General features: G+C 36.5%; 3 protein-coding genes across 12 annotated transcripts; 1 reads left to right on the forward strand and 2 right to left on the reverse strand.

Annotated features, from left to right (window-relative positions):
* Window positions 1-22417: 22417 nt before the first annotated feature.
* LOC132191460 (UBP1-associated protein 2B) lies at window positions 22418-30333 on the forward strand. 5 transcript variants are annotated; one of them, XM_088511114.1, is made up of 2 exons: window positions 22418-23952; window positions 27706-30333. In XM_088511114.1, exon 1 carries the CDS (start codon window positions 22446-22448, stop codon window positions 23934-23936), a length of 1491 nt encoding a protein of 496 aa, XP_088367240.1. In that variant the 5' UTR covers window positions 22418-22445; the 3' UTR covers window positions 23937-23952; window positions 27706-30333. The 5 variants fall into 5 exon arrangements, with proteins under 5 accessions (XP_088367240.1, XP_059462461.2, XP_059462460.2 ...); XM_059606478.2 differs by lacking the exon at window positions 27706-30333 and adding an exon at window positions 26982-27660; XM_059606477.2 differs by lacking the exon at window positions 27706-30333 and adding an exon at window positions 25426-25812 and having other exon boundaries at window positions 22418-23947.
* Window positions 30334-35621: 5288 nt separating this feature from the next.
* On the reverse strand, window positions 35622-42397 carry LOC132192122 (E3 ubiquitin-protein ligase, putative (DUF177)). Of its 4 annotated transcripts, none has more exons than XM_059607349.2 (7): window positions 42213-42397; window positions 41874-42051; window positions 36826-36915; window positions 36429-36518; window positions 36276-36350; window positions 36141-36186; window positions 35622-36074 (listed from the first exon to the last, which is right to left on the reverse strand). In XM_059607349.2, exons 1-7 carry the CDS (start codon window positions 42350-42352, stop codon window positions 35986-35988), a joined length of 708 nt encoding a protein of 235 aa, XP_059463332.1. In that variant the 5' UTR covers window positions 42353-42397; the 3' UTR covers window positions 35622-35985. The 4 variants fall into 4 exon arrangements, with proteins under 4 accessions (XP_059463332.1, XP_059463331.1, XP_088367326.1 ...); XM_059607348.2 differs by having other exon boundaries at window positions 36270-36350; XM_088511200.1 differs by having other exon boundaries at window positions 35622-36186.
* Window positions 42398-44959: 2562 nt separating this feature from the next.
* On the reverse strand, window positions 44960-53518 carry LOC132162574 (PLAC8 family protein). 3 transcript variants are annotated; one of them, XM_059572830.2, is made up of 4 exons: window positions 53294-53518; window positions 52772-52892; window positions 46684-46910; window positions 44960-45288 (listed from the first exon to the last, which is right to left on the reverse strand). In XM_059572830.2, the coding sequence occupies exons 2-4, from the start codon at window positions 52845-52847 to the stop codon at window positions 45118-45120; spliced, it is 474 nt and encodes a 157-aa protein (XP_059428813.1). In that variant the 5' UTR covers window positions 52848-52892; window positions 53294-53518; the 3' UTR covers window positions 44960-45117. The 3 variants fall into 3 exon arrangements, with proteins under 3 accessions (XP_059428813.1, XP_059428811.1, XP_059428810.1); XM_059572828.2 differs by having other exon boundaries at window positions 52772-52967; XM_059572827.2 differs by having other exon boundaries at window positions 52772-52972.
* Window positions 53519-72089: the final 18571 nt, after the last annotated feature.

Genomic DNA, 72089 nt, shown 5'->3' on the forward strand with positions numbered 1-72089 from the left:
CGATTTTCATAGATTTATGCTTTCTTAAAGAACAACTTAGTAGACACCCATGCTAAATCCTTTAAGAAAGAAAAGAATTAGAGTAGACACCCATGCCGAATTCATTGCTTAGGGAGATCAATAGCTTAAGGAGTAAACACCCATACCCTTAGGTTGGCAAACATTAGGTATTCATAATATGATTAAAGCATTGTCATACTGTTATATTATTTGAGCATGATTAGTTGTGGATATCAAAGCCCTACCTTTATCTTTATCTTTATCTTTATTTATTTTCATAATATCAATTTCGTGACAAAGTTGATATTTAATTAATTCTAAGTGAAATCAACAATCTCCGTGGGAACGATCTCGTACTTACTGCACTATACTACTGTTTTGATCTTGTACACTTGCAAATTAAAACACACCAATTATTATCTATTAATTTAGGTAGTATTTGGTACAACAGTAGTATAATGCACAAGCCAAATACTACATAAATTTATAGATAATAATTTGTATGTTTTAACTCGCAAGTGCACAAGATCAAAACAATAGTATAGTGTAGCAAATACGAGATCGTTTCCACGAAGATTGTTGATTTCGCTTAGAATTAATTAAAATATCAAATTTGTCATGAAATTGATATTATGAAAATAAATAAAGGTAAAGATAAAGATAAAGGTAGGGCTTTGATATCCACCACTAATCATACTCAAATAATATAACAGTATGTCAATGCTCTAATCATATTATGAATACCTAATGTTTGCTAACCTAAGAGTACGAGTGTCTACTTCTTAAGCTATTGATCTTCCTAAGCAACGAATTAGGCATGGGTGTCTACTCTAATTCTTTTCTTTCTTAAAGAATATAGCATGGGTGTCTACTAAGTTGTTCTTTAAGAAAGCATAAATCTATGGAAATTGACAAACACATGAGGCCTAGGGCATGAGTGTCTACTCCCGGTTCCCCATGTTGATTAACTAAAGAACTCGATGTGAGATTCTTTTGTTACTCTATTAAATCCAGGACTCGATCATTCAAATTGATTTAAATAACTAATCCATACCACATGCATATAATGGCCAATCACGCACATATGAGAAATTCAATAAAACAGGAATTAATCAAGTTAAGCATCACAATATGATTATCACAAAGACGCCAATATTGAAATATTAAATAAACATAATTAGGGCTTCATTATAGCCTTAATAAAGAGTTAGTTACACATAATTAAAATAAAAATAAAAAGAAAAGGGAAAGAAAGAACCAAAGAACGACTTCTTGAAGTAGCCTTTAATTCATCTACCCAAAGTTGTCTCCTTGATTGTGTTTTGAATTGTGAGGCTTAGATGTCTACTTATATGGCTTAGGAGAGTCCTAGAAGCCCTAGTAATCCTAAAAAATTTGGAGATTTAAGTCATAGTCCAATTAGGATAAAGAAAACCTAAGTCTAAATCGAAATAGGATTCATCCAGAATTGCGTTCCTATTTTTCGGGGTAATTTTGGCATAGTGGCAGTCCGAATTAGAAAAATGATATTTCATAATTATTTGTATAATTTTGAGTTATCTTTCCAATTCCACTTGAATCACCTCAATCGGATATTTGAGCTGAAAGTTATGGTAAGAATACCGAGACGTGTGCAGAATTCAAATTTGAATCCAATCCGATTTTGACTCCAATTTGAGAAATTTCGATTTAATTATTTCCTTTATTTGATTAAACTTAACTACATCACATAGGTCCTCTATTATGATTGGTTAAGCTTAACCATATCTTCTAGGTCTTCCCAATTTGCCCTTTAAGCTTGAAATTTTTCAGGAAATGCTTTCTTTTCTTTCATTAATTACAAAAACACAAAAAGAAAATAAAATAGCACAAACTAAGAAAACTAAGAAATTAACAAATATAAGTTAAAAGTTAAAATATGAATATTTTGGCACTTATCAGGGGCATGCAGCATGCTAGAAAAGGTGGATAATGGGTTAAAATTGCATTTCAGACTATCATTGAATGTTCGGTACTATACTTGGATGTCCGGTTTACTATTACACAATGATTACAGGGTTTTAGGTAGAACGTTCGATGTATTCCATGGTCAAACGTTCGTGCTAGAGTTAAAGTCAAACGTTCGGCCATAAATTATAAGTTGGATTTTTGGTTGATTTTCAAATAAATAATAATAATAATAATAAAATATTTTTAAACAATTGCAAGTAATAGTTGCATTATGAAAGTGATTAGTGCAAATGGTTGTTTTTCTTTTTGGGTTTCAAAATTTTGGGGCATCACATTTAGATATGTGTTTAATGTTTGTCTAATTCTAGATTGGTTTCGAGTGCATAAAGTTAAGATGTCTGAAGAATCATGTGATTGGTTGAGGTATGTGAATACTTACAAAATTAGGAAAAGAAAACCATTTTGGAGCATACCATGTTTATATAAGTTGTCAAATCTTTCATTCATATCTCTTATGATTATGTTGTGAGCCTATAGATTTTCAAAGTATCAATTTATGATCTTTTGATAATTGTTATTATTAAAAATGTTTTTATTATTGTGATTTGAGAAAGAAATATAATTTATGTTAACTGATAATAATTGCATTTAGTATGACATTGCTAAGGGTCAAGGGCTACCACTATAAGGGCTTGACCCTGTGGTCAAGTTTAGTTATGATTTGCCATTGGATCCAAAAGGCTAGTTGAGTGACCACGTGTAGCCATGTTTGCATGGTGGCCACGACATATGGCATTGTTAGCAGCATAGGCCACCCGAGGTCAGATTCGGTCAAGTTGATGATGATGACCGTTAGTTTGTGCACATCGAAGCACCGATGATATACCAAAGGTTCTTTCAAGAACACGCAAACCTTAATGGTAAGGGGTTAAGGGTCCGTATAGATTATATGGAGCAAAGCTATGATGTATAAGTATATTATGTATATAATGTTAATGTACTCTTATGTTTTATGATTTCAACTGTTGAAAACTGTTGTCGCTAAGATTATGCTTCGTTGATCTCTCCTAGACTTAACTCATTTTTTTTAGTAGCGTAATGATAGATACAACACATTTTTTAAACTATATTATGAAAGACATAACATGTATGCTTTCTATTTATATTGCATAAAAAATATAATTTTTATAATGAGTATGGGAGAATGACAAGTTTTAGTATCAAAAAAGAATATGTGAACAAGTGTAAAAAGGCTAGAATTGTTACTTCAAGGTATGCTAGAAAGAGGGAATTCAAGGTATAGACAAGCGAGATAGTAAAACAAGGAAAGCTTGAGCAGAACTAAGATGTGGGTGCAATGCACTTATAGTTATCATATATAATCGAGAGAGTGGCAAATACATGGTGATTGACTTCATTATTGAGCATAATCACAATCTTCATCTCTCAACAACTGTACACATGATGCCATCACAACAAAAAATGTCTACAACACAAGCTGCTGAGATTGGTTTGGCACATGAATCAGAAATAAGACTAAAAATTCTTATCAACTTATAAGTAAGCAAGTTGGTGGAAGTGATAACCTTGGTTTTACCAAGCAAGATCATACGAATTATCTAAGCAATAAGCAACAAAGAGCCTTGATGTTTGGGGAAATTAACCCTTTTGATTGCATGTCAATTAAAAAACCATTGCATAATCATCATTCTTATGATCACAGAAAATAAGAAGGATTTGAGTTTAATAACAATAAAATACTTTCTAAGACAAGATAAGAAATGTATTAGTATTGATTTGAAAATTAAGAACAATTACATTTAATATTAAGAACAGAAATCAATTGTAGCAATTCTCAGAGTCATACAATCAACATGCGTAAATTGTAAAACTAAAAATTAAATACAATCAAACCATTGTGCTTGGAAAGGGTTACATCAATATCTCACAAGTGTTTTAACCGCTCATGATCTTTTAAGCTTCAAAGACAAATTTCTGATTTCTAGCTCTAGAAAGCAGTGTGTTTGTTTACAATATTTAAAGGCCTATTTATAGGGACTAGAAGAACCCTAGAAGCCCTAGAAACCCTAGAAAATCGTAGGTCAATCTCTGGGGAACTGAAAACATAATTTCAAGCTTTCAAAACATGTGTCCGCGCATTCTGGGGCTGTGTGCGCTTGAACTTATGGATGTGCGCTCGAGCGCCAGTGCGCTTAAGCTTAGCTGATGTGCGCACGAGCGCAGGTGTGCACTCAATCCTAGGTTGCATGCGCTCGATCCCAAGTTCAGCTACGCTCGATCCTGGTACCATAATGCCTCCAGCTTTTGCTTTTTAAGCCCGATTTTCAATGGAATTCTTGCATTTGACTAATACAGATATGAAACATTAAAACAAAATAAAAATTAAACAAATAACAACGTTAAGGAATTAACATATGCGAGTTAAGGGGTTTGAATGTGCAACATTCAGTGCTTATCAGCTTCCTAAATAGCAACTGATAGTGCTACATCTTGATCGATGAAAATAGTAATTGGCTTATTTTCAGACATTGCTTTTTAGAAGTTCTCAAATATCCACAGAAAAGATTCTATTGTTTCATCATACAATAGTGTAGCTCTAAATACGACAATCTCTCTATGATGATTGAGTCCCAAAAATAAGCATCTCTATTTGTGCTATAGGTTGTATCAAATGTTATTGTATCACCAAAGTGGCTACAGTCAACTATCATTCTTACATCAGCCCAAAAGATATTAGTAATCAACTCTTCAGCAACCAATTGAAAAGCATAATAATATGAAGGATTTTCTTTAAGTTAATGACGGAAATATCTTCCTAAACTAGCTAATTGATATTTTTGGACACAAAAGTGTCACATTAATTTTTGGCGCCGTTGCTGGGGACTACTTAATGGTTTCATTATCAAATTTTAAAGATTAATTTTAGCTTTTTTATTTATTTATTTTAATTTAATTTCAATTCGATCGAGTGCAGCTTGAAGTGCGATCGAGCACACGTACGCACTCCACCTTCTGCGCTCGATCCCTCCACGCCTGCGCTTACACCCATCTACGGCAGTACGCTTGAGCATACCCTGCCGTGAGATCGAGCGCATCGGCTGCAGTCCGCATCCAAATTTCCAGCGCACCTAAGGGCCATTTGTGAGTTTTTATTTATTTATTTATTTATTTTGTTTTTTTTGTCTGTTGTTATTTTATGTTAATTATATTAGTTTAGTTCATGTGGGGAGGCATTCCAACACCCCATGGACCATGTTCATATTGCTATTGTCCTTATCATCATGTTATAGATTGTCCTACTATGGGACAATTTTCTAATTATTCTTATGAGCATATGAACATACCGTTCTCTAGACTTAGGAATGACCTTTATTCTAATCCCTATAATCCGGCATGGAGCAACCAGTCTAATCTCTCATGGCAAGCTTAAGCTCCTAAAAAGTATGGTCCACAATGTAATGAACTGCACCATCAATCATATTTGCAGTTCAATGATCAATGATATTCCCCTCAATATCAAGCAACTCCACAGCAGCAATACCAGGCTGCACCACCTTCTCGGTCAAATTCTAAACTTGAGGATCGGATGTTGCAAATGTTGAGCGAGTTGATCGGCAAGGTGGATGAGATGACTCAGATAACAAACTTTCACTCTGAATCCATTGCCAAGATAGAAGCTTACAAAGAGGAGCATCTCCCATCTACTGGCCTCCACGACAACAATACCAAGAGGAGCCACCTCCTCGGTCAGATCCTAACTTTGAAGATCAAATGACCGACAAGGTGGGCGAGATAAGTGCCAAGGTGGGCGAGATGACTTAGACAGTAAACTCGCACTCTCAATCCATTGCTAGGCTAGAGGCTTAGGTAGAAATAATAGTTGATATCCTCAATAGGGTGGAAGAAGAAGGGCTTCAAAGTCAGCCGGTGGCCAATCCTAATGGACACTACATGGAGGATGAAAGTACTTCTTATCATGAGCAAGCTATCACCACACTGAAGGGTGGAGAGGCAGTCGAAAACCACGTAGAAGAAAGGAAAGAGGAGCAAATTGAGGTCCCACAGGATCTACATCGGAAAAAAAGCAAGTGAGCACTGGGGTTTCTTCACCATCACCTCCTATTCCCGAGATGCCATATGAGCCCCGAGTCCCTGTTCCAAGTAATCTGAAATCTTCATTTTTAGGGACAGATGACACTATCTCAGTCATTATTTCTTATGACTTACCAAGAGGCCAGGAGGGTAGTCTGTTAGGGCTATTAGACGAGCAAAAAGAGACCATCGAGGTAGAATAACTCCATAAGTATTCTCCCCATTTTATTCCAATTCATGATTCCTTTTCAGATGAGAAATTGTTTGGAAATACTCAGAGGGATCTACCTCGATATGCGGACATTTGGAATTACCTATTTGTGGATAAAATTTATTCTTTTTGGTCTAAGAGAAAAAAAGATTGGTGCTTCAAATTTAAACTTAAAGGTCAAAGAACACTGAGCGCATCAAGGATGAGGATTCCATTGGCTTGGCGAATCCCATATATTTTGACTAAATGAGTCAGATTCATAGGTTCGAGTACAAGCCCTGTGCACTTGACTCCTCACTCCACTAGGGACACATGTTTTGCATACAAGTTTGGGGGTATGATATGCCCCACATCTACTCATTCAAGTATTCCTATCCTCTTACTCTTGTATTTCAATTCAGTACATACATTGGAGACAATGTATGATTAAAATTTGGGGGTATGAAAAAACAAAACACAGTCCATTATTGTTGTTATGTCATTCTTAAGCATGTGGTTAAGCTTTGATTTTGGTTTGAATTTCATTGGTAGGCTTAAAGTTATGAACACATGATCATTTGACTTAGGAATTTTGAGTCTTGTTACTTATTTTTGGCAACATGAGATGCTTCTTTTTTACAATTTAAATCTATCTTGAGCACACTAGCACATGTTTGTGAGGTATGAAATTTGAAACCAATTATGTTTGTTTTCAATATCTTGAATGAAGCTGGGTGACGTATTGGATGAATAACCTTGGTGTGCTATATTATTATATTTATAAAAAATATATATAAAAAAAATAAAGTTTGAATTTTTCACCGAGTAACCGGACCTCTTATCTCATTAAATAATGAGTGTTCGCGCCAAAAAGTGAGAAGTATGGTTTGATTAATAATATGGCTAGCTTAGCTTCGTAGCCTATTTGACTAAAGTTAGTAAGTCCTTAGGGTTGTCTTTACACCTAGTGCCCTAAAGCCATTTGGTTTGAGAGTCATTGGCCTAGCACTCGATACATGGGTTTAGGGTTTAGGGTTTAGGGTTTAAGGGAGCTAAGCATTGCAAAGCCTACAAGTTAACAAAAAAAAAAAAAAATTGTATGTCTTGGTTGTTTTATCTTATAGGAAGTCCAATAAATTATGAGATGTTGATTCATTTATGTTGGAATTATTTTGAAGCCTCATGATTCTGTGTTAGTTCACTTTGCACTAATTGAAACTTGTTGTATCTTAATCTGCCATTTATAAATGATTTGACTTGTGAATTCCTTGAAATTTTGAATATGAGGTTTATCATTTTAAGCTTGCTAATGAATGAGAACCATTATTCTTGTGATACTTTATGCTTTTGAATGACATAATGATGACAATGTTTGTGGGTATCATTCTTGGAAAACCTTCACGAGGCTTCACTCGTCCTCTAGGGAATGCCTAGGGGTTTAAACGGCTTGTTGCATACGCTAAATGCAATTGTACATCCCACAAAAGATGGATTTATCTTTTTGTTTTTCAGTTTATTTTCGGTTTTGTATTACTAAAGGACTAGTAATATGTAAGTTTGGGGGTGTGATAAGCGCTAAATGTTGCACATTCAAGCCCCTTAACTAGCATATGTTAATTCCTTAGCATTGTTATTTGTTTAATTTTTATTTTGTTTTAGTGTTTCAGGTCTGTATTGGTCAAATGCAAGAATTCCATTGAAAATCGGGCTTAAAAGGCAAAAGCTGGAGGCATTCTGGTACCAGGATCGAGCGTAGCTGAACTTGGGATCGAGCGCGCATGCAACCCAGGATCAAGCACACACCTACGCTCGCACACACATCAGCTAAGCTCGAGCGCACTGGCGCTCAAGCGCACATCCGTAGGATCGAGCGCACACGGCCCAAGAATGCACAGACACGCATTTTGATAGCTTGAAATTAGGTTTTCAATTCCCCAAAGACTGACCTACGATTTTCTAGGGTTTCTAGGGCCTTTAAGGTTCTCCTAGTCCCTATAAATAGGCCTTTAAACATTGTAAACAAACACACCGATTACTGGAGCTAGAAATTAGAAATTTGTCTTTGGAGCTTAAAAGATCATGAGTGGCTAAAACACTTGTGGGGTATTGATGTAACCCTTTCAAAGCACAATGGTTTGAATGCATTTAATTTCTAGTTTTTCAATTTACGCATGTTGATTGTATAACTCTGTGAATTGCTACAATTGATTTATGTTCTTAATATTAAATGCAATTGTTCTTAATTTTTAAATCAATACTAGTACATTTTTTATCTTGTCTTAGAAAGTATTTTACTGTTATTGAACTCAAATCCTTCTTATTTTTTGTGATCATAAGAATGATGGTTATGCAATGGTTTTTTAATTGACATGCAATCAATAGGGTTAGATAGACCATATCTAGGAAAGACGGATCGTACTACACCCTAGTTTAGTGTAATTTAGGTAGACGATCCGTCCCAACCGAAAATGAGTTATGATATTCCATTGATTGTATGAAACTTATTAAAGAATTAAATAATTCATACTTAGGGAAGACGGGTCATACCGCATCTTAGTGGTTAGGTGGACGATCCGTGCCAACAAGAGATGAATTATTTTTATTCTTCAATAATGTGTTTTCTTATTTGAATTATAACATGCATAGAATGGATTTTCAGAATTAGATATGGTTAACCATTGATGTACGGATAACGGTGAAATCAATACCCTTCTCTCTCTCTCCCATATATTTACTCTCCTTATTTTCATTTATTTCATGCACTTTGAATTGACACAAACAAATCAAATCTCTTTTTAATTAAGTTAATTTTAATCTTTCGAATTTTGATAACAAAACCTCTACAGTCCTTGAGGTTCGACACCCTCAATATAGCTCTATCCTACGGGATTCGTCCTATTACGGGTGATAATTTTATAATTGATATTTTTGGACACAAAAATGCCACATCAGAAGTAATGCCTAAAACATATTATGCCTTGTGTAGTTGGCACATGTGGCAAAATACTAATAGGCACTTGGGCTTACTTAAAGGCGGGTCTTGATTTAATAAAGATTTCTTAGCATGTGTCTATGAGTATGATGATGAAGATGAAGATGAGTTTCTTCTGTCTAGAATATAATGTTGGAAAAATACAATGCTTGTGAAAATGAATGGCTAATGTGTATATTTCAATTGAAGAAGAAATTGGCTCAAGCATATGTAAAGATGACGTTCACTACAGGAATAAGAAGTACACAACTTAGTGAGAGATTCAATTGTGACTTGAAGCATTGCTTGCATATTGATCTCAATATACTATAATTCTTCACTCATTTTGAAAGAGTTGTCAAACATAAATTTGACAAGGAGTTAGAAGCAGAATACAACTTTAGACAAAAATTACCAAGATTGAATCTTAAGAGCTCACCTATGCTAAATTAAGTAGCAAAAGTGTGCACGCCTAAGGCATTTAAGTTATTTTAAAATGAAGTTGAAGAGGTACCGCCACTTTCCATTATAGACCACATTGCAAGTCAAGCAACACATACATATGTTGTTGGATTTTTAATGGACATAGAACATACAAAATTATATGTAATCCTTTGGATCAAAATTTGTCTTGTAGTTGTAGAAAGTTTGAGACATTTGGTATTTTGTGTTAGCATGCTCTAAAAATTCTTGATGTATTAGATATCAAGTTGATTCTGATGAATATATTACAAAGAGATGGGAGAAGAGATGCAAGAGATGAAAATGTAAAAGATTTCACAAAAAAGGACATTGAGTCAGATATTCAATTGGAAGAAAAGACTTTGTAATGCAAAGAATTGCCAAGCTAAAGCAGAAGAAGATAATATTAGGGTCTCAACCAACTTTGTGAACAAATAAGATCAACTATGTGTGACCAAAATGAGTAAAGAAAAAGGAGAGTTATCGTAATAAGAAATGTCGACTCAAATCATGGATAGAAAGTGTGAAGAAACCAAAAGAATGCACATCAAATAATCAAACAAAAGAAATCGACGTGTTGAAGGTAGTCTACTAAATTATCCTTAGTTTTTCCATGTTCAACTTTGTTTTGATGTTATTATAGTATATTATTAATCTTACTAAATGCATATGATTTTTATAGAGTATAGAAGCACATGACTACATGACACAAAAGAGTAGCGAGGATAATATTATATATACCCATATTCCTAGCTTTACTTAAATATCTAGGCTAATATACTCATAAATAATACTTGTAATTTGATATTCTTAATTACAAAGTTGGATAATTGACTTAGTTGATTTAGTGCTAAGCTTATCATAAATTCAATTAGGGAAAAATATAATTTAGCCCCCCAAACTACCAGCCATTTCCATTTTAGCCCCATAATGTTCAAAAAGTAATAAAGTAGCCCCTCAAACTACCAAACAGTTGCAATTTGGCCACTTCATTAGTCATTACTGTCAAATAGGATGGAAAATTCAAAACTACATCTTTTTGGTAAGGTTAAGTTACTAAAATGCCCTTTTATAAAAAAAATTAATTTAAAAAATGCCCCTCAAAACGACGTCGTTTTGAGGAAAGAGAAAGAGAAAGAGAAAGAAAAAGAAAAAGAAAAATAATAATAATAAGGAAATCCCATGGTTTAGGGGTGGCTAGCCGACCACCCCCAGGCCTATTGGGGTGGCTCAGTGGCCACTCCAATAGGCCTAGGGGTGTAAACGAGACGAGCTTGGGCGAGCTTTTCTTGTCCGAGCTCGGCTCGTTTAAGTTTCTGTTAGGCTCGGGCTCGAGCTCGACACAAGCCTCAAACCAGTGTTCGAGCTCGGCTCGTCAAGGTTGGTTCCCTGCTTGAGCTCGAGTATTTTGGCCAAAACCCACATAAGAACACATCATACAACCTCTCAAACCGAATAGCATATACCCCGAAATCTCAACCAAAATCAAACCTAAGTGGAATCTCACCCAAACAATGTGATTTTCGTTCTTTATATACAATGGGTGTAAAGAAAACATAGCGAATCTAAAATCTTTACCTCACAACAACCCATGATCGGAAACCCTCCTCTTTGGCTTCATCGTCTTCTTTTTTTGACCATATCTCTCTCTGTGTCTCAGTCTCTCTCTCAATCTCTGCATTTTGGTCTCTCTTCGACATGCGTGTGGCAATTCGACACTCGCGTTTTTGTAATCAATTTAAAAATCAAATCATGTTTCAGTGTATAGGAATGTGTGTATGAAAGAAGAAGGAAAATGAAATGGGTCTGCAAAGAAGATGAAGAAGTTAAAGAAAAGTGAATAAAAGAGTTAAAAGAAAGAAATGGAAGAGTCAGAAGAAGTAAGGATTAGACGTTTGGGCCTAGATCTCAAGGCAAACGTGGCAATGTGTGGAATAGCCTTGGAAAATGAAAAATGAAAAGCTAAAAAAGTTGGACTAGGGTACTCTTACTATTTATAATAATGCAGCTGAGTTTTACTTTAATTTTTATCTTTTGTTAATTAATATTTGACCTCTTATTTAATTTAAGTACAACATACTTTTACAGTTTTACAAATAACTATTTACCACACTTATACGAGCTTATACGAGCACGCTCACAAGCTTAGCCAAGTCGAGCCAAGCTTGCTTCGTTTAATATTCGAGGTAGGATTTGTGTTCACGAAATGCTTCGTTTAATATTCGAGTCGAGCACGAGCCAAGCTTATGCGAGCCAATCCCAAGCGAGCGAGCGAGCGACTTGCTCTTTTAATACCCCTAAATAGGTCTGGGAGTGGCCGCTGAGCCACCCCAATAGGCCTGGGGGTGGCCGCCCAGCCACCCCCACAGGCTGGGCGGTCACCTTAGACCTGTGGGTGTGGCTGGACGGCCACCCTACAGGTCTGTGGGGTAGCCACCCAGCCACCCCCATGGCTTGGGAGTGGCTCCCCGGCCACTCCCATGGCCTATGGAGTGGCCGGCGAGCCACCCCTAAACCACTGGTTTTCTTTTTATTTTTCTTTCTTTCTTTCCTCAAAATGACGTCGTTTTGGAGCATTTTTTAAATTGATTTTTTTTTTTCAAAAGGGCATTTTAATAACTTAACCTTGCCGAAATGATGTAGTTTTGAATTTTCCATCCTATTTGACGGTAATGATTAATGGAGTGGCCAAATTGCAACTGTATGGTAGTTTGGGGGCTACTTTATCACTTTTGAACATTATGGGACTAAAATGAAAATGACTTGTAGTTTGAGGGGCTAAATTATATTTTTCCCATTCAATTATCTCTCTTTTTTTTTTTGACTTTTTTTTATTATCTTTCTAGATACTTGCATCTGAGAGTTTCCCTAATCCAAACTTTCTACAAGAGGAAACAACTAAATAAGTTCAAAAATGAAGGTATATTATCTTCCAATTCCTTGTCATTTTTTGTTAGTTTTTATTTATTTTATTTTCTTATTTAAGGATTTAATTTAAAGTTTTTAGTGAATTATTGGTTGAATGTTTCTTTCTCTCTTTTTTTTTTTTTTTTTTTTTAAAAAAAAAAAAATCCTTAGGAAGCCAATAAGGATGAGTGAGAGAACAAAATGTCGTTGGCAAAAAAAATCAATATGCACTAGAAGATGGGGGTTTTCGTTGTTTAATAGTTTGATCATTTTGTGTTACACTGTTAGAAGCGTTTGCTTAATGCTTTGTTTAATTGTTTTTGAAAAAAAAATGTAGGAATCACCTATTAGCTACCACCATCTATCATATTTGGAGAATGTGCAGGACTCTATTAACACAGCCAGTATGTACAATAGCACAAATAGACTGTGTGTTAATCACCATTTCTAATAGAACACAATGAACACAAAATCTGCACATATTATATCGCTTGTTGTAACAAATATTGTGATTATAAATATAAAGTTAAAGCTATGCAGATATCTGGTATGCTCCATATAAATGAGTGTCTTTTCAATTGCATTTTCTCCAACATATGCCTTTTTATGGTACTTTTCCAATGCTATTCATAATTCCTTAGTTTCGTATTTGAATTATGTTACTTGATGTTTTCATAGAAGTTTTAATCTTGACTTGTGATGGTATTATATTGATAATGTTAGTTTTCGTTTCAACAATGCATAGTTTTCAATATTTTTCCAATGATGTATCAAGCACATAATTACCAATGTTAACTACAGATGGAGGTCATTTATATTGTATAAAAAAAAAAAAAAAAAAAAAAAAAAAAAAAAAAAGTTAAGATGCTGGATCTCAAGAATACACATGATTATTATTTCATTTGTAAGCATTGCTTTCAAGTAAACATTTGTTTCTACATCTTTAGTAACAATTTTTAACTAAAACCATAAAAGAATACACAAGAAAATTTATGTTCATATATCTCCAAAAAAAAAAAAAAAAAGCCTCTCTCACAATCTAAATCAGAGTAATCTTGATGCTCTTGTGACATAAGAGTTACAACAACATTCTTTTGCACCTAGGAAGGAGGAGACAATTTATGAAAGATGGGTGTTGTTGATCTCTCCATGTGGTGCTCATCATACAAAACCCATCACAACCTGCTGTAGTCAAACACTACATCAAAAACTGTAACAAATTCATTCAAAAATATGTAGTCAATATCTTAATCAATATCAAGAGCAAAAGTGGCATCAAACAATGGGGGGTTAGAAGATTTTACACAACTATTTGACACAACACAATTTTTGTAGAAGACAATGGGGGGTTAGAAGAGACTATACACGACAAGGGTGTTAGTTTTCTATGGGGTTATAGAAGACTATCACCACAATTTTTGTTGAACAATTTTTGTTCTCTTTCATTTTGGTGCATTCTTCTTGAAAATTATGCTAATATCATTTATTTACTTTTGCTTGATATACAAAATATAAAATATAAGAATCAAAAAAAAAAAGAAAAAAAAAAAAAAAAAGAGAAGAGATAGGTCCTCAAGATGTTTGTGCTTATAAGTCAATAAATATACATACCTGACCTGAAAATAGAACCAAGGAAAGTTAAAGTTCAGCAATATATTCTAAATTCGAATCACACGGATACCAAAAACATGAACAAAAAAAAATTAGTACCTAAAATTTTCGAAAGTTTTGTTTATTGCAATCCCTTTTCACACACTATTTTTATATCTACGAACATGATCATTTTTACCATTTTAGGCACACAAAATCAATTATTGAAATGGTGAAGTCTCATCCTAGAGAGAGAGAGAGAGAGAAGGAAAAAAAAAAAAAGCCTACAAATCCAAAATACATCAAGAACAACAAGGAAAAGCCAGATCTCGGGTCACACTACTATAAGAAATCAAAAGGAAAAAAAAAAATTATCTATGTTCAGTGGTGGTGGTTCATCCCAACGGACCTGTGTGTAATACCCCGACAAATCACCAATTTTAAAAGATAAACGATTTACTCGAACACGACAAACATTTTCATAAAACAAGGTTTTATAAACTAAAAATCTAATCTCCTTATGAGTGAGTAGCCCTAACCCCTTGAGGTTTTTCCAGACAAAACAAAGAATTTCACTCTCTGATTGAACATTCGCTAGGGGGATCACCCAGACGTTTGCCCTTAACCTAAGTACGAGTATTTGCTTGGGGGACCACCACGAGCGTTTGTTGACTAGTCTTTGAGCCATTGGGTAATACCCAAACGTATGCTTGAACCCTTTGATTCATTGTATAATAGTACCTAAATGTTGGCCCTATAGTACCCAAACGTTCCCTAATACTCTGAATAGTAATTTTAACCAATTCTCCACCTTTTTAGAGAAGAGCACGCCCCAAGCCCCTATATAAACCCCTCACTTCGACCCTCAGTCCCTCCTCACAGCAAAAACCCTAACCCTAGAGTGAGGATTGATTTTGAAGGAGAAGGAGGAAGCCTTGGTGGTTTTGCTATCTTCTAAGGTATTTTCTTGCCCATTCCCATAGCTTTCATGTTGTTCTTACTATTTTCATAAGTATTACAAGTTTTAAAGATGCATTGACAAGTTCTTGTACCTATTTTCTTACAAAGACCAAGAATGTTTTCAAGAGTTTTCAACTCGCTTTTAATTTCTTTAAGTTTGCATGTTAGCATGTTTCATTATGTTACATATGCCATGTTTGGACTTCTGGCCGAGAGTTTTTACTCTCTGGCTCAACGTTTGCCCAAAGAGCATGACACATGCCCATAACTTACTGTGTGAGCTTAGGGTTTCGATTACCCGTTTCATTAGATAGAACTTATTGTGCACTCAAGGAGTTCTCTAATACTGCATATAACAATGTGTCGTATTTCGTTATAGCATGGATTTGTTGGGATCAATTCGTATGTTTGTGAAAGTAAATTTCAAAAATTTTCTTTTTACGCAAAAGAATAAAAACAATCCCCAAGACCTTTTTCCATCAAGATAAACATGTTTAGATCGAAGGCAAACATATAAGTTATAATTGCTTACATGTAGATTCGGCCTCCCCTAAGCATGAGGTCATAGAAGTATCCATTGATTCTTATGTCGGTGTTGGACTAAGTAATTGAAGTTCCAACATGCTTGCAAACGTCAATTACTCATCCATACTCATCTCGTCTTCTTTGCGTTCTTTGTGAACTTTAAGAACATCTTTATGTTCTTCACCATATTTACAAAGAATTTTTTAAACACTTGATTGTACATCAAGAATGTCAAGATCTTCTATCATTTGGGTGGCGATTTCTCCATAGGATCTTCTCTTTGATGATTGAATATGACTGTAAGTGTGACCTCACAAAGTTTTCTCAAGAACAAGAGAAAAACTGGAAGCAAAACTTTGGAGAGAATTTCTCCAATTCTTGGCCATGTATACACTCTATAGGGAAAGTGGAGTTGTGTTTTTGTCTTTCACAAAAATCACAAGCTCTAAACCAAATGTGTAATTTTGCTCTCAATTGCTCCTCTATTTATAATACTAGGAATCCAGGAGAAGAAGAAATTTTAAACTATGTGGGACTGGGATTAGAAATCCTTGTCTATAGTGAAGTCGGCCAAGGGGGTCAAAAGACCTCCCTTGCCCTTTGATTCACAGGGCAATGGTTGAATATAATGCGCCTAGTTTAGCCCTAGCCTACTTCCACTTGGTTTATTAGTTAGGCTTGGGTTTTATCCTCAAGCCCAATGCTCCTTTAATTAACTTTAGCCCTTTGGAATTAAATTCATATAGCCCAAAGTTATTTCACAAGCCAAATAAATTAAAATTAGAAGCTCAAGGTTTCTTTTAATTCCTTAGTCTACATGAGTTAAATTATGAGCTCAATGCTCTATTTAATTCTTATTCTCTAACTAACCAATTAAGATTTAAATAAATATTTTGGCCCATTATATATATATATATACCTGAGAAACAATATAATTTTTCAATCAATTTATATCAGTTCAAAGAGGAACCTAAGGTAAAATATCATTAGCTTAATAGGCCTATGACTATATCTTTCAAGATCGTATCACAGGACATTATTTAATCACAATTAATTCCACTAAATAATTGTGACTGTACTCTAATGATTATTTTTTATTTAATCAATCAATCCTCGTGATATACTTATTATATATATTACCCCTCCATAGAATCATTATACAGTCAAACCAAAGTCTTTTTCAACTGTCACTTTGTTCACTACCTCTTTTCCTTGAGTCACTAATTTAAATTCATGATTATCCTTGTGTACCTTGTGAAATTATATCTAACCTTGTACATATATAAGTTTTTAGTTTAACTACTGAAAAAACTTGGGCCTGAGCTTTTAGGATAATATTTCCCATTAAATTTAAAACAAGGGGAATATTTCTTATCTCTTTGTTCTCTGTCAAATGATTTGGATTCCTTCTTGAAGTTGATGTTCTCACAATGTTAGATGTGATTGCTCAATGTACTGAGTACTATTGACCGATGATAGATCTCACTCTTAGATACATCTAAGTAATCAACACTTTCACATCTGAGTTCACTAACTTCTTAGGATTTAGAGAAAATGTTAAGACATCGTGCACGTACATCAATTGTTGTAACAATATATGCAATTGATGACTAACATGGTCATGTTCGATGTATGACACAACCTTGCCAATACTCCAACATATTAGCATGAAGCCTCTCTACTTCTCATGACCAAGATAAGTCACTTGAGGTTTAACATGTTATAGTTTAGATGGAATTCCCAGTTCCATTTACGACGAAAAACTAGTTTTATAAATTGCAAAAACTTTTGAGTATGATCTTCTATGATACACACACAATCACTCAAATACAATCCATCTTAGGGATCTCACATGCATATAATCAGACAATACATAGTCACATGTATACATGCCATATAAGAATAAGTGTATATGTCTTTGTTCTATTCAAAACTTTATCCAATCAATTGGAGTTTTAGACACAATTCTTAATAGGATTTGTGATGTCGGAAGACTCAAGTGAGTGCATAAGGTAAGTAAACACTTACGACTGCTTTCCTTAAAAGCATGCAATGTGTCAGCTGAGTGAGCACGCGTATGACATGAGCATGCCTATATTTTTTATATAACTTAGTAACTACCTTAATAATTGGTTGATAAGATGTATCGTATGACATGGTACACTAGTATGTGTGGTATAATGGTCATGGGCTTACTATATAAACTTGATTCTATGGTCAAACACTGTGTGGATGTGATATAAGGGCCTTGGATCCAATGAGTATTTTGTGACCAATGCAGCCTTAATTGGCAGGTTACTACAGGATATACATCATTAGTAGCCTGGGCCACTCGAGGTTGGACTCGCTCAGGCTATTAGTGTTATGGACTGTAGCGTACAATGGTCGGAACATCGGCATTGTATTACACGTCCCTCGGGATAGCGCCAACCCTATTGAGAAGGTAGGGGTGGGCACGGGTCTGGGTGGGGCGGGTATTTGTCTTTTTCTCACCCGCCTCGCACCCTGCGGGTTTTGGAAATTCCACCCTGCCACCAGCACACAATTATCAATATCCGCGCGGGTTCGGGTATTGCGGGGCGGGTTGAATAGGTGTGGGTTTTGAGGGGCGGGTCGGGTAAGAATCCAAAGCATCAGAAATTTCTCTTCAACGCTCCCAAGGATTTTCTCAGCAAGCAAACAGATCGAGGGAAAGAAGGAGAAAAAGAGAAGAAAATCAGAGGGAAAGAAGGATAAGAAGAGAAGAAAATCAGATGGAAAGAATGAGAAGAAATTTAACCAATCAATCACAACTTACCTCATGAGAACCTAATAATCATAATCTGTAAAAACCATAATTCCATCTTTCTCTCTCTCACCGTAAATTCTTTTCTCTCTTTCTCTTCTTTATCTCTCTTTCTCACTGATTCTCCCTCCATTTCACTATCAGCCCAACTCTCTCTCTTTCGATCCCAACTCCTCCTCAATCTCATTGTCTTTCCATCTCCAAGCTCTCTGGTGTCGACAGAAAGAGCATGGGTGGGAGTTGGGGTGAGTGGAAGCTGCATGGAGGGAAGAGAAGGAGAAGAAAATCAGAGGGAAAGAAGGAGAAGAAAATCTTGCTAAAGGCGTGTTGTGGCTGCTGCGTGAGATGAGTGAAAAGAGGGAGAGGGTGGGAGATATTTTGGGTTTTTAGGTTAGGTTACTAATGGGTGGGTACTCGCAGGAAAAAAATTCCTAAACCCGCAACCCGCCCCGTCCTGCACGAGTTGGATAAATCCTACCCGAACCTACAAAAATACACACAAAAACCGCACAGGTCGGTTTGGGGCGGGGTGGGTCGGGTCTGTGGGTTGGGCGGATTTTTGCCCACCTCTATGAGAATGGGTAATATCTCGAGTAGACCATATATGATAGTTATGACGTAATAATGCATTAGTTTTCTACATTAAAACTCTTAGGCAATTATTGCTGGAAGTACACCCATTTTCTTCAACAAAACGATATTTTTATGGTGAATTAACAAAGATAATACATCTTTCAAACCTTTGTCAAATTGCATGTTTATTTACGCTCCATAAATTCTGGCTCATGTCGTAATGAACTGTGAGGTTTACTTACTAAGTCTTTAGACTTATGCAGTTATTACATCTTGTAGGAAACCTATTTCTAGGAAGACCGAGATCTTCATGTTGATACCATGTTTGATCAGGTTATTATTTCTATTAGTTGCTCCGTGTCTATGTTTCGTGGATAATATATGCTTTTTATGATTATTAGATTTCTCAGATTAATCTCACATTCCTATGCATTAACTCTGATAATGCTTAGAGGGGCGGTTTCCCAGTTATCTACCAGTTAGCTATATTTTGGTAATTGCTAGTAACCCTACCAGACTTGTCAAGGCTAGATTGGGGGTGTTACATTGTGTTGGTTCTTCAACTGTGTATGGTGGCTATGGGCTGGATGATGTACGGTTCTTGTGGGCTAGCAGTGTACGGTCTTGACCCTGCGTCGCACGATGCTTTGCGTCTATGATTTCACTAAAACTCAGCGGTGTATGGTGGTTTGTGACTTGGCGCCTGTTGGGTGGCGGATTTGTCGACTCATTCAGTTGATTTTGGGATTTTGAAGATGAAGGGGAAAGAGGAGATGGGGGAAAATTTTGGGGGCAAATCTTTTTGTCCGTGATTTTGCCTAAAACTCGACGATGTACGGAGGTGGTTCATGACTCTACGTTCATTGGGTGGCGGATTCGTCAACTCATCCAGTTGATTTTGTGGATGAAGGGGAGTGAAGAGATGGGGGAAAATTTTGGGGGTGACATTTCGTTTGGTGTAGAATAGAAGAGAGAGAGAAATCGTTTTGAATCTTTGATTTTTTTGATATTAAAAAGGTCTCTACTTAGAGACACCATTACTTAACGTTTTTTTTTTATTTTTATTTTTTATTTTTTTAATATATATATAATTTCAAATGATGTGTTCATTGTGTAACCTTTGCATTGCTTTAAACAATCCTAGCAATCAACCGGCTCCTCTCCAATTTAGTTCAACTGGAGAGGATCTGGATCCATATCCATTTGCCTATATTGGTGGTAGTGTGGAGGGAAAGAGAGTTGTTAAGGTAATGACTATGTGACTTTGGGTTTTGAGTTAGAGAGTGAGCGAGATTGGAGAGAGATAGAGAGAGAGGTGAAAAAAATAGAATAAAAAAGGAGAAAATACACTTTATCCCCCTGAATTATCCACCAATTTACACTTTTAACCATAATATTTAAAAAGTTACACTTTACCCCCTCAAAATATCTGACACTGACACTTGACCCCATGAAGTACACTTTACCCCACTAAAGTATTTTGAACTGACACTTTACCCCCCCCCCCCCTCCCCTCGCGGAAGTAATTAAGTTTTAGAGGGTAAAGTGTCAATTTTTAAACATTAGAATTAAAAGTACAAATGAGCTGATTTAGGAGGGTAAAATGTATTTTCCCTAATAAAAAAACATTGAAAAATAATATGTAAAGAAAGTATAGAATGAAATACAGAACTTATTGGAATTTATATTAAAAAAGAGTAGGTAAAATAGAGAAAAATGCTTTTTAATTAGATAAAATACTTTTGCTGTTTGAAATGCTATAAGTTGCGATTGTGTTCCATTCCTAAAGCCCAAAAAAGCACAAGCCCCATAAATTGAGCATTGAGAAAAAAAAAAAAAGAAAAAAAAAAAGGAAAAGAAAAGAACGTAATGCTATATAGTCTTTTCACTTTTTTACACTCATTTTCAAATGGACAGAAATTTCTTCCAACATATTTTAATAAGTGCCAAATGTCATCGCTGACATGTTTTCTTTAATATTTTTAACAGTCATTTATTACCATTTTACTAACCTAGGAACCCAAACATTAATTTTTGAAAAATCAAAAGATATTGAATGATACTTATTATTTATTGGAGTAGGTTGAATGAATTGTGTCCTTTTCACATTCCCTTAAAGTGATTTTTAAAATTATCATTAAATTTGTAATGAATCTTTATTGGATTTTGATTTAATCATGGATTTAAAAGTCACATAAGAAAGTGTACAAATGGGTGTGAAGAAGTGAGAGATATCCTTTAATTTGGGATCTTCCTCTACTTTAGGTAAATATTATTATTTTTTTTAATTATTTTTTGGGGAAAATCCACATGCCCCACTCAAACTACTACCTAATTGACAATGTCCCTTCAAACTTTCAATTGTGACAATGTCCCCCCAAACTATCAAAACATTGTCAATGTTCCTCCGGTGACGAAACTATCCTTAGTAAAATAAATAAAAAAAATACTAAAACTTCTAGAAAAAACCTAAAACTAAAAATAAATAAATAAATAAAATCCAAGAGGTGGCCAAGAGGTGGCCAAATTCAAAAATGAAAAAAAAAAAAAAAAAAAAAAAATTCCTTTTTACAAGAAAAAAAAAATTAAAAAATTTTGATTTTTTTTTATATAAAAATTAAAAATTTTCGTTTTTATTTTATAATTTTTTAAATAAAAATGTTTGTTTTAAAAAATTTAAAAATTTCTGTTTTAAAAAGAAATTAAAAATTTTCGTTTTAAAAAATAAAAATTAAGAAAAAGTGGTTTTTTTTTTTAAAAAAAAAATTATTATTATTTTTTTTATTTTTTCGAATTTATTGGGGTATTTTTATCTTATTGAGAAATCTATGAGGGCATTTTTATCTTTTCGCTATCATTGGGTGGACACTGATAATGTTTTGGTAGTTTGAGGGACATTGTCACAATTAAAAGTTTTAAGAGACATTATTAATTGAATGGTAATTTGAGGGGGTCTACGGACTTTAACGGTATTTTTTTGTTCTTGGTACATAAGAGAGAAGGAAAATGAATATATAAGTTTAAAAAACTAAATAACTTTCATTTTTTCGGAGAACCTTATCTTTTAAGGAAAAGTCCATATACCCTTAAAATTATTGTCTAATTGACAATGTCCTCCTAAATTATTAAAAAATTGATAACATCCCTCTAAGATTGGCAAAAAGATAAAAATAACGCTAAATTTTTTTTAATAAGACAAAAATACTCCAATAAATTCAAAGAAATTAAAAAAACTCTTAAAAAAATAATTTGAAGGAAAAATGTTAATTAGATAGTAATGTGAAGAAAAAATGTGAATTTTTTTCAAAGTCAAAGTTAAATGACAAATTTTTCAAATATTTTGGAAGAAAGCTTTACCCAAAAAGGAAAAACTAAAAAGGAACGTAATAAATAGAAATGAAGAGAGAGCTGAGAGAGCTATGTATCGTGTATACCCGCTTCACCAGCAAGGACGGGATTCCGGACCCTCAAACCCAAACCCTACTCGCATCTCCTTGAGACACACTTGTTACTCTATCAGCTCCCCAGCAATGGCGAGGAAGCGAAAGCTCCAGTCCAAACCCGCCGGGGCAGCCCAACCCCCGAAAAAGCAACCGCAGCAGCATAAGCAGAAAGAAGAGGATCGTACCCACTTCCAAGCCGAGGAAGACCCGGAAAACGTCGAATACGAAGAAGAAGAGGAGGAAGAGGCCGAAGAAGAAGACGAAGATCCATATAAACCCCAGAATGCCGACAATCAGGTGGCGAACACCTCCACGTCAGCCGCTCCTGCGACTTCGGGGAGAGATCGATACGGCGAGGATGATGACGACGAGCTCATACAGAAGGTTCTTGAACCGTTTAGCAAGGACCAGATTATAAACCTGCTCTGCGAAGCAGCGGATAAGCATCCGGACGTGGCGGATCGGATACGAAAGGCTGCGGACGAGGACCCGGTACAACGCAAGATCTTTGTCCACGGCCTCGGGTGGGACACGAACGCCGATACCCTCTCCAACGTGTTCAAGCAGTTCGGCGAGATCGAGGATTGCAAGGCCGTGTGCGACAAGGTCTCTGGCAAATCCAAGGGCTACGGTTTCGTCCTCTTCAAGACCCGCAGCGGGGCCCGGAAGGCCCTCAAGCAGCCCCAGAAGAAGATCGGCAACCGGATGACCGCATGCCAGCTGGCCTCGATCGGCCCGGTCCCACAGCCGAGTGCTACCGCGGCGGCCCCCACGCCGCCCTTGTCGGAATATACGCTGAAGAAGATATACGTGAGCAATGTTGGGGCTGATTTGAATCCTCAGAAGCTGCTTACGTTCTTCTCCAAGTATGGAGAAATTGAGGAAGGGCCGTTGGGGCTCGATAAGGCGACGGGGAAGCCCAAGGGGTTTTGTTTGTTTGTGTACAAGACGGTTGAGAGCGCCAAGAAGGCTCTGGAAGAGCCGCACAAGAATTTTGAGGGCAATGTATTGCACTGCCAGAAGGCTATTGATGGTCCGAAGCAGAACAAGTCGAACCCTCACAACGCGCAATTACATAGAAATGAGAACCCCGGTTTTGTTGGTGGAGCCGCTGCGGCCGCGGCCGCACCGGGTCACTTGATGGCTCCGCCACCTACTGGGGCGGGGATTGGGTTGAACCCTGCGCTTGGGCAGGCAATAACGGCATTGCTTGCAAGTCAGGGTGCTGGGTTGGGCCTGACTAATCTGTTGGGGACGCTGGGATCGGCTGCAGCCATGAACCCAGGTGTGCCCGCAGCTGCTGCGGGGCACGCTTATACGAACCAGGCAAATATAATCGGAGGGTATGGGAATCAAGGGGGAATGCAGGGTGGATACCCCAACCAGCAAGCTGGACAAGGTGGTTCCGGAAGAGGCCAGCATGGTGTCGTGCAATATGGTGGCGTTCCACCTTACATGGGGCACTAGGTATCCCTGAGGTCAGGTACAATATGGTTTTTCCTTTTCCTTTCCTCTATAATTTATTTATCAGGTACCATTCTAGTGGATTTTAACCTTGAGAAAGTATAAACTTAAGGCTAATATTTCTATGCGGCGATTTTTGTTTAATTTTGTCTGCTATTGTGATTTGCAATATATTAGATTATGTTGTGCTCTTATGTGTTTTTATGCCATTTTGTGTTCTTTCAGTTTTATCTTTACAAAGACGGCAGTGCTCTATTTTAGTGAATGAGTGTTTCTATGAACTGAAGCATGGCATTCTTACGAGTAAAATAGTTATGTGAAAGGACCTGGAATAGAGAAAGTACCGTAAGTGTGATTTATTTGAAAGATTGAGTTGATGTCTTTGGTGACTCTTAATATACTGTTTTGTTCTCCCCCCACTTGATAACTAGAGTTGGATGAACCGCTTTATTTCTGAATTTTCTATTGATACTTTTCAATTGAAGAGAGTTCTGGATGTGTTTTCTCGTTCTCATCATTATGTCTTGGTTTGTGCTTTATTTAGATATTACATCATTGTATATCAATGAGTAATGCATGTACTTTGTACACATTGATGTATGCATTTATGCGTGTTTCCATGCATGCATGAATGCGTGCATGAAGCTGTCTATACTGCACACCATTTGGTAGTATAGTTACAATCATCTTAATGCCACTTGACATTCATGTGATTTTTTGTCTCCTTTAATGCTCTCTTTTGTTTGGATTTTTTTTTTTTTTTTTTTTTTTTTCCGGATAAGTAATTTTGTTTGATGTTGTGTACTTCGCAATTCTTGAAAAGTAGCAGCTGAGCATTATGCTGTATCTGCCATGGTCATTGATAAAGAGCTAATATCAACCTTATATGTTGGTAGAGGAAAAGAGAAAAAAATTTATGGTCTTGCATTTTGCTGCATGAACACTGACAACTGGTTTTTCATGCTACATTTTTAATTGTAGTAATCTTACGGACTTTCTCTTTTGGGCTGATACAACTCTCATGTTTCTGTCTATTTTTTTTTTCTCATACAAAGCTAATTTTCTAATCATTCATGGGTTTTCATATTTATCTTTCTCAAAGCTAATGTTCTAATCATTCATGGGTTTTCATATTTATCTTTCTCAAAGCTAATGTTCTAATCATTCATGGGTTTTCATATTTATTTTTCCTCTACGAAGGTAAGGTGATGTATTGCATTTGAAACTGCACTTTTGGCAAATTTTTCAAACTGTTTTCCTTTCCATGCTACTATTATTTCTCAGATTCTATTAAGGATAGTTTCCCTTTAAAGTTCATTGGTTTAATCATGTTATCTAATAATTTTTAACTTGCATGATCTTGGTCAATTGTTGAAACATGCACTGTTCAACCCTTTCTGCAAAGGATTTGGTTTAAAGTCTTCACTTTTTTTTTTTTTTTGATAGGTACCTTTTAAAAATCTTTTCTCTTGCTTTCTCATTCATTTTGCAGATACTACTTAAGTGCATCAGTATTTTAGTATTGGCCTGGGATTCTTCTGAAGCTTAAGGAGCTGATGCAAATGGTGTCTTTATAGTATATGATGAAATGTTAATGTTTGGATGTTTGAAAACTTCAAAGAACAGAATCTTAAAACTGTCATTTGGAGTTTTGGTTTTCTGTTGCTGTTTTCTTCCTCATTTCTCCTTGCCTTTCAAAGTATTGTAGTATTTGGACTTCCAATGAATGGTTTTTACTGCTTTGGAACTCTTTTGGTATTTTCAACAAAAGACCTATCATACTTTGTGGAGTTTAAATGGACATAACTTTTGAAATTTTGATCATTTTGATCAAATGGTGGTTGTGTGCTATTTATACCTTTCTGAGATGGTTAATTGATGCTTGTATTTTAGCTGGCTTTGAATTAGTTTCATTTGTGTGTTTATGACATACATTTTCCATATTTAATTAGCTTTATCATTCACTTTGTAAATGTGCTTCATAAGTTAAAAGGTTATTTATTACGATCTATTAAAATGTGAAAAAAACTACCGCATTGTTCATGTCTCTATATGGTTTGTTCGGTCAGTTTACCACAATTTTTACTGGTAATATTGTCATGCTAGTCTACCGGCAATGACTGTTACTTGCATTAACATTCTAGCAATTAGTTAAGAAAAAAAATTCTAGCAATTAGGCTAAGATGTTTTGTGGAAGATGAAGTAGTTGATTTTCATGTTGGAAATTTCCCTATTTGCAAAGATTTTATTGATATTTGAATGACTGGTTTTATCTGTTAAAGGGTAGTTTGACAAAATTGTTTGCATGGGACTAATCACTTTAAAATTTGGCCTTTTAGTTGGGACTGATCACTTTGAATATTTTTGCTAAGGAGTGTTAGTAATTGATGTTTTCAAGGAGGCCTCAATTATGGTTTTTTTAGGGTTGTTTTGTGTTGGTCCAAGTAGTAGCCCTTCTCAGTCCTTTGTTTTTAGTAATAGAAATTTGATTACAAACTAGAGGGTGCTAGCCAAGTATATACTAAATATACATGAAAAACACCTAATTAGAAAAAGAAAAAAAAATCAAGAAAATCATGATATCTAGAAATATAAGTGCCAACGTGATCAAGTCAGCCAACAAGAAGATGAGTGAAGATCAACGTGCGTGAAAATAAGAAGATTATTGGAGATCAATATAGGGTAGTTTATCAGATTGGCTACTGGGAAGGGGGAGAATGATAGAATATCGTAAGGCGGAATGATAGCATCCCACGTAGGAGCCCAAGGACACCTCAGCCTAACCCAGTGAACATGAAGGTAGCAGATCAAGTCAGCCAACAAGAAGATGAGTGAAGATCAACGAGCGTGAAGATAAGAAGATTATTGTAGATCGATAAAGGGTTCTTCATCAGATTGGCTATCAATAGTTATCATTTCCTTTATCATATGTATTTGCTTATTATCACCATTTACGTAGTTATCTTATTATCATTAGTTTGTAGAAGTCATAGTATAAGATGCGGAATGATAGAATATCGTAAGGAGGAATGATAGCATCCCATGTAGGGGCCCAAGGACACCTCAGCCTAACCCAGTCAACACGAAGGTAGCAGATAAGTGCCGGCATGGTCAAGTCAGCCAACAAGAAGATGAGTGAAGATCAGCATGTGTGAAGATAAGAAGATTACTGTAGATCAATAAAGGGTAGCTCATCAGATTGGCTACTAGTAGTTATCATTTCCTTTATCATATTTATTTGCTTATTATCACCAGTTACGTAGTTATCTAATTATGATTAGTTTGTTAGAAGCCGTAGTATAAGATGCAGAATGATAGAATATCGTAAGGTGGAATGATAGCATCCCACGGAGGAGCCCAAGGACACCTCAGCCTAAGCCAGTGAACATGAAGGTAGCAGATAAGTGCCAACGTGATCAAGTCAGCCAACAAGAAGATGAGTGAAGATCAATGAGCGTGAAGATAAGAAGATTATTGTAGATCGATAAAGGGTAGTTCATCAGATTGGCTATCAGTAGTTATTATTTCCTTTATCATATGTATTTGCTTATTATCACCAGTTACCTAGTTATTTTATTATCATTAGTTTGTTAGAAGCCGTAGTATAAGACGAGGAGTCGAGTAGTTAGGGGATCATTGAGAATTGTAATCAGACACTTGTCTTGTGGTTTGTCTCCAGCCCTAATTGAAGTTCACTATCAATATAATTTCCATCTATTTCCATTTATCAGTTGTGGGTTCCTATCAACGATGATCATTTCTTTCTCTCCAGGTACACCACATCAAGTAATGGGACTGTCTTTAAAGCTACAACCTTTTTAGAAGAACATTGCACAGCCATGCGAAGAGTTCCACTACCCTTTTAGGCATAACCCACTTTAATCCATAAAGGTCACAAATAAAACTCCATAAGGCATAAGCAGTCTCCCACTGGAGTAGAAGGTGATCTACAAATTCTCTACTCTTTTTGCACATGCAACACCAATTGATCACTATTAATTATGTTTCCTTAAATTGTCCATAATGAGGATTTTTCCTAAAGCAGCCAACCAAGCAAAAACACAACTCTTATTCCACCAAATACTCCTCTAAGGGAAAACGATTGCACATCAAACAACTCTCTCTTGGAAGGGGCCCAACACAACTTGTCTTCACCTTATCTTATTATGATGGAGTACAAAAGATCGAAGAACTGGTGAAGAAATCCACCTCCCAGCCTTGCGCTGTTATGATAAAACTAACGTTCCATTGATTCGAGTCACTAGCAAGCTGTAAATGATCTACCACATAAGTATCTTTGAAATGAGTTATACTTAATAACTTCTAAAGCTAAGGGTTTTTCTCCCTGCGCCACACCATGTTAAAAACTAAACTTAGAGCCATTTTCCTCCTCGAATCTAGTGTATCTAAAGAACTTCCTGCATCCCTTTATGATAAACTTCTAAAGCCCAACCCCATATGATCAATTAACCTCACAAGAACTCCACCCACCCCACGAGTTGCCATATTCAATCCACTACCGTTCTCCACAAAGCATCTCTCTCATAAGTATGACATCTTAACCACTTTCTCAAGAGAGCTCGATTAAATAGAATTAGCTTTCTTCTCACTCTCAGACCCCCTTCCGAAATCGGAGAACAAACTTTGAACCAACTTACCAATGATGTTCGAACTCTTTGCCCTTCTCAGTCTTATAGATTTTAAATTGATTTATGTTGGGGGTAGAAAAAAGGTTAAGAAATAACCATATCATAATATGGTTAGTTGGGTGTTTAAGTTTTTCATCGAACCCAACTTCGTGCTTCTTACAACCGAAGTTATAAAAAGAGGCCCAATCTTCTTGCCGCAATGGACTTGTGAGGTTGCTGATTGTGAGGTAAGACATAAAACTTACAGTATGATGATTGATTATCATATTAGATAGGAAAAGTGAGCATTTGTTTTTACATAACATATAGTAAGACAATGTAATCTTATCTGCTCCATTGATGATCAGTTTTTTTGTGTCTCCTTTCACTTTTCATCTCTACCTACTTGCATCTTTTGAAACTCCTTTAGGGTCAGGAGCAGTTGTGCTAGTCTTGCAAGCGGAATAGCTTAATGTGAATATTGGTTAAGCTTCTGAGGTTCTTTTGAACAAAACATGGAGACACGTCTTTCCTTTTGAATATTTGCTGACTTATCAGTGTAGTTCCCTTATTGTCATCTCTGCTTCAATTACTTAGTTGAAATAGATGATTCTAAACTAACAAGGCCTTTTTGTGTTTATGTTTGTTACCTTCTTAGAGTTAGTTCAGGTTGTGATAATTGTTAGCCTATCACCTGAGAGGGACAAATGGGTTCGCTAATCTAATTAAAAATACAATTTATGATGAATGTATGAACTATCTGGGCATGCAACTTCAGCAATTTCAACTTGCAATATTTTTAGTATGTTACATGACTGCCTCCAAAATTTGAACATGCTTTTTTCTTTTTCTTTTGTTATTCGAAGTTTTCATATGATGGATAATTTGAAAAATCCTAGGGTCTCCAGTTTGTTGTAATCTTTGGTAATTTTCGTGTAAATTAGTTAGTACGCCAGTTGATAGTGTTCTTTTCTTTGGTTTATATGTTTAAATTTCAATGGGAGGCATCTCGTTACTACCACTATCATGTAGTTAAAATGAAATATGTGCTGCTTGGAGCGGATGGATCTTTGAAAACAGCATCTTGTTTGGATTTGGGGTACTCCATAAATTCCTATGGCTTTTACTATATGTTTTGCATAATGTTTTCTTTTTTGTTTCTTTGTTTTATTTCTAATTGATTATTGACATGTGGGTAGAGAGAATCTTGATCCTCTATAGTTCTTAGGGAATTCTACTTTTATAAAATTATTTAAATTTTGTCCATTAAATATGAATTGAATGATCCGGATTTTACCACCCTAGTAATCACATTATATGTTGCAGTTTTAATTTTAAAATGTTCTTAATTTTTCTTTATTCATTGCATATCACAAATGTTGTGGTGGTAAAATTTGAATTATTTAATTTGAGAATGATGATTTCGATTTAAAGAACCCCGGGTAGAATTCTCTTAAGATGAGTGTCAGACGCTTTTCAGGCATGAGGAAAAAAAAAACAAAAGAATTGGAAATTCAAGAGGTGGAGCTAAAAAGTGAACAATACAGATATCCCATTCCTTTTATATATATATATATATATATATATATATATATATATATAATCCAGGTAATGGCTACTTATTGTGTCGGCTTGGATTTCTTAACAATTTGAAGATCTTGTGGTAACCATTCACATTTTGTAATATTTGCTCAGCTAAATATTCATATGATGTAGTAGGTAAAACCTTCGACTTGCATTTTGGTATCTCTAATGATACTTTGATAATGATAAAGGATGTATACATAAGCTTTGAAGTGAAGGTTTTTTTTCTTCTTTTTTTTTTGTAAAGATAGCTTTTTTTCCCAGTCCAGCTCATTACCGGTCATGGAAGTGGTAGAATAAGCATGTCTAATTATTTTGATTTGATTTGCTCGTCATTCTTTTGATTGAGAAATGATTTAAAGTCAAGACTCGTCGCTTGTATTTGTATAAATATGTGGAGAAATGCTATGGTTCCTCTGAGTGTTCTCATGGTGTTCTTCGTATTTTAGTTGGATATTATTTTACAAAAACAATATTCACAAAGATTGAAAAGAACACTAGGATGAACCGTAACATTTCTCAAATATGTAGGGGGTATAAAATCACAAAAATTGATGATTACTCAAGTTAAAATCTTATAGAGAAACTTCATTTAACTTTTATGAACTTTCATCACTTTTGCAACGTCTTCTTCAAAGTTCAAAACCTCTTAGTTAAGTGTATTGAACTTTCAATTTTTTGCAACGTAATCTCTCAGTTAGGGTTTAGGATTAAATCGGACGGTAAAAAGAGTGAAATAATTTTTATACCCTTGAAATTTTATAAAATTTTAAATTGACCTTTAATTAAAAATTAAATAAAATTATGAACACAAAGTGACCCAATGACCCACAACTAGACCCATGATGGTGAGTCTAGTGTAGGTTGACCCTTGTAACAACTTGACTCAAGACAGTGGGTCACGACTAGACCCACGAGGCAAAAGGTGGGTTTGATGACCTATCAGATCTTTCTTTTGTTTTTTATTTATTTTTTATTTTTAATAAAAAGAGAGAGGGTATTTTAAGAATTTAATACACCTCTGTTAGGATTTAACAGAATCTTAAAATATGGGTGGCATTATAAGAAATTAAAAGTTTAATACATTAAAATTGAGCTTTTCTAAACTGTAAGAAACATTGCATAAGTGATGGAAGTTCTGAAAGGGTTGAGTGAAATTTTTCCAATTTTATATTTTCAAGTGAAGTACATGCTAAAATAAAATGTTCGGTTTAGATTATCCATTCTCTTTGATTGCTGCAGGAAGAATTATTATCCAAAAAGTTTTATGGCAGTAAGTACTGATGGCGTGTTCCAATAAATTTTCAACTTATAAGATGAGCTGCATTTTATCTTAAAATATGGCCATAAAAATTCGAGGTAAAAACCTCAATGGACCTAGATGCGGTGGTGGAAGACTTGAAATTCAAGTATGAAGAAATGGCTTGGAAGGAGTGTGCAAAAACCCGTCTGCCCCTATCCACCTGGATTTAGTGTTTTTTTTGCAAAAAGGGTAGGATTTCTTTTAACCTGTGCAGGGCGAGGCAGGCCGGGTATAAAAAATTTTGGGTTACGGATACCCGCCCCGTTGGAGTATAAATAAATAAATAAAAAAACCCTAACCCTAATAATTTCTTACCCTCTCTTTTTGCCACAGCTTCTCTCTCTCGTTTGCTCTCTCCCTCTCTCTCTCGTCTCCATACGGAATTGGAGCTCTCTCTAGTTTGTTGGGGTGACGCTGCGAAGGTACTCGTTTTTGTCTGTTGGATTTGCTCTCTCTTTCTCTCTCTCCCTCCATCTCTCGTTTTGAATCTATAAGAGAGCAAATGATGAAGTTGCTTCTTAACAAATAAAATCACCAAAAAAAGCCCAACTCCTGAATCCTGAGAAACACGAACAACCATGAACCCGCTTCCACAACCACGACTCTACGTTTTTCGAACTCATTCTCGACCTCTTTCATTCTCTCTCACAAAACCACCCAAACCTGCATAATTCGCCTCGCCTCGCAACACCTGAGAACCCGCGGGTATGGGTAACTGTAGCCGGCTTTCGGGTGGTTTTTTCAAACCTGTCTTAGGTGGGTCGGGTTGTAGAAATGGTCGATATCCGCACCACCCCGACCCGTGCCCACCCCTAGGGCAAGAGGAGCGGTCAGTAGTTGATGATCTACTACATAATACAAACTTGTCATTTACTCATCAAGTGATAAGGTTTCCCTTGTCTGAGAAGTTCAATGTTCTGCATATTGAAAGGTATAGCGGAGATGGAGATCCAGCTGATCACATGGAGAACTACCAGGCTCATTTAGTCCTCCATGACACGCCCGATGATATAGTGTGTCGGGCTTTCCCTTTGACTCTAAAAGGAAGTGCCTGAGATTGGTTTAGGAAGCTTCCCCCAAAGTCTATAGATGGGTTTGAATCCTTAGGGCAACGATTTTTGACATAGTTTTTGGCGGTTCGAAGGCATTAAAGGTCTCTTGCATATCTATTGTCCTTAACCCAAGGAAAGTTTGAATCCCTAAAGGACTATATTTGTTACGCCCCGGCTTTACCAGGCAAGCCGTAAGTGGATTATCTAAATTCTCACGTGACGCTACTACTTTTTCCTTAATAAATAACACAGCAGAAAATTTGTAATAAATTTTTCTTTTTATTTTTATAACCAACACTCATTAATAAATATATACCAGAACTCCTATTATACATCATTATGACATCACAAACATTATTCATAATACAATGAGTCACATGCGTCACAAATACAACTAAACTAGCCATACTAACTTATGGAAAGATAGCTCTTCAAAAGTAAAAGTCTTCTGCAAGCCTCAAATGTAGAAGTCTAATCAGGCATATGGGTCCTCAACGACAATCTTTGCAGTGACATTTATATAATCATTATGGTTTAATAAGTAGAAGTGTGAGTCTACGACTCTGTAAGTTTAAGCAAATTGACCATTTGTAATGTGAGCCCATCTTTATTTGAAAATCAATCTTATCACCAGTGTTTACTAAAGAGCCATATATGTAAGGTTTTCACAAATGAGTTTTAATAAACGTATGGCTAAATGGTAAACCAGATGATAGGAAAGGTGAATCTACTCAGGGGTCAGTGAAGGATTCGGGAAAGAAAAAAAGGGATTCCCGAGAAGTAGAAGAAAGGAGCCCAAAGAAGGCAATGAAGAAATTTGGCGTCCTAATATATCAGCGGGATTTCAATTTTACTTCGTTGAACACTAGTGTAACTGAGATCTTGTGGAGATCAAGAGGGATCCAAATTTTCGTTGGCCAGCAAAGATGAGGACCACACCTCAGCTACGGGATAACCAAAAGTACTGCAAGTATCTTGTAGATCATGGGCATACGACCGATAAATGTGTATCCTTACGACTTGAAATTGAGAAGTTCATCAAGAGTGGAAGATTGGTAAGGTTCTTAGCCGAGGAAAGGCAGAGGGAGAAGATTCCTCAGGGTCGCGAGCCTCAGCGACTTGAGGCTCATAATGGTGGTCAAAGGAATATCAGAAGAAATGAGCAAAGAAGGGATTGGGATCATGAGGAATGGCAAAAATCCTTGGAACCAGGATATCATTGCAGAAATTCGTACCATCTTGGGAGGATTGGCAGGAGGTGGCGAATCAAATTCTGCCAAGAAAGCTCAGTGGGAGAAGTTCTAACCCTTGAAAGACCACCCAAAATTCGGAAGGAGCCGTTAGTCCTTGCATTTTAGAGGAGGATGAGTCAAGAATATCCATGCCACATGATGATGTGTTGATAGTAATGATGATTGTGGCAAATCATGCTATTCATTGGATTCTAGTTGATAGCATGAGTTCAACTGATATTCTTTATTGGCCGGCTTTTGAGTAGAGAAGATTGATCGGAACAGAATAAGGCATTTTCGGTCTCCATTGGTCGGGTTTGCAGACGAGCGGGTGCTACAAATAGGAGTGATACCACTCCTCAATTGATCATGCAATTGATTTGAAGGAAACATTCGAAATGTTGAAACACTACGGCATAAAGCTCAATCCCGCAAAGTGTACATTCGGAGTTTCTTCGGCAAAGTTTCTCGGGTTCATGGCCTGCGACGTCCCACATCGCCTGGGTATAGAGATGGGGATGTGCTTAAATGTATATTACACCCTTAATGACAACAATACGTTTTAAAGCAGTGATGGTCATGATCCCATCAGAACTCCGTAGTTAAGCGTGCTTCTGCTGGAGCAGTACCAGAATAGGTGACCTCTTGGGAAGTCTGGTTTGGAGGAGCCAAAAGTGCACAATATTGTGTGTCATTGGGATGGAGTGTTACAAATGGTATCAGAGTCATTGCCCAGCCTGAGATGGGGGGAGTGTGCACAAGCCGAAGAAGGTCGCTAGCGGGCACTAGCTAGGACGGACGCCAAGAATGGACTAATCCCATGAGGGTCGCTAGCGGGGACGCTGGGTCTTAAGAGGGGGTGATTGTGACGTCCCACATCGCCTGGGTATAGAGATAGGGATGTGCTTAAATGTATACTACACCCTTAATGACAACAACGCATTTTAAAACCGTGATGGTCATGATCTCATCATAACTCCGCAGTTAAGCGTACTTTTGCTAGAGTAGTACCAGGATGAGTGACCTCCTGGGAAGTCTGGTTTGGGGGAGCAAAGAACAGACAATATTGTGTGTCATTGGGGTGGGGTGTTACATGGTCTCTCGGAAAGGAATTGAGGCCAACCTTGAAAAGATAAAACCCGTGTTGGACATGTAGCCCCCAAGAAACATTAAACAGCTACAACAACTTACGAGAAGGATCGCAGTGCTTAATAAGTTCATCTCCCGGTCTACCATGCTCTCCTTTCTTCAAAATTTTGAGAAAGGCAATTGAATGGACCCAGGAATGTGAAGTAGCCTTTGTCCAATTGAATTAGTATTTGACAAGTCCCCCACTCCTCAGTAGGACAGTTCACAGAGAGCCCATGTTCTTGTACTTGGCCGTGTCTCCAACTGCACTCTGGGAAGAATGAGGAGTTCAAAAAATGGTTTACTTCACTAGTAAGGCCCTAAGGGGTGCCGAGAAAAGGTTCAAATGGAGAACATAGTTGAGACATGATTTTTACTTGCTTAGATATGTCCATATGTATGTGTTCTCCAAAAATTGTAGAATGCATGTATATGGTTGTAGCTGGGTTATATGTTATACACATGGATATGACTTAGATGAGTTTGTACGTGTATGCTTCGAAGCAGGAGATTGTGTTGTACATATACACTCACAGCTAAATAATATGTTTTAAATTGTTTACATAACTACAAGGTTTACTTTATCAACTGCGATATGTTTTAAAAGAAAATATATATATATATATATATATGGAAATTGTTGTTGTAAACAAACATAGAAAGTGAAAAGTTGGCTCATTGTGAAAACTTAGTAATTTTTATACTTACCGAGATCATGGGCTCATCAATTTGTTTGAGGGAATGTGGCTAACTCTACAATCACATAGACAATGTTGATGTTGCAGGTGACAATAGTATTGGTGAAGATTCGGTAGCCTTATACCTAGGTTACTATGATTGAGACTGTAGGACACCACATGTTTGTGTCAGACTACCAACAAGTCCATTTTTATATTGTACATATTTTGTTGTGTGCTAGATCTTTATATATATGGCATTGTGTCGTATCTGACACCTTTTGTATAGCAACTTTTTTTGTTATGAAAATGACACGGTATAAGCTTTAACCGGATAGATGTTATGTTAGTTGCTCCCACTTCCACATGAATATATTGCCTATAGGTTGATCGGGTCGCCACACCTAATAACTTCACATCAAGCACTTGTGAAACACGAAGCAAATGTCTACATATGCAAGTTGTGATTTGCATTCTTCAGCTCCAAGAGTCTAGACCACCTCTGATCAGGAGAACTCACACTTTGTCCACTGGCATCTGCAAAGAGAGTAAATTCAGTGAAAGCCTTGCTTGCATTGATTGTCAAAAAGAAAGCAAGATTACATTGCAATGGAGGTTCTGATCTCTCGCATAACTCCGAGCAAGTATCCTACAATATAGATTTTAAGAATTTAGTCTCCAAGAACTTGTATATGCAAGTCATCACCACATAACTTGGTATCCAAGTCATACTTTTACCGAGATGGTGAGACGAATTGTCTCTTGTACTAGTGAATCAAGGTCAGCTTCATATCCGGGTTTAACATAGATCACCTGCTAAGGCAACCATGTTAGATCTCATTTTTAAGAGAGAGAGAGAGAGAGAGAGAGAGAGAGAGTTTAGAGACTTAATGATGGATCGTCTCCCCCAATTTCAGGTATTTGATTTGCACTATTCTCTTTGCTTGGTGGCAAAATCCATACATTGAAGTTTGTATCAATCTATCACATCAGGTACAACAAGAAGTTAGCCATGCATGTTTTGCATAATATTTCTTCGCTTATTGTTCCCCTTGGAAACAAGAAATGAGATTCTCTCTATTTCAAAGGAAATTGAGAGGAACGGGTTAGTACAATTTAAGAGGGCAAAATAGTTTTTTCAATTTTTTTTTTTAAAACCATTTTGCTCTCTTGTTTTGCCTAACCGGTTCCTCTCAATTTCAAAGGAAATGGAGAGGATCCATTTGGGGGAAATAGATTGTCCAAATAAATATCATAAAATATTTTTCTTAAAACAATAAATAATTACCTCTCTACAGTATGGTGAGGAGCAGATACTACATTTTCTAGTAAAGGATGTAAGAATCTTTCCATCTACAGAAAGACCAAAGCTGGCGTGCTGGTAAATTAAAAGAGACATTATTAGGTAGATTAATTGCTTCATAATATAGGACAGTGGGTTCTCATTAATGAGCAAACACGAAAACAAGGAAACAACAAAACTCAACAAGGAAATTCTCAATCAACCAACGGCTAGCACATTCATGGAAAGCACAATCAAATCAGCAAATACCTAGCTACTCCAAGAAGGAATATAGCATTCAATTGATATCATATCTTGTTGTTCTTTCCATTTTTAATCTCAAAACGTTGTATATAAATTAGCTGGAGATCAATGAAAAAAATTGTGCAAACAAACTGTTTGATTGCGCAGTAAAAAATAAAAATTTTCAAGCCAAGGTTGAAGTTTAAGAAAAACAGACAAAAAAACTTTGCTATTTAAAATTAAACTGCAAAGCAAGAATTACTTACTTGAAGATCACAATCACTCATTGGCTTTTGGGCGAAACTTTTATTTCTTACTAGACCAAGCAGCACGTGTAATCTTAGAGATTATGAGACTTTTAGATCTTCTCACTAATGACTAACAATAACCAAGAGTGTGGGCTTTACTCTTACTCTTCAAAACTTAAACTTATTCTCGAGAATTAACTCAAGAATATTAGTTCTTAGTTGAAACTAAAGAACTATAATGACGGTGTAATTTGCAAGAGCTATAGACTTATCTACTTATGGGATTGGAATACTAGAAGAGATAAGATAACTATTCCAGGGAATTGCTCCCAGGCCCATGCGTCCAACACACTACACTTGGGCTTAGTTTTATCCCAAGCCTTTCTTGCATCTTCTGCACAGTTTCTCCCTAACTCACGTTAACAAGTAGCCTAATAAATAAAAACCCTAACTTGGTTAATTTACATTAGCTTGGTGAGGAACCCAAAAAGAAAAATAATAACTAACTTCAAATAGTCTCAATTATCCCAAGTCACTATTTAATTATAATTGATTCTACTAAATAATTGTAACTGCACTATATTTTATATTTTTGATTAAATCAATTAATCCCTTAGAGACACAATCCAATCTCCCACACGCCACCCACTTGACCAAGCTAGAGACACAATCCAATCTCCCACAAAGTCTCCTATCGCTTGGCCAACATAACCGCCTTTCTCAGCCCCTTCCCTAGCACATATTTCCTATTAACATAGTTTCTTCTCCTTGTTCACTGGTTGCACCCGTGTTCTTGGAGCATGACAACTTGGATTGTCCCACACCATAACATGGCATGCAAATCCGATCGAAGAATAACATCTTCAAGCCCAAGGTCCTCCTCAAGGGTCTCGTATGCTATACGTTGCCTAAGGCTCTTCTTATTGCCTTTTGCTCCAATGACATCGAACCTACCTCTTACTCGATAGCTACAAAGCACCTTGCTTGGCGTGATGCCACACTGAATATGATGCCTTACTTTGCAGACACTTGGACCCTTGTTCCCCCTCCAACATGAACATAGTTGGCTGCAAATGGGTTTTTCGCATTAAGCACAAAGTTGATGGCTCCATTGATCGTTACAAGGCTCGACTCATTTCCAAAAGCTTCCACAAACAACCTAGAGTCGATTTTGGCAACACATTCAACCCTGTAGTCAAGCCTACCACCATTCGCCTTGTTCTCTCCCTTCCTATCTCATTTGATTGGTCTATTCGTCATATTGATGTTCAAAATGCCTTATTGCATGGTTGGCTCTTAGAAGATGTATACAAGGATCAACCTTTGTACTTCATTCACCCTCAATTTCCTTATCACGTTTTCAAATTCCGCAAGGCACTCTATGGCATCAAGCAAGCCCCTCGTGCTTGGTATTCTCACTACAGTGACCATATATTTGATGCGAACCTCAATCGACACGCTTTTGAGACCCAACAAACAATATTGGAATACTGACCCAAGAAAGCTAAAATTTAGATTTTTTATAGAAAACCTTGACCCAAAGTTTATAAATGAAACGCGAACCAAAGGTATAAAGTAACAACCATCGACCCAATGATTATAATTGAATCACGAACCGAAGGTATAAAGTTTGAACGCCACAAGGAAGAATCCTTGATAAGTTCACAAGTTCTTTGAAGAACCAAAAGAAGACGCAAGCCTCACATTTTTTTCTAATTTTCATTCATGATGTCCAATACAATGAGTGCATGCTATTTATAAAGCATGACTGAAAATATGACTACTTGCTTGCTATGGGAAAGGAAATTAAATTGGTTCCAACATTGGAAACTAAATAAAGTAAAAAAATGACTAACTAATAAAAGCCTAAAATTAAGGTTGATTTGTCTGAAATTAGTAGCTCCTCCATGCCAAAAATAGACTGAAATTGGCAATTAAATCACGCCTAAGAAAGGTCTTGAAATAGGTAAGTCAATCAACCAATTAATTGGCATGTAATTTGGCAAGTCAATCATCCAATTAATTGGTATGTAATTGGAAAGTCAATCAGCCATAATCAACCATTAATCCATGCCATTGCTAAGGAAATTATGCGCAATCAGTTCCATCAATAGTTTTGATCAAATTTATTACGCCTTCATCTCCCTTTGGGCCAAGCTTGGAATGCCCCATTTTAGAATCAGCCCAAATCTCTTGAATCAGCCCATTAAGTGCTTCTTTGATCTTCTTGGATCTTGCTCTAGTAATAGGCCCAACTGGAACATGCAATAGATCCTTTAATGGTGCTTGTTGACTCTCATTAATGTCATTGCTAAGGAAATTATGCTCAATTAAGCAAGATCAGCCTCATCAATAGCTTGGATTAAATTTATTACGCCTTCATCTTCCTTTGGGCTAAGCTTGGAATGCCCCATTTTAGAACCAGCCCAAATCTCTTGAATCAGCCCATTAAGTACTTCTTTGATCTTCTTGGATCTTGCTCTAGTAATAGGCCCAACTGGAACATGCAATGGATCCTTTAATGGTGCTTGTTGATTCTCATCAATATTGGAAGTTGGATTTGGTGGATCGCACTCTGACTCTTCCTTATTCATTCTTCAAACGACTCAGCACACCACCTATGTTCTTATCTATGTTGATGATATCCTCATTACAAGCTCTCATCCTTGAGGAATTACAGATTTTCTCCAATGTCTACTTGCTGATTTTGCCATCAAAGATTTGGGTCCCCTCCACTTCTTTTTGAGTATGGAAGCCATTACTATACGTGATGGCCTCATTCTTTCTCAACATGCTACATGCTCGATCTTCTTAACAAAAGCAACATGATAGAAGTCAAGCCTGTCAAATCCTCCATGTCCTCCACACTCGCTCTTTCCCTCCTCTCCAGAGATTTGCTCATTGATCCATCTTTCTATTGGATTCTTGTGAGCGCTCTCCATTAGTGATTTTGCTATAAAAAACATTATCATAAATTCATAATCTAGCCATTGGTGTAGCATAACATAGCTCTCCTTTGCCCGCTACTGCTGAGTGTTTAGGGAACATCCACGCCCCTCCACGCGCCGTTGAAACCACCTACAACCTTGCCTCACGCGCTGCTACCGGATCTCCTCAGTCGCTGCCGCCAGCCACTTTTGAGAGAAAACCACTGCCAGATACCAGATTGGAGGCTTCCAATCTACCTATCTGTGGATGACACTGGCCAAGAAGTTCTACAATGCACCGCCACACGCTGCCAATAGCTTCTGCGTTTGAGATACACGCACCACCTAGTTTTACTCACCATTCTGCTATTGCACGTTGCACTAGATTCCTACCCGTAGTTGCACCTAGGGACGCGTCTCTGGATCGCAACCACAAGGTTCCATAGCTTTGCTCTTGCACACGTCACGCAAGATTACTCTCTATGCAAGTGTTCACTGACCCTCCCATACACTCGCATACAACAAATCATGCCCTTTTAGCCAAGCTCACAGGCCTACAGTGAAGCTACCCACACCAAATCCAAATCCGTGAGAAAAAAAAAAGGTGGTCCAAGAGTGGCCACATCACGCGTGCCACACGCCAGTCAACTTCGGTGAGCCAATCTGATAATCGCCCAAGTGGGCTCATATTCTTTTAGTTACACGCCCAAGTTGGCCCCCTTTTAAGTTTGGCTCATTTTCAGCCCTAGCCCATAGTCAGCTCTTTTTAATTTTGGCCCAAGTCGGCCCTGGCCCATTATCGGCCCTTTTGAAGTTTGGCTCATTGTCAGCCATGGCCCGTTGTCAGCCCCTTTTTGGATTTTGGCCCGTCATCGGCCATTTTTTAAGTTTGGCTCATTGTCAGCCCTAGCCTATTGTTGGCCTCGTTGTCAGACCATTTGAATCTGCATTCACCAACCGCCACTTGTTGCCATCACTGGCCGCCCGCCAGCCTCTATCTCCTCCGGCAGTCGCCACCATCTATGGCCCATTTCTGGCCTATGCCACTGCCATTGTCATCGTTGTTTCTATTTTCAAACTCAAGGTTCCAGAATCTTCCACCTCGAGTTTGAGGGAATGTTAGAATATACGGTATATATTTTCCGTATATTCCATAATTAGGTTGATATCAAATATTCTCTATTTATAAGTTGATTGTAATCAAATATTGGGATTGTAATCAAATTAAGGAGATTTGATTACTATACTTATATTTAAACACTGCCCTATAAATAGGAACCTTTATATTGTAAACAAATCAAGTTAATAAGCAGAATGTAGCCCTTAAGGTATTCCTAGTGTTGGACGTAGGTGGTTAACACCGAACCACCCATAAGTTCTTTGTGTTCGACCATTCTCTCTGTTGCTTTCACTCAATTTTTCACATCATCATTATTTCAACAAGAAGCATTGCAACGACATATCAGAGCAGAGCAGGTATTAAGAGTGTTTCTGTGCGTTTTTTGTGAATAATGACAAGCCTACAATAATATACACATGAATGAGTTGTTCTCTAATCTGTACGCATTCAAGATTTGGTAGATTATTTTTCCAAGCACCAAAACACACGCACGAACGCACTTCAGTAGAAAATTACCTTGTGGATGCAGAGTTTGACGAAAACCCCTGCATTTTTATCTTCACCTTCCAACAAATCTTGCAAGCACAAGTCTCGGAGAGAGAGAAGGTAGTCGCAGGTCCACTTCCCTTGCCACTTTCCATCTGATGTTGATATTGTGATCAGACGGCGTGGAGGAGTCCTACCCACCGTTTTTCTTAATTTGTTGCGAATTGAAGAACAAAAATGCTATCAATATCATGCATGCATATTTTTTCTCTCTTGTATGGATTTGCAATTGCTTGCAACATCTTAATTAATATATATGTTGCAATTTGCAAGGAAGAAAAACTAAGATTTACTCTGAAATGAAAATACCGTGAGCATCCATTTCTTTTAGAAGAAGCTCTGATTCTTAAAGACTGAGACGGCAACTTGAGGAGCTTAGCCTTAGCTGGGAATGGACTGGGAATCGGGTTGAGGTTTCTTGCTGATAACACATGCCAAGCTTCTGCCATCTCTCTCTCTCTCTCTCTCTCTCTCTCTCTCTGTGTAAAATAAACAAACCCAAGCGTGTGATTCACTGGGCATTTGCATATAACCTTATCTTCCTATATAATTGGCACGTGTAATGGTTGCAATTTTATATATATATATATATATATATATATATATTTTGAGAAACAATTTTATATTAAAAGGGCTTGCAATTTTATGGACATGCAGCTCTTAGTACAAACCAATACCCTAATCGGCAATGATAAGCTCACCGATTGTGCCGTTAATTTTTTCATAGCCTCTATCTAAGATCACCCCTAAACACACGTTTCTAAGCTTCGACTAATGCTAAATGATATTTTTGTCTTTCTTATGTTTTTTTTTCGTCCTTTAAAATTGATGTGATTTTTAAAATTATTATTTAATTTGTAATAAATTACTGTTGAATTTTAATACAATGGTAATGTTAAAAGTAATATCAATTGTAGGAGGACAATTGATTATGTAACTCTCCTAATTCTGATGGTTACATATTGATTATGTACTTATTGTATTCTTGGCCTCATTCACCTATAAATAGGCCATTTTATTGTACAATTTCTATCAAGTGAAAGAAAGATGTAGTCAAGAAAAGGCTTTTACGTGTGGACGTAGGCCATTGGCCGAACCACCTTAATCTGTATATTTCTTCCTTGTTTTTTCTCTTTATATTTTTATATACTTTAACATTGTATCAGAGCCAAAGGTCCTGAGATCGAACCTGACTCCATCAATTCTCACTCCATTTAAATTAAGTATTTCATATGTTGGGTCTCACTTATTAAAAGAAAGTTTGAGCACACATGTGAAAAGGAGTGTTAAAGTAATATAGTGATTAAATTTACCTGTTCCTATAAACTTAAGCTTAAAAAAAAAAAAAAAAAAAAAAAAAAAAAAAACATATTACTCCTAAGCTTCTCTAATGTTTTCCTCCAAATTGAAAACCCTTAAACCCTCAATTCCTAATTGGGAAGCTAACTGCCCAACAAAAAGTCTAAGGATGACTGGGTTCATATGATGCTTGGTTTGATGATGAGCCAAAAAAAAAGAAAAAAGGAATATGTGGGCTCTGCCCATACAATAGACTGCGATTTCAGGTGTATGTTTTAGAGATTATATTTTGAGTTAAATCTAAAGTCAACTTCTTTAAGGATATTTGTGTTTTTTTCTAAAATCATTTTCTAATTAAGTCTTTCTATGCCGACTTTTTTTAAGGGCTGCACGTAGATCCTTTTTTGTTCTTGTTAAGTTCTTACTTATCCAAAGAATTTTTTTTTGAATCTTAGTGTCAACAATTGTTCTTGTATTTGTTTTGCTTGGATTTAGGTTTGTTTTCCTAAGGAGGTAGGAAGCTTGAATATTAGGAACAAAGGTAATTGGGTTAAATATACTTTAATCCCTTCAACTAGCAACCATTTTTTATAAAGTCTTACAAACTGACTATTATGACGCACAGGTCATTCAAATTATTAGCTTATTGCATTTAAGCCACTCCGTTAGAGGTTGTCATATGTTTGGATGGAAAAGTGATCACATGCTAAAGTACATGTCACTTTTAAAGATTGATTTATAAGAAATTTATGTCCACGCTAACTCAACTCAATTAATTAAACAAGTCAAACTTCTCAATCTTAACTCGCTAACTTCGTGTTAGGCTAACATCAGTTTTACGGATCATATCAAAAGTTGCCGACACTAAATTATATATATGGCTTCTTCTTTCTTCTTAATCTCTTAACTTTCTAAAATATTTTAACGAGCAATTTGGGAAGTTGGTAGTTGTGAGGGGATGCTATCCTTGAAGAGAAACGTAGTCAATTTAATTTCGCATTTAAAAAAGACATGAGAAGGAAGAAGAAGATACTGTAACGTGGGAAGCAATAAGACAAACAATTGTTGAACTCGTTCTCATGTACGCACGGAATAAGGAGACCATTAGTGGTGATGATTCAATGCCTTAAGGAAATTTAAAAAATAGTTGACATGCACTAGAATAAAAGTTTAACTAAATGAAAATTCCCAATCCTATTAATATTAGTCGTCTTAGCCCTACTAATTTCCTAAATAGGCTGGGTCAGATTATGACCCAATTAAACTTAGAAGAATATCTGCAATTCTCAATGTCTAAACCTATTTTATGCGACTCTCAACGAATATGTGCTATTATAGTCACACCTAAGTAAATAATTACAATTGATTTTTCCTACCTAAAACCAAAAAAGGCACCACATGAGGGATGAAGAGACTCAATTTTGTTGTTCGATACATGGGTTTTGTCCAATAACTGGGCTATATAATGGGAGGATCCTTCCCTTACTATATTCTCCTCTAATCCTGGTAGAAACAAATAGAATTCAATCTAAATTGCATGTTCAAACTCATTTGAAGTCCACAAAAGTATTCCTGATTTAATTGGATTCGGTGGATTCGGCTTGGATCACCATTAAAAACACAAGAGAATAAGCATTTAGTAGTGATTAATTAATTTTGATTATCTAAAATATCTTTGCACTGTCCAATTACTTTTAAAGAAAATATCATTTCATTATCTATCCAGTTCCTGGCAAATGTATTAGCTAAACCACCTGTGTACCAAAAAACTTATAATTACCCCAAGAAGACTACATAGTATAAAGAGAAATTCCAGACATGAAGCACAAAGTCCAACCAAAAACCCAGGGCTGATCTCACTGATTTCCCTTTTTTATTTTGTCGAAAGCTGTAAGTTACATACACTAGTATAGCATTACTCCACCGAAACCGATTCCATCGTCTGGACTGGTGGAGCTGTGACTACGGCCAACTTCAGATCAGGGTGTGTGATATCACCAGACCTTTCACGGATTTCCCGGTACTCTTGACAAATGGCACACAAATGGCAGCAAAAATGAGTAACAAAGTCCCCACATGGTGCTTCCTTCAGAAGACATGAAAAAGAAATGGTAAGCGAGAGCATGATTATAGTAACAATAATTCTATCACAAACTGCATTTACAGTTGCATGACAAAAGTGGCCTTTAAGAGCAATCTAACTTGTAAACACTATGCAATATTTATGCCACTTGACTGGGGGGTAGTGAATGCTGCCCAACATTACTAATAGCTCATCTGTCACTCGAAGTAACCAAGCAACACGCTTGATTGTTAGAAGGAATCACAACTCCAAAAGCCAGACAAATATTTTTTCAGAATCAAAGGATACTCTCTATCTCATTTCTCATTGATATATATAAGGATAACAAAACTTGACTAGTCAAAGCCTTACAATAAATGCTAGACCACTTCCATAACAAATACACTAACTAGCTGTTCTAAAAACATTCTCAAGACAACTTACTAAGCAACATTAATACTATACTCACTCCATACATTCCACAACTCACTAACAGCTACCATTTCCAAGACAACTTAATGAGCAACACTAATACCAAAAAGAACAAATGACAATCAATTTCAAGATGCCGATCTTCAACTTAATTAAGTAGCCACACGTTTAGCATTCATTCTACTGCATCATTATCCAACATTCATTCTACCGCATCATTATCCAATTTTCAACTTATGCGTGTCCCAAAAGCAAGTTTATGTGCAAACACCCAAACAGAAAACCAATCCTCATAAGCATGACCAAAGAACTTGAGAGCAACCATCTCTTGATAGCTCCCGGCTTCAACAACAAAAAGACTCACACAATTGAAATGTTCTTATCATCTAAACATAATAAGTCTTGTTCCATGTCTTCTTCACATTTCAAGGTTACGGAAGACATGATATTCATTTTCAGGTACAGTAGACTGCCCAAACACTCTTCAACATTTTGGCAAAAAACTTTCTCTAGAAGAATCAAATTGCAAACTTCTTTGTCAGAAAATAGACAGACCAAGTTTCCAACTATAAATGACTTGCCCAATGAAACATCCTAAGCCCCCTCCCCCCCCTCTTTTTCTGCCCCCAATAAAAAAACACCGTCTTTCCCTCTCTAAACAAAAATAATAGCTATAATTTGGCAGGCAGCTGTGTAACTACCAAGCAAGTATCACTGGATTCAAACAGCAGTACTCTGACCAAAGCATTGTACAGATCAAGGGATCAAATTTCCATTTTCAAATTCTACCCACATAATCAAAGAAATCTCTCTTCAGGAGAAAGGTGCCCGCGGGGGTTACCACTTTTTCATACAATTACTCAAAACCTTAAGTAGCTTAAATTCTAACCAGTAAAGAAAGAATTAGCTTGTAACAATGGAAATCAAAAGTCTAAATTCTTAATCAATGACAAGGCTATATCTGCTGCAAAGATGCTAAAGCTATACCTGTAAATTGTACTTTGATCGTAGGGCCCTACGGTAGCCACAAGCGTAACATGCAACAAAGCATCCGGGTAAAGGCAAGAAGACGCCATCAGTCAACAGGCAACAGAGAGAATTGAAAAGAGCCCACAAAACAAAATGGGTCATGCATGATCCTATGAGAGTTCCAGAACCAAGAAATTCTGCATTTTTTCCAAAAAGCAAGCAAGGACAAGAAAGGCCTACACAACCTGCACCATATAAAAAACTAGTCAGCTTATAATCTCAAATCATAGATTACAGACCTAAAGGACGAATAACGTTTCCCATTTATATAATATTAAAATGATTATCCATTCACTGACTATTATTAAACACTTAAACTTGTACCTTTGCTTAACTTACTACCATAGTATTCACATGTCAATCAGAGAAGTCATGTCACAGACACTGCATCTGAATCCCCAAAACAAAGAGGTACGCTTTTCAGATCTCAAACATGAGAAGAACAAAGAAGAATTAACTGTTTTAATCATGTTATATACCGTTTTAGTACCATGTTCGAAGGGAGATTGGAAAAAGAACTAACTCTCTCGTATCATGGTATGTGTAACACCCAAGAAAGTAACTAAAAGAATTATTACAACTAAATTACATAAGTAAAACAACTAGAATCATTGAAGTGAAAGAACACTTTGAAAATTTTGGCAAAAAGTCAGTTTTTAAGCCATGGGTTCGAACTATGAAGTTCCAATTCGAACGGATCTTTGAAATGCACAATGAAGAGCTTTCCAAAGGTCCGTCCCAAGTTCGTCCTAAGTAGGTTCGAACGGGAGTATTCCAATAAGCTTCGTTCCATTCTCATTCCAAATCGGTTCCAACTAAGGTGTTCCAGAATGCCCCATTCCAAATTGGTTCGAACAGGATGAGTTTTTGGTAAAGCCGAGAGGTCAATTCCAAATTGGTTTGAACTGGGAGGCACCTGAGTGGTGCGTTCCAAGTTAGTTCGAATTGGGGCATAGCCGAGGGTCCAATTCAAACTAGACTTTTATCAGTTTGAACTAGTGTGTAACTGAGAGTCCAGTTTGAACGACATTTTACAAGTTCGAACTACGTGTATTTTCTGGAGAATTTATGGTAGTTTTATGCGACTGCTGTTCAAACTGGCATTTTTCAGTTCGAATGGGGAAGGCCAAAGGTTGACCATAAATAGCTAGGATGCGACCTTTTCAGCTCATTTCATCCATTATTTCTCTCTCACGCCACTCTATCTCTTTAGCTCTCCTAGTGTTTGAGCTAAGTTGGGGGATTGATCAAGAGAAAGTTTCCAAAGCCAAATCTAACATTGGAGGCATGATTCTCAGTGTTGCAACTCCATTTTGACCGATCGATTTGAGGTAAATTCATAATCCTAAATTTTGAGCAAGTTAAGCTACATTTCCAAATGTAGTGCGTAATCTTGATCATTTCTTTAGGGCTTTTGTTCATTTGGAGTTTTTAAGTTTGGGTTAAACTTCAGGTTGGAGTTTCGTGGACCAAAACTTCATTTCCTTCGTTTGAGTAAGGTAAGAGCTACACTTTAAGTGTTTCTAAGTTTTGTAGATAAGGGGATTTTAGTAGTAAACCCTAGAATATTATATGGGTTTTCAAGTAGGGTTTTGTTATGAAATGAGTGTTAATCATGACAATCAATGTGACATTGCAGTTGTACATAGCAAGGGTTTAAGTTAGGAGTCTTTCTGAAACGTCAAAGAGGATACTTGTCAGCATATTAATTACTAAGGAAAAAAAAAATAGTTTTTAATTGTTTTTAAAGCATGTTATATGAATTGATTCAAGCCAAATATTTTATATTGATAGAGGTTCATAAGTACTTTTGATGATTTCAATTGTGTAAAGATATGCTTTATGAATTATGTTGATGAAATGTTGTTAAATGTTGCATGAACATGAAAGTAAAGCAAAAATGGTTGTATTAGCATACATCACGAACATGTAGATGGGAATGGAAGTGAGAGAAAGGAAATAATGGAATAAGACAATAACGAAATGTAATGGAATGACAAGCAGGAAAAATGTGACCGGTTGGAGAAAGTGTCATCCATTCAACGAAAGGGTTGGAGGAGAACGTCTCCGGTGGGAGAAAGTTATCCATCAATCAAATGAATGGAAATGGAAATGTAATAAATGAAGCACATGAAAGCATGCATTGCATAGTTTATGATGATGTTTTTATGTTAAGTTTTTTCAGGGAATACTAGATGTATCAGTATGCACATGTTTTTGGATTGGGACATGGAGCGTGTGTATACCATTAATATTTAATATGTTATCTTTAAGGTGTTATCGTGTTATCAATTGTAGTCTATTTATAGACCATTTTATTAATGAAGAAATCAGAGAATGATTTAGTCAAATTGTGGTCTTCTCTTACCCTAAGTGAAGAATTGTGGTCTCTCCTACTCGAAAGGAGCTCTCAAATCCCATCTCACGTCACTACCCAACCTCGGGTACGTATCACCTTTCATTTGACTCCATTGATGAGGAGGCCACTTGGTTAGAGAGACCATTTGAGGAGAGTGAGATCTTCACGGTGATGAAAGGTATGAACGGGGATAAGGCATTGGGCACTAATGGTTCTACTATGGCATTCTTCCAAGCTTATTGGGCTGTGTTTAAAGAAGACATTATCGATAGTTTTCATGGGTTTCATGCTAGAAGAAAGTTTAATACCACCTTCATTGCTCTCATTCCAAAGAAATCTGAGGTTGTCGATGTTACGGATTTTCGCCCTATTAGTCTATTGAGTTGGTGTTTACAAGATTATTGTCAAAGTTTTAGACAACAGGTTGAGAATGGTTTTAGAGAAGATTATCTCAAAGCCTCATAAATGCGTTTCTCAAGGGTAGGCAGATCATAGACTTTGTTCTTATAGTTAATGATAGTAGGATTGGAATTGGTGCGCCAAGTTTGCTTGAAAATTGGATATTGAGAAAGCTTGCGATCATGTCAATTGGGGTTTCTTGTTATATTTTTGCTGAGAAAGTGCGGCTTTTGAGAGAAATTGTGTACTTGGATAGCGCATTGTATTTCTTTGGTGCGCTTTTCTGTTTTGATGAATGACTCTCTATCTGGTTTTTTTAGTAGCTCTCGTGGTCTGAATCAAGGAGATCCTTTGTCTCCTTTGTTGTTTGTCATGAAGGCTTGAAGTAAAAAACTCTCTGCGGGGGTTATCTTTTAGGATTTTCTGTGGGGTCTAGGAATGTTGGAGTGCTTAACATCTCCCACCAACTATTTGCATATGACAACCTGATTTTTTGTAGGGCAAACCCAAATCACCTTTGTCATCTGTGTGCCTTGTTCGTATGCTTTGAAGTTGTATCTAGTTTGAAAATTAATCTGGCTTAACTCAGAATTGGTTCTTGTGGGTAATGTCAATAATGTTGATGGTCTAGCTAGTATTCTGGGCTCTAGGGTTTCTTCTTTGCCTTTAAAATATCTTGTCCTTCTATTGGAAGCTCTTTTAGGGCCAAATCTCTTTGGTGTGTTGTTATTGAGAAGACCGAGCATAGTTTGGATGTCTGGAAAATGATGTACTTGTCTAAGGATGGTAGGATTACTTTGTTCCTCTCTCTATTGGTGATCGTATAAAGAAGTCCCAACGAGATATCTTATGGGACGGGCTCGATAAAGGGTTCAAATTTCACCTAGTAAGTTAATCTCAAGTTTGTTCTCCGATCTCTAAGGGAGGCTTGAGGGTCCAAAACTTGCTTTTATTCAACTATGCTCTTTTGGAGAAGTGGTTATGACACTATTTGCATGAGAGAGACATTGTGGAGAATTGTAGTGGATTATAAATATAGAGGCTCGTGGGGTGAGTGGCGTTCAAATGAGGTTTATGGGTCGTATGAGGTGGGGTTATGGAAAATGATCAAGAGGCGCCAATGTTTTCTAGTCATACCAGATTTGAGGTGGGTGATTGCTCCAAGATGAGATTCTAGCATGACGTGTGGAGATCAAACCCTTAAAAAGCTTTATAAGATTTGTAAAGTATTTTTTTTATGAGCCGGATTTTTACAGTATAGTTCATGTTAAGGATGCTTCCATGGCAGATCACTTGGAGTTGTCTAATTCTGTAACACCCCACCCTATTGACACACAATATTATCTGCTTTTGGCTCCCCCAAACCAGACTTCCCAGGAGGTCACCCATCCTAGTACTACTCTCGCATAAGCTTGCTTAACTGCAGACTGCAGAGTTCTGTTGGGATCATGACGATCACGGCTTTAAAACGTGTTGTTGTCATGAAGTGTGTGAGTATACATATTACATCCTCATCTCCATACCCAGGCGACGTGTCACAAATGCCTCTCATTAATAGAATGTAAGCTTTATTAAAGCAGCAAACAGTCGTAAAGTAGATGTGTTTGCTTTGTTTCTCAATTTGTTGTACTTTTTCAGATTGGGACAAGGATGTAAAGACAAGCTATGTTGGGCCACTTCCAAGAGAAAGTTTCTAACATTAGATCGTTCAACAATGTCCTTGTTTCACATGATAGTACTCTTTACCCTTGGATTTGGGGAATAAGGTCCTCATGAGGGTGTCTTTCACTTGCCCTAGGGAAGTTTCTCACCATGGGCAACCTAAGGAAGCAGCATGTCTTAGTGGTTAATTGATGATGTATGTGTAAGAGGAGTAAGAAGTCTGTAGATCATCTTTTACTTCATTGTGAGATTGATATGGCCTTATGGAACGCTTTCTTTAGCTGCATTGGGTTAGCTTGGGTTATGCAGAGACAAGTGGTAGACTTTTTTGCTTCTTGGAGAGGGTTGTGTGGTAGTCTCCAGAGTGCGGTAGTATGGAAGATGGTTCTATCTAGCCTAATGTGGTGTCATGGGAGGGAAAGAAATTATAGAAGTTTTGAAGACTGAGAGGAAGGTGGTGGAACTAAAGTCTTTCTTCTTCAATACTCTTTGCCACTAGACAGTTGCTTTAGACTATCTTAATTTTCTTGCTTTCTTTCTTGTTTTGGCTGGATATATTTATTGTATACTTCCTATGTACCTAGGTTGCGCCTTTGCGCTTTTTTTAATAATATTTCGATTTCTTTTTAAAAAACGATCCACAACCATTGTATGATCAAACAAGAAAATGGCAATTTCTGATCAACACAAGCCGGTAATAACTCGTGTGCCCTAGGATTGAATGAACATCATCAATTATGCATGATGTTCAAACAAATGTGATACTGACGCTTAGGATATATCTCAAAAAATACCATACTACAGTTTGACACATTTTGTGTTTATCATGGATTGTTCAGTTCGGTCATCACACAATCAGCTCAGTAAGAAATTACCACAGCAGAATCTATCCAGGTTTTTCAACAGCTTGAGAAAATTTCATCATCCTAATGAAGTTATAACATTAAACTCACCTTGCCTACTTCCAAACACATCATACATGATGTCAATCTAAGCACACTCCTAGCCTGCTTGAACAACAGAAATGATTCAGCATCATACTGTATGATGTCAATCTAAGCACACCCCTAGCCCGACTTGAACAGTAGAAAAGATCTCTTTAGTATTATACCAGAAGGGTAGTGTTTGTCACACCCGAACACTATGTCACCACTATCAAATTAATCTTTCTTACAACAACTACCGCATATAAGATGTTTCTCCAACTTTTAAAGAAAACAATTTCAATTTCATATAAATGAGTAACAGAACAACCAAGCAGGTTCTAATCATCCCAATCATATTTCAAGTATATATCAATCACTCGCAAAAGATAGAAACATCTTTTAGTGACCTAAATCTACAATCTGACAAAGCACCTCATCTTCTGATTTTGACTCTAAAAAGTGCATTTATTTGAGATTTTACATAGCTACTTACATGGTAGGAATTTGGATTCCTATCATATATTATTTAATACATTCACAGAAAAAGAATTCAGCCAAGTTCCATTTGAGAGGTGAACAACCACATAATTTTAATTGCATTCACATAACAAAAACCCCATACATTAATTGTCATATTCAAGAGGCACCTTCATAATTTTGCTTCTGATAAATCAAGGTCACAAGGCAGAAAGTAGCGTACAGCTCTGCATATCATCGAAACAGGCACAGATTCCAGAAGACCATTGTGTCGGTCCATCGCTGCCATGACCACGCATAGGTATGTCTTGAGTGCATGGAACAATCTCCGCAGCTGCATCTGACTGTTCCAAAGGAACATATGGGGGCGGTACATAAGTGCTGTGGCTTTTCATCCTTAACTAATACACACTCTGTCTCTATTCTGCGTAAAGAGTGTTTTGAAAGAAATTATTCAGAAAACACAAATGTTCCAACGCTCAAAAATACAAGTTTAACGTAACAATTCAAATCCCTAACATGCAAAAACAAAATCCCGAGAGTTGATGCCATCTCCAGATTTCTAATTTCTAATTTATTTTAAAAAAAAAAATAGAGAGAGTAGGGGCATAAACCATTTCCCACACTCACCCCAATTCCGGCCCTTCCAGTGCATTAGATAGGCGTTATTGACTTCCATTGTATTACACTATTCCTTACTCATCATGTGTAAACCTTAATAAAGCGTCTAGATTTAGAAAATTACCTCGAATTTTTATACGGATGCCAAGCCTAGAGGCCTAAAGGGGGCAGCTAGCAGCTCGTAGCTCCGGTGAACTCGCCGGAATTGTTCGCCAAAGGGAGTTGGCGCGACCGGTGGTGGCAGCTGATAGTGTGAGTGGTTGGAGGATATGGTGTGCCCCCGTGCATGTGTGGATGCGTCGAGAGGGAGGAAGCAGAGAGAAAAAGAAGAAAGGGCAGAGAGAAATGATATTCCCTTTCTTTTTTTTTTTTTTCTTTTAAGAAAAGTCAACCTATAATTCACAATTTTCCTCTAACTTTTTAATTGCCATGATTCGAAGTAATGACCTGTCCTTCGTAAGACGTGGTTTCAGTTAATTGAGTTATTCATTAAAAACCTCTTTTTATTTTCATTGTCTACAACATAATAGATTGTACTTCAAAAAAAAAAAAACATAATAGATTGTACAAAAATTTTCTCCTTGAAAATCCTTTAGGGCTTATAACTTTTGTGAGGCACTATTGGATTGAATGAAGTTTTGATTACGTTTGAATAATGTTTATTTATTCTCTGATTTTATTATTAAACAATGGGCATATACATTTATATCCTTATATGGTATATATATGTAATTGTATATTTTACTTTAGGAAAAACTTTACTTTGAACCTCTGAATTACTACCCATTTTGACATGTCCTCAAACTTCAAAACCTCTCAATTTAGACTCTGAACTTTCAAACGCAGTCAATTTGAACCACTCCCAAGGCCTAGGAGTGGTTTCGGCCACCCCATACGGCTAATAGGAGGTGCCGAAACCACCCCCAGGCCCTTGGGGGTGGTCCGGCCACCCCCAAAAATCCCAAACTCATTCCCCGTTTGCAAAAAATTTTGGCCTTTTGGGGGTGACCGGACCGCCCCCTTGGCCATGGGGTTGGCTTTGGCCAAGGGTGTGGCTGGAGCCACCCCGATTTTCTTCTTTCTTTTTTTTTTTAATTTTTTTTAAATATTTTGCTTTTTCTTTTTCTTTTTTTTTTTTAAATATTTTGCTTTTTCTTTTTCTTTTTTTTTTTAAAAAAAAAATTAAAATTAATGCCCAAAATGACGTCGTTTTTGGGCTAGGTGGGTGTTATAATTGTGGAGCTCAAAACGGTGTAGTTAGTAAGGGTGAGGGAGTATGAGGTATAATAGGTAGTTCAAGCGAAAAAAGTCATGTGCAGGTCACGTTTTTCGTTTTTCGTTTGAGGTTAATGATTGATTTAGATGAAAGGGTCCAAATTGAGAGCAATTGAAAGTTCAATTGACTAAATTGAGAGATTTTGAAGTTTAGGGGATGTATTTCAAAATTGGTGGAAGTTCAGGGGTCTTCAGTGAAATTTTCCCTTTTCTTTTTTAATAATATATATATATTTTTTAATTTTGTAATTTGAAATTAAGGGTAAAATTGAAATTTTATAAAAAAAAAAAAATAAGGGTATAACCATCATTGTCTAACTTTTAACATTTCAAATCTGACAGAGTGGTTCAAATTGACTGCAATTGAAAGTTTAGAGGTCAAAATTAAGATGTTTTGAAGTTCGGGAGGGTCATGTCGAAACGGGTGACAACTCAAGGGTCCAATGTAAAGTTTCCCCTTTACTTTATATTCATCTAAAGGCCCTTTGATGTATTGTATGTGACTTTGGTGTAAGTAACGAGGTTATCACACAACGATCTTAGTCATAGGTCCTTGTAACTCATAAATCTTTGTTCGTGGTCGCAAATATTACTGGACATTCCATCTAAACCATAATATATCAACCTTAACGATCTATCTTAATTAGGACAGGTAATTAGGTTTCAGGTTGATATGTTGGTGTAATAGTAAGGTAGTGTCACGCACCAAACGAACAAAGTGAGTCATCATTCTTTTATAACATTGTCTTAAAGAATGATATACGTGTACGACGGCTTATAATAATTGCCCTAAATGGTGAGAAATTGCAAACTCGGATGTAAGTTTATGTCACTTTGATGTATCTATGAGTAAGACCTTATGACGGTCAACATCTTCGTGCATTGGGTGATCACATGTAGTATTGTGGGAACACCTTATTCAAGAAGAAATCAAAGTCTTTTGTCAGGAACAAAGTGATAAGGAATATTCCCCATTATTTTAAATTTAATGAGAATAATTATTTTGAAAGTTGGGCCTCAGTATTTCAATGAAATTTACTGAAACTCATATATGTATAAGGCTATAATCATCTTATGTATTGATTATGAGGATAAATAAAATAAGGTAAGATCAACTCATGCTATTCACAAGGAAGTTGAAATAAAAGCAATTACTCAATGAAAGTCTTAAAGAAAATCAGTGGAAAAGTTAAGTAAAACCACCATATAAATAAATAAATACAAACATATTAGTTAATCCATTTTAATAAGTCATAAGCTTATTGGGCCTTTTAAAGACATAATTTGAAATAACGAACATACACAAAATTAAAGAGGACAACAAGAACTCAATGAGCTAATTTGTAAAAATTGCAATTTCGGACCCTGAAACACTAATCACGTTAGTACCCTCTCTTTCTCAGCTGGTGTCTCCCACTCTCACGGTTTTTGTTCTCTCTCTCTCTCTCTCTCTCTCTCTCTCTCTCGATTTCTTAACATTTTTTGTTGATGATCGTTTGGAAGGATTTCTTGTGTTATGGTGAGAATTCAATGGAGGACTAAGAGAAAATAATGAGAACTAATCATAGGAATAGTTAGATAGAACAATGTTCTCATTTGGACTCTATTTATGGAATCTTAATCACAACTCTTGGCCAAGAGTTGTGTACATTCTCTTATCAAATAACTTCCATGGAAGTTATTACATTCCATGGGAATAATTGGGTGTGGGGATGACCACATTTATTATAATGTGATCACCCCTACATCATCATCTCCTACTTGATCATACTATTATATGTGGTAATGAACTCTAGTTGTGCATGATTTGTCTTGGTACTAAAGAAACATGTCAACTTATTATTTGTACGATCCTACAGACAGTCGTCAGATTATAACATTCTTGATATGTGCACACTTATGTTATTTTATCTGGCCGCACCTTTCTACTTTGTGTCTTATTTACGACATATTAAAGGTGACTTCACTTTTATGTTTTCAAGCAAAATGGCATCAATTATCCGTAGTTGGAAATATAGTCAACACCCATTCCACAATTGATGACTTTATCCATACACAAGACTATGTGTAAACATGTATTAAATCTTTTTTTGAATCGCTTTCCTCCAAAGTCACCCTATTTGAAGTTTTCATTGATACATCTTATCAATGTTTATTACACTATCATAGCATAGACATTATACCAAACTCACCATAATGTCTTTCTTGTGGACTTTTACATTTATGCTAGTTTATTATAATGTTTGTTCCTCATAACTTTCGTTTGCCAGTAACCAACCATATGTTATTTATTAGGAAAAAGTGCATACAATCATACATGTTCTCTAAATTTATCTAGAAATAACCCTTTGGTCATGGGATCGGCCAGTTGATAAGTGCTAAAATATACATATTTTAGCATCTTAATTTACATTTGTTAATCTTTTAGTCTTATTATTATGTGTTGTTTTACTTCCATTTTGTGTTTTCTGTCTTTTTATAGATTTTGGGAAAAATACCCTTTACCCCTATGAACTATTCTCTCATTTGTACTTTGACGTACAATGTTTAAAAAGTGACACTTGACCCCCTCAAAGTTTAGCACAGTGACAAAAAAACCCATCCATTTATTTTGGCCGTCACTTTGGACAGAAACCTAGTCACGTGTGTGGTTCGAAAATGCCATCGGGGGGTAAAGTGTAAACATTAAAAAAAAATAATAATAATAATTTTTAAAAAAGCTTATTTAAAAAATAAAAACAAAAACAAAAAAGTCAAGTTGATTACCTTTTTAGTACTAAGATTCACACTTTTTTTATTTTCTCACCTAGGTTACAAATCGTATCACAGATGGCACATGAGTTATGCGAAAAGACCAACTTGATACCTCCGTCACATTCTATTAGCCCAAACTAACGGACGGTTATGTGTTACCCCTAAAAAAATGTCACATGTCCCAAAAAAACTGGTTTAATAACTGGCTAAGCCACCCCTATGGACGATCTGGGAGTGGCCGAAACCACCCCCAAAGGACACAATGGGGTGGCCTAGCCACCCCATAATTTTTTCAATTTTTTAAAGGTTTTTATTTTTTATTTTTTTTTAAGACATGTGGGGCCAAATATTTTTCGAACATGTGGCATTTTTGGGGGGTGACTCGTGGCAATCCGTTAGTTTGGGCTAACAGAATATGACGGAAGTACCAAGTTGGTCTTTTCCCATAACTCAAGTACCATTTGTTATACGATTTGTAATATAGGTGAAAAAAAAAAAAGAAAAAAAAAGTGAGAACCTTAGTACTAAAAAGGTAATTAACCCAAGTTTTTTTTTTATTTATTTATTTTTATTTTTTATTTTATTTTATATTATTTTTATGTTTATGTTTATGTTTACACTTTACCCCCAATGGAATTTTCGAACTTTTTTGTTGAGAAGTGTCACATGCCACGCACGTGACTAGGTTTCCGTCCAAAGTGACACCAAAATAAACGGATGGGTTTTTTTTGTCACTATGTTAAACTTTGAGGGGGTCAAGTGTCACTTTTTAAATATTGGACGTCAAAGTGCAAATAGGTGGATAGTTCAGCGAGGTAAAGTGTATTTTTCCCATAGGTTTTTGAAGAAAATGAAGCATTTATGGAAAATTTCAAGCTTAAAGGGCAATTTGAGAAAATTCTGCAAGCTTTGGGATCGAGCACAAGCCATTAGGATCAAGTACATCCGCGCTTGATCGCACAACATCTAGGCTCGAGCGCATCAGCACTCGAGTGCCCAAGCTAGTGGAGCAAGCGTAGCAGCGATCACACGCACCAAAAGCAGGCTCGAGTGCATCAAAACTAGGATCGAGCGCACTTGGAGTACCCAGATGCGGGAAAAGCCCTTTTTCACTTCAGATTGAGTTTTTGGTTCCCTCGTTGAATTAAGAGACTGGCCTCCGAGTTTATTAGGTTTTCTACAGCCTCTAGGATTTTCCTAAGCCTATGAATAGACATCTAAGCCTCACAATTAGAAAGACAATTCCAGAGAGGAGAATTTGGAGCTACTTCCAAGAGTCGTTTCCGGTTTCTTCTTTTCCTTTTCTTTTTAGTTTATTTTATTATGTCTAGCTAAATACTTTTGTTAGGGGCTAGATTGAAGCCCTAATTATGTCTTTTTAGGATTTCAATTATGCCTTTGTTACAATCATGGTTTGGTTTATTTAAATTGATTAGTTCCTATTTATTTGAATTCCCCATATGAATGTGCTTAATCATCATGTACATGTGTGGATCTGTTAATTTAGTCAATTTGGATGACCGATTCCTGAACTTAATAAAGTAACAAAAGAATCTCATCACGGGTTCTTGGGTTAATCAATATGGGGAACTAGGAGTAGATACCATGCTCTAGGCTTCATATGTTTGTTGATTTCCATAGATTTATAATTCCTTAAAGAACAACTTAGTAGATACCATGCTAAATCCTTTGGGAAAGAAAAAAATTAGAGTAGATATCATACTTAATTCATTGTTTAAGAAAATCAATAGCTTAAGGAGTAGACACCATGCCCTTAAGTCGACAAACATTAAATATATCAAAATGATTGGAACATTGGCGTATTTGTATCTTAATTAGTCTGATTAGTGGTGGATGTCAAATCCCTAACCTTTTCATTATCTTTATCTCTTTCAACATTGCAAGTCTGTGACAATTTGGCAAAGTAAGTCGAAAAATCAGTTTTAAATAAAATCAACAATGCTCGTGGGAATGATCTCGTACTTGCACCCTAGAGTATCGTTTTGATCTCGTGCACTTATGAGTAAAATGTACCAAATATTGTCTATTAATTTAGGTAGTATTTGGCACAACACCAGTATCTCTATCAAGGGAATAAATTCAAGTTTTATTTCTCCTCTTTCCACTATATCTTAAATATAGTAATAACTTATGTCAATGTGTTTGCCTTTGGAACTTTTAGCTCCACTTTTTATTAGAGAGATGATGGACTTATTATCACAAAATACATTGACAGGTTTATCAGGCATGCCTAAGTTTAAACTGTTAATAAAACGCTTAATCCAAATGGCATTACTTACCGCTATGCTACATGATATGTACTCAGCTTTCATAGTTGATTTAGCGATACAATTTTGTTTCTTACTTAACCAAGAAACAGTTGTTCCCCAGAATAAGAACATATAACTACTGGTTGATTTTCTATCATCTACATCTCCTGCAAAGTCCGCATATGTGTATCCTATAATATTTTGATCTCCTAGTCCAAAACATAAACCCATATTTTTAGTTCCTTCCAGATATCTAAATATTCTCTTCATTGCTTGACAATATGTTATTCCGGGATTTGATTGATATCTACTCATCAATCCTACAACATGACAAATATCTGGTCTTGTGCTTGTCATGGCATACAAAAGACTGCCCACAACTTGGGCATAGGGGGCATATTCCATTTCAAAAATTTCTGTCTCATTTTGAGGACACATAGTCATACTCAAATGCTGACCCTTTGAAACAGATGTGCTTAAGGGTTTGCAATTATCCATTCTAAACCTCTTAAGTATGTTTTTTATATATTTCTTCTGATCTAAGTACAACAATTTCGAGGTTCTATCCCTAGAAATTTTTATTCGCAAGACATAGGTTGCAGCGCCCATGTCTTTCATTTCAAACTTAGATGCTAAGAAATTCTTTGTTTTATGGATCATTTCTGAGCAGTTTTTGGTTAACAGTATGTCGTCCACATACAATGATAAAATGGTTAACTTGTCATTATCATTGAATATGTAAATACAATGATCTAGTGGATTGCTTGAGTCCGTACATGGATATTATTTCTAATTTATAAACTTTCTCTTCTTGTCCATTCAGGTTGAATCATATAGATGTCTTCTTTTAATTCTCCATTTAGAAAATATTGTTTTCACATCTAATTGATGCAACTCCAAATCCGTCTTCGCTACAACGGACATGATTATTCTTACTGGGTAAATTTAGCTACAGGTGAATATGTATCAATGAAGTCACACCGGGTTAATGAGTAAACCCTGGCTACTAACCTAGCCTTGTACTTGTCAAGGCTTCCATCTACTTTAAATTTCTTCTTTAATACCCATTTGCATCCAATAGCTTTTCTTTTATTTAGCAGATCTGTAAGCTCCTAAACATCTTTTTTTTTTTTTTTTTTGATTGAGTCCAGCTCATCATTCATTACATCAATCCATCTGTCATCATCATTACTATTCATAGCTTCTTTGAAACTTGTTGGATCGTCTTGTAGGTTTATGTCATCTATACTTAATACATAATGATCTCTCAGTATGATTGATGGTTTTCTTTGTCTTTTAATCCTCCCACTGTTTTCATGATTAGGACTTTTCTGTGGTACGCCATCGGATTTTTCTTACTCCCATTGTTTTGAAGATCTTCAATATGTTCATCTTCTAATGGGGTTTCTTGGGGTACCGAATATATAAAATCTTCATTTTCTATGAGTCAAATGTCTTCTATAGAAGCGAATTGATTAGAATTCTCAAGGAAAACATCCCTACTTTCTATCAATCCCTTCTCAGAATAATAGAATCGATATCCACTGCCATTCTCAACATATCCTATAAACCTACATTCCCATGTTTTATCTTTTAATGTATCCCTTAAGGGTTTTGGTATAAGTATATGGGCTTTACATCCCCACACTTTGGGATTTTCTATGTTAGATTTTATACCTGTCCAAATTTCATAAGGTGTTAAAGGTTTGGATTTTGTTTTAACTCTATTGAGTATGTATGTTGCTCTGGATAAAGCTTCTCCCCAAAAATGGTTGGGCAAATCAACAAATGTCATCATTGATCTTGTCATATCTATTAAGATTATATTCCGCCTTTTGCAATATCATTTTGTTGAAGTTTATAAGGCATTGTATATAAATGCTTGATTCCATTCTCTTTGAATGAATTATCCATAGCTTCGTACTTTCTTCCCCTATCATTATTCAAGCTTTTAATGGACCTTCCTAACTAGTTTTCTACGTCTAATTTGTATTCTTTAAACTTGTCAATAGCTTCAAATTTGTTTTTAATAAAGTAGATGTGTCCATATCTTGAATAATCATTGGTGAAGGTAATAAAGTATTCAATTCCTCTATGTGTTTTAGTTTTCAATGGTCCACATATATCAGAGTGAATCACTTCCAACAAATCTAATGATTTCCATGTTTAAAAAAAAGACTTAGTAGTCATTTTTCCTTTAATATGATTCACATATATTAAAATCTTCAAAATTTAGTTCTGGTAGTAACCCACTGTCACTCATTCTCTCATCAACTTATTTTTATTTGTGACCTAGTCTTTAATGCCACAGATAAGAACTGTTGTCAAACACACATGAGTAATTAGAAATTGAAACTTCTTATCAACTTTATTTAGGTATATATTATCCACTTTAACACCCTTTACAAAAGTATTTCCTTTCCTAATGTAAACCTTCCCATATTTAAATTTAATTATGTATCCTTTGTTATCTAATATAGGAATTGATATTAGATTTCTCTGGATACTAGGTATATATAAAACATCATGTAAGACAATAATCGACCATTTGACAGAAATATTTTCCTTCTCCTAACACATCACTGTAAGTGTTGTTGCCCGTGTATACTTTATGTTCTTCGACTGCTTTCTCTTTGAAGTCCATAAAGAACTCTCGACCTCTAGTGATGTGCCTTGTTGCTACTGAGTCTATCCACCAAGAGCTTGAAGTCGGTTCTACCATCATCACTTCAGTAATTGTTATAGCTATTTCCTTCTATCTTTTGTTGACCTTTGGACAATTTGCTTTGAAATGTCTCATTTTTATTTGAAATGTCCTATTTTTCCACATTTGAAACATGCTCATTTGACTTTGTTTTTACCTTTTGGCTTGCCTTTCCATTTTTTTTTTTTTTTTTTTAACTTTTTGTGTTTGCTTTTGAATATTGGAGCACGTATAGTATGAGCTATATTTTAAGCCATCATCAAATTGCTAGATGTCTCTTATTGGTAGTGAAACCATGGAGACTCCTTTCCCACTATGTGTTAATGAAGTCACCACATGTTTCCATGTCAAAGGGAGTCCGTTGAGTATGATGGTCACTTGCATTTTATTTGATACAAGATGACCTGCATTTGCAATTAATTCCATTTGATTTACAAAGTCACCAACATAGTCGTCTTCACTCATACATGCACAATTATATTTATCTAATAACAATTGTATGTGTGTGTTAGGCCTGAGACTATACTTTGTCTCTAAAGCTTCCATCATTTCTTTAGCAGTCTTAAGACTTTTGAACAGAGGAATGCTATAATCTTTTATAGTGTGGAGAAGTGTGGCTCTAGCCATTAGGTCGTCTTCCATCCATTTGTCATGTTTCTTTATGACTTCTTCCTCCTTTTGTTCTTCTAGGTTTGGCGTCTGAGTTATTAGGGTGTACTGTGTTTTCTCATGTGTTAGTACATAAGAAATATGTCACTTCCACATTCTAAAATTTATCCCATTGAGGCTTTCGATTCAAAAGGAATCAATGTTGCCTTTGATAGCCATTTTAAAAAGTAGATATGACAAATAATATTTTTTTTTAAGTACAATATAAAATTGTCTTAATTACAATACAACAATACCAATGAAATATGTGGGTCTAATTATTACAAACCAACAATAAAAATAACAATAGCTGTGAAATCAATTGTCACCGGGATTAGTCAGCCTAGCCTAATAGTTGTTTAGGTAAGCCCTATAGTACGCCAAATTTGGATCTGGTGGACTAACTCGTTCATCCGTCCTCGGAAGAGTGTATCAGTGTATGCCAACAGGCCATGAGTCCCTAGGGTTTTGCACAACTGTCCTTACAATCCTTAAAGGATGTGGACCCCTCCGACATCTATCATATGAGATCTCTGATTATGCCAAGTCTGGGATAGTGAACTCAACCTCCTTGTGTTGCCTTGGAGACAACCAACAAGGTTGAATAATCCTCTGGTTCAAGCTTCTATGGCTTTTGTTAGAAGATTCTCTCTTTCTTTTTTTTCTAGTACTTTTTTTGATTTTTTTGCTGAAAATTATTGTGGTGTTCTTCCCCTTTAAATATGCTTTCCAACGGTTTTTGAACCATCCAAATCAGAGTTGGAACAGGTCGGAATGATCAAAATCACCAAACTCGCCTTGAATCGGTTGGGTCAAGTGAACCAGGCGGTCCGAGCAAACCGAATCGGTACTGTATGAACCCGCACCTGGAGTTGGCGACTTGACACACCACATGGCATGGCTTCTCAGCTAGGCTATGTGGCATGGGTTGGATTCCGGATCGGGTCGTGAGTTCGGGCGAGTAAGCAGGTCAAACGCTGGGTTTGGGCAATCCCATGGGTTGGGCTGAAATTCTCCAGTGCCTTGGGCCTAGGCTTTGATCTTCTAGGCTTGGGCTCTCAGGCTTGACTTTCGAGCTGTCTCCACTTTAGAATGGATCGAAAGGGTTGTCAAGTCAAGCTACAGTTGTGCTCTGGAACGACGTCATGTCATTTCTTACGGGCTTTCTCCAAGACCCATGAAGTAGCACCATTTCACCTAGAAATGATGTCATTTGATGCGGGCTTGGAGTTGACCCGCCCCAGTAGCGAAACGGCGTAATCCTATTTTGTTGGGACGACATTGTTTTCAAAAGAGGCGCTGCAAGGCACCTTTACAGTAGCGCCTTTACAGTAGTGCTTGAAATGGTGTCGTCCCACTTATACGTAGTTTCGAACTGGGCTGTAAGGGACGCAGCCTTTGGTCCTCTAGCTGGTCAAAACAGCACCGTTTTGACTAGTTTGGGGATTTACTTGATTTTTTTGTAGATCTTCTTTCTTCTCCGAATCGTCTTCTTCCTCTGGATCTTTTTCTTTCTTTGGATCTTCTTTCTCCCAGAGTGCAAGGTCTGAATCAAAATCCTTAGTTGAAGAAACCTTTGAGTTTTTGTCTTCCTCACACATTTGAGAAGCAAGATTTTTGTTTGGAGATACAATTTCAGTCTTGTCGATAAGGGGTTTTTCTAGGAAAATTTTCTCTCATCTTCTAGTGGAAGACTGAGAAGTTTCCTCCAATATTTTTATTTCAGCAAGTACGTTCTCCTTAATGCATCAATGTTGCCTATGTATTTCAAACCACCCATAGCAATCACAAGAGGTTTTTCTTCTGGCTTTTTTGAAGTTAGATATAGATTATAGAAGCTACCATTGAAGCCAAACCAATTACTTGTATGTTTATGGTTTGATGAATATCAGACAAAAATATTTAAGAATCTTCAATTTTCTCTCGATCTTCCATATCCTGCGCTCTTATACCACTGAACATTTTTGGTTGATGATCATATGAAAGAATTTTTCCTATTAGGATGGAAATCCAATGGAGGACTAAGAAAATAATGAGAACTGGTCGTAAGAATAGTTAGACATAAAAATGTTCTCATTTGGACTCTATTTATAGAGTCATAATCACAACTTTTGGCCAAGAGTTGTGTACGTTCTTTTATCAAATAACCTCCAAGGAAGTCATTACCTTTCATGGGGATAATTGGGTGTGCGGATGACCACACTTATTATAGTGTGATCACCCCTACATCATCAATTTCTTTCTCTTGTGCTCTTTGTTAGGAAAAGAAAGAAACGAGAAGAAGAAAAAGTAAAAGAATAAAAAAGAAGAAATCGGGAAAGAAAAGAGATAAAATAGAAAAAAAAAAGAAGAAGAAGAAAGAAAAGAAGGAAGTGGTGTGCATGAGTTTCTCTAAGGGTATGTTTATTTTATAGACAAATCATAGACTTTTTTTTTATATCCATACAAGAGAAGGAGATTTGAACTAATAACCTCCGTTTCATAAGACATAAAGCATGGTTCCAATTGATTAACTTATCCCTTGGAACCTCAAGTTTGTAAACTTAACCAACAAGTTTTGCAAGGTCATTAGATGACTCACTCACTTTTTAAATTCATGCTTATCCCTTTTTGGTACACCCTCCTAAGTTTTCTTCTACCTCATTTAACGTTTCATTTTAATACTTATAATATAATAATAAGCTAATTGAATGGGTTGTAATTTCAACTCACCCGATTACCTTTTATATACACACACACACACACACTAATTACTATATATCTACTTTTCAAAAAAAAAAAAAAATACTATATATCTATATACGCATATTACTACTTCTATTTAATTATTATTTTCTCTTAAACTCTAATATATTCCTTATTTACCAAATTTTAACTCACTCTTCTTAATTTATTACATTAAACTATTCATTTAATTCCATAGTTAATGTTATCATACTAATAACATTATTATTAAATTTGTCTAATTAAACTCTTTTATCACTTAAATCATCTAATAATATCATTAGAATATAATATCTCATAAAATCGATACTTTTTTTTTTTTTTTGAAGAGAACAAATATTTCATTCATTCAAAAACTATCAAGAAAAGATTAAGAGCCAAAACTCTAAACAACAAGAGTAGATTGCTCTAAAATAACAATGTCATGAATACAATGGGGAAATCTTCTCCATCCAAATACTAGCTAATCCCATGTTTCTCGCTATCTTTGCCAATCCATGGGCCACTTCGTTCAAATCTCTTTTGATATGTTCCACTTACCAACTCCTAAAAATTGGCAGGAAAACATAGATATCCTCAATAACTTGTCCAAAACGACTCCACGATGCTCTATTTGTGGTAATGGCTTGTACAACTTGTTTGGAACCCCCTTCCAAAATAAATTCCTGCAAGCCCAAATCACGACTGAATTCCATCGCAAACAGAGCTCCCATAGCTTCAGATATAACTAGTTCGGGACATCCCTCCATAACATGACAAGAAGCTGTGCAAACCTGTCCCTTATAATCTCTTACCATAATCTGAACCCCTATCCTTTTTTGTTCTAGCTTTACAGCCACCTCCTAATTCGTTTTGTACATACTTCTTGGGGGGGCCTTCCATTTTCCTTATATGACTGCCGCAAGAGTCGCAGAGGTTGTCTGATCGTTCGTCATCTCTGCAGCCTATCTCCATTGAGTCAATTGAGTAGCTGCTTCATGAGCCAAATTGCATGGGTGCAAAAACTTTCCTTCGTGAACAACATCATGCCTTCTAACCAATATCCCGCGTGCAGTTACCACAACATTTTCCAACTCCTCATTGTATCAAAAATGTTGAAAAAAAAAAAAAACTTTGTAGCATGTCCATACCAATTTATGACCCTATGTCTAATTGATGAGATTTTATTATACACTTAATCTGAATGTTATTGTGACCAATGCAGCCATGTATGGGGTGAGGGCACCATGATATAGGTATCACTAGTTGAGTCGATCACTATGGGTCGAATCTAGTCGATCATCTAGGTGGTAACTCGCAATGTGCAACACCCATAACATCGAGATTGTACCAAAGATTCTGTAGGATGTGCAAACCTTATCATAAGAAGGTTAATGGTACAAATAGGTAGTATGGAAGAGTATTATGACATAAATCATGGTATATATATATATATATATTATGTTTCATCTTTCATCTATAAAATAAAAAAATTTATAGAGAAAACACCTTTAGGAGATGGCCAGGAAGTACTAGAACAGATGCCACTACCTAGGGATTTTATCTTTATTTTTACTTATTTTAAAGAGCATTATTGGGAATTGGACTACATTGCACTGATGTTTCTTTTGTTATGTATTAGACTCCTTTCATAGTTCCTTGTGGTATTAAAGTATGGCATACTTACTCTACATTTAGATGGCTGTAGTATTTAAACTATGAATTAGTTTAATTATGATCCAAGATCTATACTTATGATTAACCTACTATGAGACTTGTGATTTGGTGGATATTCTAGATGCTATGATTTATGATTGATATATACCCAAGTTTGTTGGAGGTGTTACACCATGCGATTGGTAGAAGTTCATGTCAGTCATCGCTGAATCACCATAAGTTTATGATAATTATTTATTGAAGAGCATTTTGAGTTTCAATTTTGGGTAAAGTCCACTTAACCCTCTTAAACTACCACCCCAATGACAATCTACCTCTCAAACTATCAATTGCGATAATTTACCATCTAAACTACCAAAACAATGACAATGTACCTCCACTTTTGACAAAATGACAAAATTACCCTTACTAAAAATGAAAACAAAAAATACTAAAATTTAGTTTCTTTCAAAATTTTAAGGGTGTTTTTGTCTTACTGAAAATTATATAGGGGTAATTTCGTCACTTTGCTAGCATTGGGAGGTACATTGTCATTGTTTTGGTAGTTTGTGGGGTAAATTGTCGCAACTGATAGTTTGGGGGGTAGATTGTCATTGGGGCAATAGTTTGAGGGGTTAAGTGGACTTTACCCTTAATTTTTGGAGAAATATATTGTGTTTTGAAGTGAAATTTGTGTTTTGTTTTGAAATGTGTATTAGTAGTGGAATTACTTAAATATGTTTGGATAATTAATATTTGAAAGAAAAATAATTAGTGTCAATAATTTGCTCATATTTCTTCCATACTCTCTTACAAATTCAATAGATCAACCATTAGATTTGTTGGGTCCATCATTGACTTATGTGAGGTCCACATAAGTCCACAAATCTAATGGTTGATTTGTAAGTTGAGATAGAAAAATATTAACATAAATAATTTCTTTATTTGAAAAAGAGTTTTTAGTAAGTGAGCCCTTAGATTACGCAGACCAAACGATACTTAGGTTGTTTGTCTTTGATTTTGCATTTCATTCTTCTTGGGTGATGCAGCGTGGCTTAGTGGGCTGCAGCGAATAACAACATTAACCAGCGGATAGGTGTTTCTAGATCTTGAGTCTATCAAAGGATCTAAGAAATCTTCTTGAAAAGCTAGATGCTATCTAGGTTTAGAAGGAAAACAAAGAAGAAGTTCAACTCTGAGTAATTCTTATTAAATAAACTCAATAATAATCCAAAACTCCGTTTATTGAGGCTATAAACATGTATTTATAGGCCCCCAAACCCTAAACCTAATAAAAATACGAATTAAAGTCAGAATTATAAATCTATGAAGGGTGTCCGAACAGAACATACCCCGTGTCCGAACACGTAAACAAAACGTGCATAAAAATTAACATATAAAAATCATTCTACCATCCATGTTCGGACACCCCAAGGGCCCTATCCGGACACTTACTCTAGTAAATCCAAGATCGTAGCCATGTTTGGACAGCCCCCACGCCTTGTCAGGACCTTTCTTCCAGAGACTCCCAATTACTCTCCGTGTCTGGATACGGATGTCGTATCCAAACCTTGCGATTGTGTTTTGACTCTGTGGGGTCCCTTCACCCTCACATCTGCCCCAGTCTTCCTCATGTAATCCCAAACACTCCGATCTACATCATCCTCCCCACGTTGGAGAGAATTCGCCCTCAAATTCGTATCCTCATCTGAAGATTCACCTGTGAATGGGACAAGGTGTTTGATATTAAAGACATTAGGAGTCTTAATATGGCTAGGCAGCTTCAACCGGTAGGCATTCGGATTGATCTGCTCTACGAGCTCCATCGGACTAATCTTGTGGGCTACCAACTTATTGTACTCCCCAACAGGAAATCTATCTTTTACCAACACAACCCATACGAAATCCCCCTCCTTGAACTCTAGGGTGTGTCGCTTCTTGTCCGCATCCACCTTATACTTTGCAATGGACTCCTGTAAATTCTTAATGGACAGTTTTTGGCCCTCCTATATCTGGGCCATTAAGTCTTCAACTTTCGCATGTGTTTGTCTCAAGTCCGAAATAGGCACCAGATCCAATGGGGAACGAGGATTACCCCCACAAATGATGGTAAATGGGCTAACGCCGGTGCTCCAGTTGGTTGAAAGGTTGTAGGCAAACTCGGCTTGGAACAATTTCTGATCCCATGACTTGAGGTGCTCCCCCACCAAGCTTCAAAGTAAATCTCCCAACAATTCGTTCACGACCTCCGTCTGTCCGTCAGTTTGTGGATGGTAGGCGCTGCTGAAATCGAGCTTTGTGCACGACAATTGCCACAAACATCGCCAAAAGTGGCTAAGGAACCTTGTGTCGCGTCGGAGACTATGGACAATGGTAGCCCATGGAGGCGGTAGACCTCTTAGAAATACAACTGTGCCACATTCACCGCATTAGCGCTCTTCTTGCAAGCAACGAAATGTACCATCTTGGAGAATCTATCAACAAATACAAAGATGAAATTGGTACCTTTTTGGGTCTTTGGTAAGCCAAACACAAAGTCCATACTCACAATGGTCCATGGTCCCTCCAGAATAGGGATAAACATATACAACCCGGCATTAGTAGCCAACACCTTGGACACTTGACATACCGGCAGCTCTTCACAAGTCTATCCACCTTTTTCCGCATGCTCGGTCAATAGAACTGGCCGAGCATGTGAAAATCCCTAAACCCTAAACCCTAAACCCCATGTGACCTTTGTTGTGGCACTCATGGATAAACTTCAACCGTAAGCTACCTTCGAGAATGCATTGCTGAGCCCCTTTGAATAGGAACCCATTATATAGCCCGAAGTCTCCCCACACTCCCGATTACACCTCCTCAACAATAGGACCAAAAAACGAATCAATAGACAAAGAATCTTTTAATAATTCAAAACGTAGTACCTCCGAATTCATGGTGGTCAAAAGTGATATCTTCTAACTAGGGGCGTCTGCCACTTTGTTCAATGCTCCCGACTTGTGCTTTATTGTGAAGTTGAATTGTTGGATAAAGGCAGCCCATTTAGCATACTGAGATGACAACTTATCTTGACTGTTAAGGTGTTTTAGTGCTTTATGGTCCGAGTACAAGATGAAGTCATTGTAGGCGAGGTATAAGCTCCAACGTTTCAGTGATTGCACCAACACATATAACTCAATATCATAAGTGTTATAGTTGAGTTGTGCGATCTTCAATTTCTCACTGAAATAGGCCACGGGTTTACCCCTTTAGCTAAGTACTGCTCCAATGCCTATCTTTGATGCATCGCAATGCAACTCAAAAGGTAGGTCAAAATCTGGAAGGACTAGTAATGGAGCTGTAGTCAATTTTACATTGATGAACTCGAAGGCGGTAGTCATGGCGTCACTCCACAAGAATTTTCCCACCTTCATACACTCCATAATCGGTGCCAATATGGTGCAAAAGTTTTGAATAAAACGTCGATAAAAAGTTACTAACCCATGGAAGCTGTGTACCTCATGTAGTGTAGTTCGGATAGGCCAATCCCGGACCGCTACAACCTTCAACTCGTCCACCGCCAAACCATCTTTGGACACCACATATCCAAGAAAAAGGATCGAGTCGGTCATGAAGGAACACGTTGCAGATACCATATAAAATTCCTCCCTGCGCAAAACATTGAGTATCTCCCGTACAAGTTGAATGTGTTCCTCCAAGATGGAGCTATATATGAGGATGTCATCAAAGTAGACGACTACAAACTCCCTGATGAATGGGCAAAATGCTGGATTCATCACCCTCATGAAGGTGCTAGGAGCATTAGACAACCTAAACATCATCACCAACCATTCGTAGAGCCCTTTTCGCGTTTTGAACGCGGTCTTCCATTTGTCACCCACCCGCACCTGAATCTTGTGGTACCCACTCTTCAAGTTCAGCTTTGTGAAAATTGTTTCCTAGCTTAATTGGTCCAATAAGTCATCCAAATGAGGAATAGGAAATCAGTACCTTACTGTGATCTTATTGATGGTGCGGCTATCTACACACATCCTCCATGTTCCGTCCTTCTTAGGTATAAGCAAGGCTGGTACTGCACATGGGCTTAAGCTCTCTCAGATATGCCCCTTGACTAGTAGCTCCTCCACTTGTCATCTCAACTCTTCATGCTCCTTGGGGATAATGCAGTAGTGTGGTTGATTGGGAAGACTAGACCCAGGCACCAAGTCGATTTGGTGTTGAATATCACAAAGAGGTGGTAGATCGTCAGGTAACTCTATCGAGAACATGTCGGAAAACTCTTCTAACAAACCCTTCACTATTTTCGGCACTACCTTTGTGGAATTGCACTCCTTGCCATATAGTAAATACACACAATCAGAATCTATCATCTCTTTAATGAACTCGTGCTTGGCCAACAACATTTGACCCGCCCCTTTAAAAGGTTTGGGTTCTTCTCTCGGATTAGGTAGGAGATTAAGCTTCACATTGTCCACCAAAAAGCTATAGGTGCTCTTCCTTCCATCATGATGAGCATTCCTATCATATTGCCACGGTCTCCCGAGTAATAAGTGGCATACATCCATGGCCACCACGTCGCACCATGTCTCATCTTGATCATGTTGATGTGATCAAGTATACATATAGATACAAGAATATAAAGATGGTCGTAACTCTCATCCATATGGCATATATGTACCATTAACCCGTTTATAGTGAGATTTGCGCATCTCGTATGACATCTGGTACAACCCCGATACACTAGACCTTGCACATGGCACGATATCCCCTAGTTGATCAATGAAAGTCCTACCATGGGTGACATCACTCAACCTTGTGATACCCGCAACTGGTGACCTCACCCTATAATTTGGTTACATCGGTCACAAATAGCACTTGGTGTAATTGTAATGCCCTGCTCAGCTAACCAA

This window comes from Corylus avellana, chromosome 10 (genome assembly GCF_965113065.1).
Source record: "Corylus avellana chromosome 10, dhCorAvel1.hap1.2, whole genome shotgun sequence".
In the NCBI taxonomy this organism is placed as follows: domain Eukaryota; kingdom Viridiplantae; phylum Streptophyta; class Magnoliopsida; order Fagales; family Betulaceae; genus Corylus; species Corylus avellana.

Bases quoted from the DNA above. Each gene is read 5' to 3' on its own strand.
- LOC132192122 (XM_088511199.1), bottom strand. From the start codon at position 42,352: ATGGCAGAAGCTTGGCATGTGTTATCAGCAAGAAACCTCAACCCGATT. The intron at 42,052-42,212 runs GTATTTTCATTT...CAACAAATTAAG, and splicing joins AAAAGAAATGGATGCTCACG to AAAAACGGTGGGTAGGACTC. The intron at 36,187-36,269 runs GTATGACTTGGA...TCTATATTGTAG, and splicing joins GTCTCACCATCTCGGTAAAA to GATACTTGCTCGGAGTTATG.
- LOC132191460 (XM_088511114.1), top strand. From the start codon at position 22,446: ATGTATCGTGTATACCCGCTTCACCAGCAAGGACGGGATTCCGGACCC.
- LOC132162574 (XM_059572828.2), bottom strand. From the start codon at position 52,943: ATGAAAAGCCACAGCACTTATGTACCGCCCCCATATGTTCCTTTGGAA. The intron at 46,911-52,771 runs GTACGCTACTTT...TATATGGTGCAG, and splicing joins TTTCGATGATATGCAGAGCT to GTTGTGTAGGCCTTTCTTGT. The intron at 45,289-46,683 runs GTATAGCTTTAG...TGTCTTCTGAAG, and splicing joins GATCAAAGTACAATTTACAG to GAAGCACCATGTGGGGACTT.